This window comes from Plectropomus leopardus, chromosome 15 (genome assembly GCF_008729295.1).
Source record: "Plectropomus leopardus isolate mb chromosome 15, YSFRI_Pleo_2.0, whole genome shotgun sequence".
In the NCBI taxonomy this organism is placed as follows: Eukaryota; Metazoa; Chordata; class Actinopteri; order Perciformes; family Serranidae; genus Plectropomus; species Plectropomus leopardus.
The window spans coordinates 11,384,183-11,456,271 of record NC_056477.1 but is presented as its reverse complement, the minus strand read 5'-3'; the positions used below and the strand labels follow the sequence as shown (position 1 = coordinate 11,456,271).

General features: G+C 39.1%; 2 protein-coding genes across 2 annotated transcripts; one reads left to right on the top strand and one right to left on the bottom strand.

Moving 5' to 3' along the window:
- The first annotated feature begins 43,380 nt into the window (after positions 1 to 43,380).
- Positions 43,381 to 63,965, top strand: insyn2ab (inhibitory synaptic factor 2Ab). Its single transcript, XM_042502859.1, has 3 exons — positions 43,381 to 44,546; positions 49,056 to 49,127; positions 63,572 to 63,965. The coding sequence occupies exons 1-3, from the start codon at positions 43,381 to 43,383 to the stop codon at positions 63,753 to 63,755; spliced, it is 1,422 nt and encodes a 473-aa protein (XP_042358793.1). The 3' UTR covers positions 63,756 to 63,965.
- A 3,006-nt stretch (positions 63,966 to 66,971) lies between these two features.
- On the bottom strand, positions 66,972 to 71,237 carry LOC121955034 (indoleamine 2,3-dioxygenase 2-like). Its single transcript, XM_042502819.1, has 10 exons — positions 71,145 to 71,237; positions 70,252 to 70,347; positions 69,979 to 70,098; positions 68,741 to 68,859; positions 68,558 to 68,572; positions 68,334 to 68,433; positions 68,059 to 68,176; positions 67,893 to 67,944; positions 67,518 to 67,666; positions 66,972 to 67,348 (listed from the first exon to the last, which is right to left on the bottom strand). The coding sequence occupies exons 1-10, from the start codon at positions 71,232 to 71,234 to the stop codon at positions 66,972 to 66,974; spliced, it is 1,236 nt and encodes a 411-aa protein (XP_042358753.1). The 5' UTR covers positions 71,235 to 71,237.
- Positions 71,238 to 72,089: the final 852 nt, after the last annotated feature.

Genomic DNA, 72,089 nt, shown 5'->3' with positions numbered 1-72,089 from the left:
TCAGAGAGGCTTGCTGTCACTAGCAAATCACATTTTGCAATAAAAGATGATGCTTTCATTTTAAAAAATTCTCCAAGTGCTCGACATGAAAGGAAAGCCAAAAATGCGTCATTTTTTTGACAAGCGACGCTCATCAAAATGTCAAGCATTTTTACCGTAAGTCAGGCTAAATCATGAAAGAATATACTTGTTAAAGAGTGTAGAATCTGTCCTCACAAATGATCTTTGGATGAGCATGCACATCAGCTTAATGAGATTATTTAAACCTATTAGACTAGTTCCTATTAAGCATGTGTACACTGATCTGAGCTAATAATAATGATAATAAAGGGGACAGAGAATGAAGAGTGAGTGAAGAGTGAAGAGTTGACAAATTTCTTAGTGATTTAGCTGAACACGGCCGGTTATTTCACCAACTCCAGTGTCAGAACTTGTTCTGATATGTCTGAATGTTCAGTGACATTTCTCTGAAATCACCAACGAACACTGACCAGACACACACCTGGCAAAAGTGCTAGAATAGACCTTTTATTGTTTCTGTATGACTGCTACCCAAGCTGCTGCCCTTTGACCCCACACCCCCAGCTGGAAATTTGTGACTCTGCAGAATCAGTAAAAGGTGCGATTAGAGCTGCACTTTTTAGCAGGTGTGAGGTGGAGGCCTGCTGGGAGGTAGAGACTGAGGAAGTGACAGTATAAAGGGAAAGTAATGGATTTACAAAGGGAAGGAGCACATATTCCTTTTTTCTTTTTACTCCAGGCTCCAACTTCAGCAACCTCCACCCTCTCTGTCATCTGGGCCATCTTTGGTTTGTGTGACCTGAGTCCCAGACCACTGCCTCTTCACCATTCATTATCTCTGCCGGTCACTCTCTGTGTCACTTTCAGTTTTGAACTTCCCTCTCTCTTAGCATCCTTCTTATTCCTCACACATTTTCTTTCTCCTCGAGAATTTATTTCTTCATTTAACTTAATTTAAACTGGTACCATGCTGCATGAAAGCAAAGGAAATGGTACAGTACAGAGAAGATAAATTGCATAAATGATGGATGAGTAAAACTCAGATTGATATTGAGCAAGTTTAAACAGGAAGATTACCTAATTACATAATTCACTAATTATGACATTAATCCTAGTGTCCTAGCTCAAAGAAGTGCGTGTAGAATTTGTCAAGTAGTTAAGGAAATTTTATCTTACAAGATGTCTGGGGAATAATGCTGTACATCTATATTTATGTATGGATCTGGGTAGTGTGCTGCTCAGTCTTCCCTAGCAATATTTATTTAATTTATCTGTATTGATCTTGTCAGTTAAACTCCTCATGGTGTTACCCCTAATGTCCAAGCAGTGTTGCCAGGTTTGTGCTCTTTCTTGCCAGGAAAGTGGACAAAATCAGGCAGTTGCAATCAAGGTCAGGGTCTAGAAGTTGCAGTCAAGATGGACAATTTTGAACTGCCTTCAAGGCTTTTTTAAGAAGCCTCAGAAACACTAACATCCTGCAAGAGTCGCAGTTTCAAGAAAAAGACAGTGTTTGCAGTATTTATCCTTTTGCAATATCTGTCTGGCTTTGTTTGTTTTCTTTTTCTTTGCAGTACTCAGTCGTCTTGCAAATGAGATAACCTGATTAAATAAGCCAATAATAATGATTAAAGGCATAACCAGATCAATCTATTCACCTTGAACTCAGTTTTCCATATTTAGGCTGTCGTCATCATCATCATCAGGATGACTGATAATGGTTTATCCCCCATATTACTCAATTATTTTACATGAAAAATTAGATGGGCAAGGACAGTCATAGAAGGCAGCCTTCATATCAGTTTGCTGCTGCTTTAAAAGTGCTGCCCAGACGTGTTTGCTGGGCCTGTCCCTGTTAACACTCAGTTCAAATGTTATCAGATTAATAAATTAGCAATATTTGGGGTTATCAGCCTCACAGATGTGGGTTAAAGGTTAAAGGGACCTGCTACACTGACTGACAGCTCCTGAATTATGTTATTAGCCCTTTCAGTGTTCATGTTTATACTTATGTGGTGACAGTGGAAGTCAGGTAACGTAACATTAGTAAAAAGAGCAAGAAATAAACTAAAAAAAAATGCCCATACACATAATCAGCAAAATGCCAAATATTGGCCCCAATAATTGGCCAGGCTAATAATCTGTTGACCCCTAGAAACAGTAGCTCTCAAACTACAGAAATGTAAAACATGAGTCAATGATCAAAATATGAGAGGAGTGAAGAAAGCAAAATACATTAGTCTTCATTATTGATCCTTTAGCTATTTAGATCATTGGGGTTTAACATCAGAATCCTGGTGTGCAGCTCTTTAGCAAAGGTTTTGTGTTATATAAAAATAAATCATTCAAACTCCAACCCTATATTTTTGCCCCATCTTGAATTAACTAGAGAGTGTAAATGTTCAGGTTCTCACCAGAAAACATCAGATTATGGGGTGAGTAGACAGTTCTTCCACTTCATCATGATAAAAGTGCGATAAAAGATCACACTGTATTTCAAAGAGAAAGATAAACAACATTTGTTATAATTATATTGATGAGACACTTGTTTAACATTTCCTGGGCTACAGATGTTGGCAGATTAGCAGCACTTGATAGTGGAGCAACACACTTCCTCTGTGTCAAACAGTGCCGGCAGCTATGCCTGCTTGACTCTTCCAAAACCCCCACATGCATTTAAACAGAAACACATTGTATAATTCATCAGATGTTTTCTTGATGGGGAAGCCCTTGAAGTTACAGTGAGAGATTTATGAATTGTATTACAATCTCCGGGTCTTGTCAAAAGCTTTAATGTATTACTTGGCTTTTGAATCACTAAGGAGCTGTTTACATTAAGCAAGTACTCTTCCTATTATTCCTTTGGTGCGTGAACAGAAGAAGAATTGACCTGTACCTTGAAAATCATTGAATCAATTGGTGGATTTATTTAAACATTCTAGGAAAGGGCGTGCATATGTTCAAGTTTATCTCAGAGAAAGGGATGAGTTGTCAGTTCCTGGAAATCCTATAGGAAGACTATGTCCCCTGATGGTAAGGAGTAAATGAGAGTTCATTTCTAAATGTCACAGGGAATTGAAAAGGCAAAGATGGTCACCTCATGTATTAACTCAGCTGACCGGCTTTTTTTCTGTTTGGAATATTTTGAATTCAGTGACATAGTTAAGTGCTGACATATCTCTGCCTGTTCAACATATTGATATAAAAAAAAAAAAACTGTCACAGACACTAAGTGTCTTGTGATGAGCAGGGAACGGAGACCTGGTAATCTAATTTCTTTCTTTACTCTTCTCCCGGAGATTTCTTTCATTTTCAGACTTGTGGTCTTCAGCTCCAACTGACATTTCACTCAAAACCACAAATGTCAACCTCATGATAGTGCTGGAGAAAAAGTCAGGGGATCACCAAAGTCATTAGGATTCATCATATTGGGACCAAAAACCAAAGTATTGGACAAATTGAATTTTGTTGACCTCATGATGGCGCTAGATGAAGAGTTAAAGGCTCACCAAAGTGATCCTATGGGGGCCATAAATGTATGCACCAAGTTTCATGGCATTGTGTTCGATAGTTGTTGAGACATTTCAATCAAAAGCACAAATGTCAACCACACAATGGTGTTGGAGGAAAAGTCAGGAGATCACCAAAGTCATTATGGTTCATCATATAGAGACAAAAAATCCATCGGGTAGATGTTGAGATATTTCAGTGGATAATTGAGAACTTTGACCTGTTGGTGGCACTTTAGGAAAAGCCAGAGAATCGCCAAAGTCAGTAGGCTTTTTTCTCTGGGTACAATTGATATCTGTATCAAATATCAAGGCAATCCATCCGCAACCCAATTAACAGAAATAATCTTGGTGGGGTGCTGGGTAGCTCAGTTGGTAGAGCGTGCACTCCATATACAGAGGCTGCATGTCCTCGCCACAGTGGCCTCAGGTTTGAATTCGACTGGCAGCCCTTTGCTGCGTGTCATCCCCACTTTCTCATCCCCGTTTCTGTCATCTCTACAGCTTTCCTATCTAGTAAAGGCTGTAAAAAGCCTAAAAAAGTCTTTAAAAAAAAGGAAGAAAAAAATGTTGATGTTAATCATTTCTGAAAACCACTGACATGCTACACTTACACATTATTATGTAGCGGGTTTGCTAAAATTTTACATTCCAACAATGCTAGTGGGTATGGTGTGGTTGGGTTGGGTTGGTTATGGTTAGGAAAGGACGATGTTTTGACTTAAAATGCCTACTTTCGAGGGAGAATCCTGGCAGGAAAGCAGGAATGTCTGACTGGTTGCTACAAAACATCCATATTTAGTGTAGGTCTGGCCCCAAATATTTAGCTATTCAGGTATTCGTTAATTGGGAAGGTATTAGGTTTTCAATTGATGTGTTTGGATATTCTTTTTTTTTTCCCTTGAAGAGGATGAATGCCATTTCAGTGTTTGTGATCCAGCTGCTGCACCTGTCACACACATTGTGACAGGAATGATCAATTTACCCAATGGTTATTAATGGGTTTATTGACTGAGTCAAGCCATTTCTGTGTCGGTGTTACCACTGGAACACAAACACGTGAGCCCTTCTGCAGCTCACCCCGAATGGGAGCTCTGTCCTGCAGCACAGAGCAGGCGAATTTTAATGTTTTCTATAATGAGGACACTTAATATTTCAGATGCAAAACAAAATTTACATTGGACACAGATAATTGTACTGATAACTGAGTTTTTCAGAGAAGCGTATGGTCTCTTCCCCTCACTCACCTTATGGTGAATCTCTGGGGCACAAAGTGTAGGCACAGTGTATGCCCCGCTCCCAAGGCTCCAGAGCCCAGAAAATGGTATTCAGGACATCCCCAATTTAGTGCCTTAAAACACTGATGGTTCACTTCAAAAAACCTATGTTTAAATCTGAGAGCCAATGGAAACACACCTATGGTTCACCACAATACACCCACATTTGAAGACTAAAAGCCAAAGAAAAAACACTGACTGGTGACAACAAAACACCCACATTCTGAGACAAAAAAAAAATCATGGAAACACACCAACAGGTCACCACAAAACACCCACATTTGGGGCCTACAAAAGCTGGTGGAGAAACGCTGATGGGTCGCTACAAAATACCCACATTTGAAGTCTAAAAAGCTGATGGAAAAACACCTTTCAGGTAGCTGAAAAATACCCACATTTGGAGCCTAAAAAGCTAATGGAAACACAGAAATAACTTGCCAGAACACAGCTGATTTTGTTGTTTGTTGGTCTCAAACAGTTGTCTTCAGCTTGGCTGCTGTCTTACACACCATACATCATATCCCTCACTTTGCAATGACAAAGTCAGCATAGAAATGTGGATATAGTATATATGAAACATGCATGTGTTCATGTTTTTGTGGTTTGCAGACAGGTGCAATGCCAATACTTTCTTCAGCTGACTGTGCCGTCATCCAGCAGTTGTGAAGACATTTCAGTAGAAACCAAAAATGTCAACCTCATGGTGGTGCTCAGTGAGACAGTAGGAGTCATCATCTGGTGACCATTGACAGATCGTGATATTTACAGATATTGCAATCCATTTAATAGTTGAGTTATTTTAGTCCCCACAAAAGTGGTGGGCTGACCTACCAACATTGCATTCCTTGATCTCACTAGTGTTGCCGTTAACTTGGAATATTGTCATTCCAATTGGCAGGAATACACACATTGAACAAATTTGTCAAAACTGTAAAATGGCATCAACAGTCACAGTGAGTGTGTCAAGAAGGCTCCCAGTTCTTACTGTGAAGTAGTGTGCCCTGGAATTTGGGGGGCAGTGTTGGTTATTTTTCTCCACTGGATCCAAACAGCTTTGCCTCCGCAGTGTTTTGAAATATGTTGTCACATTAGCAGGACAACTTAAGAAACAGTTTCTTTTTGATCATTAGCCACTTTGGTTCAACATTCAGTGTCTGCGTGTGGGTGTATACGCTGTTTATGACTGACTGAATGGTGAGGAGCCTTGCAGCCAAAGAAGGGGAGCTGCAGTGTTGCTTTTTGGTAAGCTCTGCTTTTGTTGGACTCACAGAGAGCGTGCCTGGCTTAGGAGGAGGATCAGACTGTTGTGCAATTGATCTCTTTGACTGGATATCCAAAGCTGCAACATCAACAGTAAAACATAGTCACAAAAGAAGAGAAGTACAGCAAAAAACATACTGCTAAAATGTTTACAAGAGATAGTTGGCTAGTTAAAGCAGCAGAAGATGAATGTGATTGCTGAAGTTGCCCTGGATTTAGCTGAGAAAGCAAAATACAAAGATGACCTCACATCAACTAGTGAAACTGAGGTTGTGTAGCATCAACTATGACAGTGAAGAAATGCAATGCACATTTCTCTTGCAATGCATGTTCAAAGCTTTTCATTTAACGAGCTACCAGTGGAGCTCGGATTTGGAAGCAAAGCTGGTGGAGGGGGGACAAATATTCTGTTGGACATTTCAAAACACAGATTATCACAACCGCAGAGTTGTGTAGTGTGAAATTGCCGAGTGGTGTACTGTGAACGATTCGGCTAGTGAAAAGACCCTCACCATAAAATCACAGGACGCTCGCCTTCTTCTCTTATCCGGTCTGTGAAAATAAAATGTCTGTAGTTGCTTTAGATGATAAAAGTGCTCAAGTTCTAAGAGATACCAAACAGCAGTGAAGTGCAACAGTAAACACAACATTTTATAACTCAGGCCAACGGCTGTTTCGCTTGTCTACAGTCACTGCCTTTTTTTCCCCATGAAAGGTCATGCACAGGACTTGCCAGAAAATGATTCAAAAAAAAGCAGATGAAAAAACTGTCTAGACCTCGCTGCCATTTCTTGGGAGTGTCATTTTAAAATCAAAACAGGATCTCAATGCCACACAGCTCTGCAAAACTAAAAGTGTGATAGTTCAGAACTCAATCAGAAATTATGACACGCCACATTGAGTGTTTGTTCCTTCTGTGACTTCATCACAAAACTGAAACGCAGAGTCGTCTTTTTTAAACGTTTGTCATTTTCTCGCTTGATTATTCACTGAAAAACACCAGAAAGGCAAGCTTGATGAAACGTAACAACCACCCAAAAACAAATGTTACAGTGAAGCCAACTTTCAAATTAAGACAGTCACGTGGCACCTGCCCATCTATGCTACCAGGAGCTTTTTTGTTTCTCTGTTTTGAAATATACATTTGCATCCATGACAGTGAAATATAAAAATAAACATATGCAGAAATTCCATGCTTACTCATCCCGTCTTCCCTCTCCCTGTCTTGCCTCCTTACAGTACTTTGAAAGTTCAATTTACTGCCTGTCTGCATATGACAAAAAGCCAGCCTTGAACTGCAAAGATAAAGGGACACATCTGATCTCTTATTGTTATGCCAGCAGAGTGTGTAAAAACATTGGTACTTCTGAAGTGAAACACTCTCAGCTGCCACAATTTCTGAAGTGTTGTGAGTAAAGTGTCAATCTTTTATGAGACTGTACACCTCCATGTTCCTGGAACTCTCATGTCACAGAAAAAGAGTCACAGAGTAAAAGGTAAAAACTCTTCCCTTTGTCTATTCAACAGATTATACTAGATTAGATTGGTTAAATAAAAATAGACTAGATTAACATTATTAATCCTGAAGGAAAATGAAGGGCCAAGCAGCTCAAATAAAAAAACACACAAGACAACAAAGCAATAGATTAAAAAAACAAACAAACAGATAAAAAAATACAAGCCTAGAAAACACTAAAGAACTAAAATCTAAAAATAAAAATCACAGGGCGGAGATTAAGTCGCAGTTCTGACAGTAAGTGTTATTACAGTCATCTACAGGAGAGCTGATATGTTAAGCTCTATCAAACTCCAATATTTCAGACTCGATAACACCCGTGAAACTGCCAGAAATGTGAGGGAAGGATGAATATCAAAAGTTATATTGTTAAAGCTAAAAATAATTTTGCAAGGTTAAACCTCTGGTGCACTGTATCCATGTCAAGTCAAGTCAGTTTTATTTAGTAAACCTATTATCACTTATCACAATTTGCCTTAGAGGGCTTTAAAGCATATGGCATCCCTATGTCTTGAGACTCTCACAACGGATAAGGAAAATCCCAGAGAACCCTCTAATGGGGAAGATAAATGTTAGAAACCTCAGGAAGAGTAAGTGAAGAGGGATCCCTCCTCTAGAACAGACTGATGTGCAGTAGATGTTGTGTGTACAGAAGAGATCAACTTAATAAAATCACAGTAATCACATGACAAAAATGATGCATCCATGTCACCTATGCTGTATTTTTTACCATTTATAGGGTGCTTTTCATTATGCTTACTCATGCTTCCTTGCACCCTTTCTCCTTCAGTGACTTGTATCATCATTCCCTCCATGCCATCATGCAATCATCATCATCATGCAGGATCTTGCAATCCCTTCAATGCACATTCAGAAGACAGAGTGCAAAGAGAGAGAGGGGGGCTTATGGGGAGCTTAGTGCCAGGAAACATAGACGTATCCTCCCCTGAAATCCTTTATCAATGGTGTCACATGTAAATGTTGCACCTCCACATGTACCGCAGCACATCATAAGTAGATGATGTCGTTGAAGACTGATGTTATTGAACCAATGACTTAGCATTTTGCTGCTTCGAATCATTTATCATCATCTCTTTTCCTCACATTGCGCTCTCACATCCCCACTAGGAGGAGCTAAGATGCGAGGAAGAGTTGAAAGTGAGGGAGACTTGTTAGCATAATGAAGAACACATAGTCTCCACTGATTAGATGATCAGTTCCCTTCAGGATCACAGGTGTAAGAGGGCGTTGTCTGGAGAACACAAGGAAGAGACTTGTGTGGCTGAAGAGAACAGAAAAAAGTAGATGGAGAAGTTAGGTAGGGGCTGGGCAGCCTTCAGTAGAGAGAGGGAAAGGAATTTAACTTTGTAATGCTATGCCTCATCCATCTACAGTGAATAAGGCAATATCTTCATATAGTGGTTTCAATGATATCCTACAAATCAGCTCCCCACAAATGGCTAAATTCACTTGACATAATGTTAATTACGTAATATAAAGTTACGGAAGTTAAGTTTAGGTAAGTAAAGTTCTTATGATTAGGGTTAGGAAAAGACACAATAACATAACTTTAATGACTCAAAGTTCACATGGTTCCAAACACCCGTATCCGGGGGAACTCCAGTGTTTTGTGGCCCATCCACCACCCCAACCTGCGTCCTTAAAGGATGACTTCCTTTATTCCCATCAGCACACTGGTCATGTGGTTACAGTCTTACCAAATTAGTGTGTTATACATGAATTACTGGCTCATGATTATGAAGGATATGTACAAATCTTGGGGCATGAGAGCAGCCTGAGGGAGGATATGCATGTTCCATTTTTGTTTTTTGGACATTTTGGTTGACTATGTTTTCTTTTTGAGGAGGACTTTTTTTCAGTTGCACAGCGGACATTCCAGTTATTTTCTTGTGAACATTTTTGATGAATTGTGTTGAAGCATACCTAGCATAAGTTTCTTTTTGTGAATGTTGTTGTCGCCGTGGAGAGGGCTTTCAGTGCACTCCAATTCTTTGAATTCCTTCTTTCTTATTATCACAGTGGATCTCAAATTATAATGTAACTAAGGGTAAAATTTGAGGTGATTGCTAAACACTGACTGTGTATTCTGAGCACAACAAGACTGTGCATCTAAGATAGCAATGCAAGAGCATGTGCCTTTGCAGTCTTACTTCATATGAACTGTAGACTCCTCCATGACATTTGACAGAATCCAACACCCTGGGCTATCACAGTCAACAGCAGAACCTCAAAGACAAAGGTCGCAATGTCTAAATTAATTCACATGGCTAACACCTTCAAATCCACAACTGAAGTACAGAACCCCGAGTTCAGCATCATAACCTTTATCTAGTGTTACTGATTCAGTGTCACACTAGATCTTGTGTGTTTTTTCTTGAGATTTTGACTTCAGCTTCAGGCCAACTCTGAAGTGATAAACTGCTGACCAGCATGGCAGAAACAGAGTCAGAGGGCTGCCAGAGAGGGGTGTTTTAAAACTAGGCACTGTGGGATCTGTGCTGTTAGAGATTTGCTCTCCTTTGCTGTAAAGACGTCTTAAAAAAGAAAGATTGAACATGAATCACTGGAATGGTGGAGACAAAGAGATATTTTCACATTTCAAGATTTTTTTCTTATTCACCAGTTGTATATAATCAAGTGTACATCCAATTGTAGTGCAGATTTCATCCAAATTTCTGCGAAGAAAATGTGATTTAATGTACGACTCCATCCACTACTTATGTATATTAAAGGTAGAACACATCAAGGCGAATAGTTTGTCGTTGCAAATTATTATTATTATTATTATTCCTACCAGAATTTTAAATCTGCACTACTTAAGAATCCAATGTCTGTCTGACATCATGTCTGATGCTAGCGAGGGAACTTTCTTACATCAGCCAAGTGTAAAAACTTTATTACTCTGGAGTTGTTTGTTTAGACAGTAAAAACTAATAATAAATAAATAATAAATAACTGTGCATTCATAAAATGTAAATGGATGACTTTTATTGAAAAATTACCCCTGTAGAGGTGTCATGGATGTTGAAATTAGCTGTAGAGGCAAACTGTTTTTTGGCCGTATGATGAACTGCCATTTTTCGCACTTTTGGCTTCATTTTTTAGACTCTGAAGTTGCCGCTTGGTTGTAGCATATGGTGCTTATTAAAAACATGCAGTGGACCTAACATGAATTGATCTCTGGACTCGGGACAGTTACACATAAGCAGGGGGTGGATGATGTGCATATGCACACATTTAAGCACAAACAACATGAAATTCACATGAAGGCTGAGCTTTATTTTGTGGTTCTTGCCAATGGTTGTGTGAGCGTGTGCCTGCAGTCCCAGCCAAGAGAGAGCCAATTTATCAGGCTGCTATTTATCAGACTGCTAATCAACCTGATAACCTGCAGCTGTGCCTGCTGCCTGGCTGAGCCACCCTTCACTCTTCACCCACAGCCAGTGTTAAACCACAGCCCTCCGCTATACTCTCATATTTCTCACTCTCATTACAAAGGAAATCCTTGAACAACCTCAAAGACTTGTAATATACTACCCAACTGTGAAAGACAGATTAAAGCCTGACTTTTAGCAGATTACAGTCACAGAAAAGAGTTGTGTCTTCAGATTTCTTATTACCCACTTTTTTTATACCCAGACAGAGATCTGAGTCCTAATCCCAAACTAATGTCTGTGTTGGCTGTGTTGGCTGTCTGTGGCGAACCACGTATTTTGTCTAGAATCCCTGTGATCCTGAAAATGATTTGTAATAAGGGAAAATGTAGCATTCACCAAGTTATTACAACTTTCCTGGGGTTCACATGTGCTCAACTGCTAGTAGACAAACAGTCTGACTTCATCACTTCTATTAAATCATTAGTATTTGGCAGTTTTCATCATATGTGCTGTTTTTGGAATGTGTGAAAATTTAAATTGCATCTTTAAAACATGAACTTTGTTTCAGATCTTGCAAACCCACGCAGATGTTTCCAATTATTTTGGTTGATTAGACCTCTGCTCAGGTTATAATATGGCAGTTTGCTGGGACATCTTTTTCCCAATAGACATTTTAACTTCTTGCAGTACAAAAAAGCACAGGTGTTGCTGTTAACAATAACAATGGCTATTGTTTTATTTTATATTTCGGGCATTTTCAACCACCTTTGTATCAAAGTGATGTGTGTAGTATGTGCAGATGAACTGTGGGAAACTTTTCCCCATCTAACCAGTGCCCAGATATCCCTCCCTCCCCCCCGTGAAACTGAGGCTGACGCTCGAACTGCAGGCTGTACTTCTGCATTTTCATATTGCACGCCAACGCCACTGCCGCCACCATGTACTCAAAAAGTCTACAGCTGATAAAGAGACAAACCCATCCCTCCCTCAATCTCTCAAACTCAAACCGAAATCTGATCAAATGGTATTACTAGGCAGTGTTGATAAAAATATAAGTGAAGATAATGTTATTGCACCACCTTTTTCTTGCCTAAAATGTTTCCCAAACAGTAAGTTTAGGAACAGGAAGTGGGAGCCACACCACTTCCTGCACAGTGAAAGCGGAGACCCAAACGAGGATCAAACGGTAAAACTGAGCAGCACTGATCAAATATAAACCAAGATTCTGTTACTGAGTTGCGTACTTCTCCCCTCAAATGTTTTCAGAAACATGTTTTAGCTTACCGTTTAACTGTAAGATGAGATCTGGCCAGCTGCCATTGTTTCACAGAGTCCATTCCACATTATATCAGGTGCATAGCATTCTGGTAGTTGTAGGCTTTCTACCTGTTGAGCAAAAGCATCCTTTTCTCTTTTTTCTCTGATCGTGTAGCACCAGTCTCAACAGTATTTGCCTTTTTCTGCTGCAGAGATGGCCTAGTTTAATGTGAAGGCCTTTTTTATGTCAATGAAATACTTCTTTAAGTGTTCCAGTAAGTCATGACAGTGAGCCAGCATGTACAATTTGAGCTAAACATAGTCTGTGCATCTTTAAGGTCTAATAGAATGTATTTCTCTCCTCTTAGAAAAACAGCTCCATAGCTCATACAGCTCCGAGGTCTTAAACTCCACAGGGAACCTTTAAGCAGAGTCCCACAAAATCCTGCAAGGAGGTCTAATCAGCTAAATTCAAAATCACCTGTAGGGATGTACCATAATGCCAAAAACAAAAAAGCCACAAAAAGATCATGACTGATTAAACTGTATATCTTTTTCTTTTGTAAAAGCAGTCAGTTACCTAATTAAGTTGTCACAAAAACCCAAGTGTTATCTCAAATGATAAGCAGATGAAAAAATATGGTCTGAAACAAAAAGGTGCAACTATTGCCGATCTTGGCTTCCAAACATTTCTATTCTTCTGTGCTCTTCGCCTTAAAAGTGACTCAACTGATTTCACACATCATTGTTTACAGGGAGCACTACCGTGTATGTGAAAAGAAAAGTCGTAAAAGTCTTAAATGGAGGCTGCAAGGAAATCTGATAAGTTGCCTCAAGAACTGGAGGTTGGGGCTGAAGACTACAAGCTTGAAAAATCTCTTGGGGTGTGAAGTTTCGCTCTGTTCGCACCAAACCGGAAATGATTTGTCACGTTGTGTTGCTCGCATGAATATGACCACTGACCTGTTTTTGGAGTATTTCGCAAAGTCTGGCAAATACTCGCCTTTACCCACAAACAGTTGTGATAGCTAAATGGGAAAGGCAGATGATAGCTGAGTCTTCGTGTTGTTAACCACCGTCAACCAAGACAGCAAGACTCTATTATTTTTCATAGTGTCCACAGCAGCCCTTTATCACTTCACTCTTTCTGTCTTTTACTTCCTTTACAAAAGACAAAATGTAATTACTTAATTATGCAAATGTCTTGTGCAAGTTGAAACATTTCTACATGTGTGAAAATACAAACGGTGCAAATTTAGCATGTTTTCATCATTTGCATCACAGTATTAGTGTTGCCTGGTGCAAATTCGCATCTACTTGTTTCTTTGCATTGACTTTGAATGTAATGTCACCATGCAAAAGGCCTACCTCTCTCTCGTTCCATGTGAACTCACCATTAGAAGGAAGTTAGCTTACTAGATCTCTATAGCAACAAGTACCCCAACCTATACGAGCACATATGTTGTTTGTACCTGTTTCTGCTGACAACTGCATGCGCCACATAGAAAAAATCGTTTATCCACTGCTTCTCTAGATGTGCCAAAGCTGACAAGCAGCTGAGACAAGCTGACAAGCACTGCTCATGCAGGCAGTGTGGCTGCTCAAACTGGAAACATGGGCGCTGAAAAAAGGGGGAAAAAAACAATAGGTTCGACGATGCTCACACACTGCTTCCATGTCGAGAGTGAATCCAGTGTTAGCCACTACTTGCATATCTCTGATGGAAGTATTCACAGTTGAATTGCATTGTGGGCAATGTAAGCACTCGGTTTTGACAAGGAGGAAGAATGTGTGGAATTATGATATCTCAACTTCTATTGTGTTGATTTAAATTCCTTTTTGCCCATTGTGAATTAGGCAGTGTTATAGGAGCGCAATTCTAAATCAGTAGAGTTTTAAGTCACATGATAAAGTCACAGCATGTAAACTTGCGTGTATGTTTGTGTGTACATACATTCATGCTGTAAAGCTGATAATATTACATTTTTACCAAGCCCATTTCACAGTTTACATTGTAATTGCAGAAAAAAAGAGAGACTGAAAGAAGGAGACTGCAGCAAAGAATAATGGACTTGAATTTCATTAGTGGCTTCAACAATGCACTGAACAATTTGATAGACACAAACACAATTAACCCTCTGCTATCCATACAGTTCACTTCATTACAGGGTAATTGAGAATCAGACCAAGAGAGTTTTTTTTCCACACACTGTTTAATTAATCTCTATAGTTGGAGACTCAAAGTCATCAGGGAAAGGCAAATGAAGTCAGACAAAAATCCTCATTGAGCAATTTTAGTTTTATTGTTGCAGGAGTATAGCATGATGTGTCTATTATTGCGTGAGTGTACTCTCACAAAACAATAGTGTTATTCAGTATTCATAAGCACTGTTGCACTGGTGAATAAATGGCTTTTTTCAGTGTTGTAGGTTGTGACTCTACAATGTATCCAAGAGGATAATGTTTTCACATAACTGTTCTCAAATAATAGCAAGAAGTCCCGTTTCTCTCTCTCACACACACATCCATCATTTTCCACATGCTTTTTGCCGAATTCCCTATAGATTCATTGCCCTTGCAAGTACCCTTGAGTCCATTCAAAAACAATATGGCAATCATAAATTCTGCATTAGCATTCTGATGACGAGAAGCATATTTAAGTGGCTGCATTCATGCTACTATACACCATCTGGTTCGTTAAATACAGTAAAAGAAGCATCAAACCAACAATCAGTCCATCAACTGACTCATAGGACTCACTGGCCAGTATAATGACATTACACAAGGCACATAAAACTGGGACAACTGAGAGTTGATAAAAGCAAAGACCTGCTTTTAAATCATAATTTTGTCAGACATGCAAGGCTCACGAAATCCAGCTTGCATGTCTCCAATATCATCTGAAAGAAAGAAGAGAGATTTAAACATGACATTGTAGAGTAACGGAATTGCCACTGCATAAAAGATTAATTTACTCCTGTCTTAATGTACATGATAATGGAATAGTAAATGGCATGCCCTAAATGAAAAAGTTTTGACTTCTGCAATATTACAGACTAAAATGATTAATGTCTGTCAGAATAAAGTACTCTCAGATATGTGTAAAGGACTGTTTAACGCAGTGAGCTTGGCAGTACAACCTTCCCTGTGTTTGTGTGGAGGGCATATTATGAAGGAGAGCATCAAAACTTTGTTGTGATGAATTGGATTATAAACTTTTCTGTGAAAAATTGATAAATACGTGGCGTTACCTTGAAAGGTCAAAACTAGTTTTACATAAACAGAGCAATTTCATAAGTATGTAGTGCAACCTGATAATGTATTTAATTAGTGTACCCATTGATTTTCTTACATCTGAAAAATGAAAACTCTGGAAAACATCCATCATGGTTTACTGCAGTTCACACAGTGTTGCATGTGCTATAGGATTAAACAGGGTATACTATGGAATAGCTGTCAAATCTTAATTTATACATATGTCATTGCTGCCATGCAATATAATTATGGTATTGCCTCTTTATTACAATGTAGGGTTAGGTAATTAGCTCTAATAGCTAAGTAAGGAGCTTTTTTCCTTTTTTGATTTTCATTTCAAAGAAATACGTCTTTGTTCAGTCTTCTAAGAAAAGTGCCGTGTTACTCAGGGCCTTTGTGAATGTGAGAAATACTATTAGTGTTAATCCATGTCACAAAAATTATGTAAATACCTCTCAGGGTAGGTTATTAAAGGAGCTCCATACCTCCATTGCTCTTGAGAGACCTCAGAGCTCCAGTGTTAGTGCCATTACTCTTCCTTTATTTAACTATGTGAATGTTAAATGATATTTCAGTATTTCAGATGTATAAGATTTTGAGAGACCACCAAAACAGAAAACAAATGTTACAAATATCAGTATTTGAATGCACTATTAGATGTACTGCAGCTGGGTCTCAGTTGTGGTTAGTGTTTGTTTTCCAGTAACTCAGCAGTTAGTGATGAGTATTAGCCCGGCAGCTAAGACACCAACACACCGCAACAACATCAGCACCAGCATCCAATAGCTTTTTCCACAATTGGCTCAAATAGACTTGAAATGGAGTCATTTGGCTCTCTTTGGCTGTCCAAGCACATGCCTGTCTCCAGGAGATGGCTTGAGGGGATTTTTAAGTCTGTCTCCTCTTGCGCATAACGATAAAAAGTAGGCTCAATCTTGCCACAACTTTAAAAAAGACACATTGAAAAGGGAAGCTGTAATGAGAAGACTGGCAGATGGGGTAATCCATCCTGGTTGTCCAAACAAAAAAAGGTTAATAGTTTAAGTGTTTGGAGCTCTTAACAGGAGAAAAACTGACCTGCCACAAACTGTCTGGGGCAGCCCACAGCCTAACGTAATTTCCTGGCCACTGATCAAGATGGGATTGGATCAGTTTAACTTGATGTAGGTCAAGAGAATAGCAAACATCTGGAGCCAGCGGTGGCTTGTAACATTATTAGACCTCACCTTTAGGTGCAAGCAGGGGTGCACCATCAGGAGAAGCAAAGCAGGCCAATGTTTGGGTGACTAATGGCCACTCATATTAGCAACATTTTGCAATTGCAACTACAAACCTCCTTAAACATACGCTGTCCTAAAAATCCCCATAAGCTGGTCCCCTTCTAGCCATAAGGTTTGCACCTAGCGATTTCTTTTTCTCAAATAATTTAATGATTTTTTAACAATGGATTTGTCAATTACTCTAAAGATTTTTTTATTAATAGATTAATCTAAAAACAATTTACCCAAAAATAAATATCAAAAAGCTGTCTAATTAATTTTTCATCCTTTTATTCAATAATCTCTAAAATAAACAAATACAGCAGTATTATAGTCCAATTTTGACATAACTGCTGTGTCATAATATCAATAATAATAATTATTATTATTATTAAAGATCCTACTTATCATATGCCTTATCAGAAAATACTGGACCCTAAACTCAAAAGGATTGCTGTGACACATACATTAATTTAATAACTGGATATCATTGCAGCCCTTTAAATGAACTAGTGTATTTGTATCTTTTCTAAAGTACTTTGTTATGACATGGATTGACATATGACATGGATCACTGGAGTAATATGCAGTTACATTATCACTGGCAAATGTATTTTGCATCAGTTTGGGTCAAGGAAAATAACTTATTAAATAATATAAATGATAAATGATTCATACACTGAAACAGTGGTCTGTTACATAAGTTTAAGTCATTTCATCTCTCGTGCATGGCCATTAAAATAAATCAAAAATATAAAATGGCCAAATAATAATGATAAGTGACGCATGGTGCAAAATGCACAATGCACAGTTCAAGGGCTTTGAAGTTACTAAAATCAATCCACTGTAAATGTTTGGGAGTTTAATAGCTCTAGATTGCAATACAAGAAAAATGTTTTCATTTTAATTCTTTATTTTATTTTTACAAAATAATCACAGTTCCACTCAGTGAAGCATTTGTTTTTTCAACAAAATAACAAACTAAACAAACTAAAATTTAGAGTAACATTGTAATGAAAGTCAAAACACTATAATGAGTAATATAATCATGTTTCCACATCAAAGTGTTATAGCTTAACTTTAACATTCCCAGTCACAACAAATAAAAAATGGGTTAATATTCCTCTTATTACAGCATTTTAGTTAAACTCGATCACTAAAAATGAACAACAAAAGTTTGCAACTAAACTGGACAGAGCCATGCCCTAACCTCGCACAGTTCGAAAGACAGCGGGAAATCACTGTCACTGCAGAAGAAAGGGTGAATGCCATCGTAGACCTCCTATACTGTGGGTTCTGTGTGTATTCAGGTAGGCACATCCTGATTGGCTATTTATGCAAATTTCAGTGGATGAATATGTGCTCATGATCAGAGGAGAGTATTATCCATAGAGTCAAGTTGAGGGCTGAGCCTGTGTTAGATAGAACTGTCATATATACAACGTTAGGTGTTACCGTTATGGCCCTGATTGACGTCTTTGCCTAGGGGCCCCAGAGTCTAGGATTGCTACTGGCGGCATAGTTCAACTCTTTATATTTTCTTATCCCATCCAATTATTGTTTTGCATTAGATAGGAATCACTGATCCGTAATATTCCTGCTTTTTCTTTGCCATCAGTGAGTCTGCAGAGAGCCTCTCATTTAGAGGCTGGCTGTAGTGGTCAGTGCAGACAGTCGGAGGAAAGTCGTGATTTCAGAGAGGAATGAAGTCCTGCCTGACTTTAACCCTCCTTCAGACTTAGCAGATATAGCAGCAGGCAGTAAAAGAGGTGTATGGTTCTTGATGATTATCTTCTGCTGACAAATCTCATCATGACCAAGGCCAGGATGTGATTTTCAATTTGTTAAATATTTTTTAAATATGTGTTGAATCATCACAGTAGATACGTAACACCATGTTTTGGGAACACTGTGCTCCGATGACATGCAATACAGTAGAATTTTGTTGCAGATTCAAGGATGTAAAGCAAGAAAAAAGTTAAGGGATAGGAAAAAATCAAACAATCATAATACTTGTAAAATATTAAGTTTATGTTTTAATTGCTTGCACTCAGTATGTACTGCAGCTGATTAAAATAAAAGGCCTTGTTGGGAACTTAAAGTTTCAAGTGAAGATACGTGTAAGAAAAAGTCTGAAAATTGTCGAAAATGTTTTTGGTATAACTCCCACAGAGGAATATTTACAAAAAAAAAAAGTTCAAACCCCTGTCAGCAGTATTGCTTCTATTTGATAGTGTTGCGCCTAATAGGATTATGCAAGAAGAGGCTGCGTGTGATGGAGAGGAGGGGAGACTTCCATGATTTACAAGCCTGACAGGAACAATTAGGAGGGCACACTCAGTGGGCTATTACTCAACACAGACAAAATGAAAAGCCTGCCTTTCATTTGCATCAACGCAGCCATGAGGGAAGCAAGTAGAAGTGTAGCTGAAAAGCGATACTCTTTGTTTTCGACTAGGGAGCCTATTAAAAGCTAAAATAGCCTCTGCTGCATTTATATTTTTGCACAATACAGTTGAGCATTTCTGGCACAGATATGGTATTTTTTTCCTTGTGTGCTATCCCGATGACGGACTCTTGACACTTGCAGAATACAACATGCTACAAATATAAAAGGCTGTGTATTGTTAGTTTCTCATTATTATCTGAATGTGTGTAATTGCCATGCATTACAACTGGTGGGATGATACGTAACATCACACTGTACAGGACTGTCATTTTCTGTTACACGCTGTGGAGTCTGTAATTATGGGCTTTAAATGCTTTTTCTGTGAATCTGAACCAATGGGATGAATAGGCTGGACTTAAAAGTAAAAAAAAAACTACAAAAAAAGATGAGAGGATGGGTATCTACGCCACAGCTACATAATGATTATTAGTTTAAGATGGCACTCATTATCATCCTTTCTTTATAACATATTGTGGCAGTATTTACCTCCATATGAGTGAGTACAGGTACAAATGAAAGTCTACAAACAGGACAGCGCAGCAAGAGGCAATTAGAGCAGCTGCAGTATTTCTAGGCTGGCCTAATGGGTCACGTGTGAATGCAGCAAAGAGGGACTTCCAGCGGCTCCTGTCCCCACATCTGCTGAATAAATGAGAGATTCTCTCCGAAAAAGCACAATGTTAGTTGACAGCTGATCAGAGTTGTGCATGTATTTATGCGTGTGTGTGTGTGTGTGCGTGTGTGCTTGCTGAATGGTTGGAAAGAGGAGTAGCATACCAATCAATGTGGCACCCAATGTATAAAGACCTGGGCATACTGATCAGGAGTCTGCGCACACATTCAGTTTTGTCATAAAATAAGTAGAGGAGATGGAGGTTTAAGCAGGACTGTTCTCGTTTAATCCCACACCCACCTGCTCCTGCAGGATTTGGGACTATTACCGCCTGCTCCTGCAAAAACCGCATCCCATCCCCCCCTTGTTCCCGATGTGATTTTGATCTCTGCCACCCTCTGCAAAGTTTTCTGCTGAAAATCTGTCCTCCAAATCCCACAAGGAAGATTACACAGTATGTAGCCTTTATGGAAATGATGCAGTAATTTAGTTACTTTGATGTTTAACAAGTCACCTTTGGAAGATGTGAATTGAAAATAAGCCTTAGCAGTGCTAATGGAAAGTTGATTAAAGTACACTGTAGATCATGTCCTCATGCTTAAGCTACAAGCAGTTTTGTTGTCACATGAGGTTGCTAGGCAACAAGGAGAAACTACAGAAATTCACTGTGCGTGACCCATTTTCATAGTGGCTAAACAGGGGAATTACAACTCCCAATACCATCACGTGATGCCAATGGGCCCAAAAAGACTCCCATTGACCTGCACTGGGAAAGAAACATCTGTAAAATGAATTCAGTCTGATAACATCTCCTTACACATCCATGGCCTTGTCAAGAAATAGTCCACCCATAAATCAGAACTTGTTGTTTTTAAACTCTGTTTTTATAGTAGTTTTTGGTTTCTCCTGCAGGTTTCTGGAGCTTCCTAAGGTGTGTTCAGACCAAATGCAAATCATATCTTTGCCTTGCTTTACTCACACTTTTACATCCAGTCGAGTGCTTGATTTGTGGTAAATTAAAACCAATAGCTGGAATCAGTTAGCAAATATATTTACTATATATTCTTGGTGCATTTAGCTTGTTTACTATATAAGCCTACTCAGATGCCGCTGTCATGCGTCAACGTCTCGCTCAGCCCGTTCAAACTGTAAAACCCGGTATGGGAAAAACGAATTGCTGAATATTCGTATTTAACAGCCAAATCTGATTCAAATGACATAATTCTGAGTCAGCCAGCCCTGGAGATTATATTCAATTGTATTTATGAAATTCTCATGCTGCATTCATCCCCTTATATCCCAATTCAGCCCTCCTAAGAGGAGTCATGAACAAGCTCCATTACTGATGAGAAGTGAATGAGAAAATGAAAGACACTCTTTTCATCAGTTCTAAATGCAGACAGGAAATTACACCATTCACATCTCCAACGACTTGCCTGTATGAAAGATCACCATAATACTTGATTTAACTCTATATGATAACTACTAATGGTTAGTGGAGAATACTCCTAACCATTATCAACACTGCAGACGCAAATTGTTAAAGGGGGCAGCTAAAAGGAACCTCTGACTTTTGCTGTGCTGTATCTGACACGGATAAAAGCCACAAGCCGAGCAGAGCCATTATCATCTTTCTTTGCTCAAAGAACTCTTTACTCAGTGCCCTTCAGTAACAAACAGTCAGAGTCCCTGCATGGCATATAGACCCAAAAGTTTTTGGTGTTTTGAGTCAATGTATACAATTCATAATTTATTAGGTTCCTTTGTTTTTTGTTTGCTTTGAATTATATACCTAAAATATCTGTGTGCCTCCATTGTCATTGTTTCTAAGCAACCAGGGTACCCTAAGTCAAAAGCAGTATTTTGATAAAGAGAGCGAGACCAGTTGGATCTAGGTCTGCATGCACAAAGATCATCTTGATAGATTAGAAACATATTTTTGACAGCGACCAAAGGTTGTTTTTTTTTAATGTTTTTAGAGAAGTCCCTCGGGTGTCATGTATACAGTAGTTACAAGAGTTCTTGTTAATTTTGTTTTTAACAGAGCAGCATCCATTTTTAATTCATGACGTTCAAATTCCAGAATTGCCATTGTCATACTTCTTTTATTGTTATTCACTGGAATGAACATTGACAACGTGTGCTTCGTAAGCTGCAGCACATAATGAACTCCTGCAACTAAATCAGTGTTATCAAGTTGTTTTGGAAAGTTGTCCACTAAACTGCTTGTTTATGCCTTTCTTATATCCACATGTTACACACACTCACCTCCTTGAGGCGAAAGAGCGACACTTAAAATCAGACAGCAGAGATGCTATAATTTCACAACCAGCAATCTGCCTGCTGTTTGGATATAGAGGGTTGTGTAGAAAATCCATCATTGCTGAAGCACAACTCTCAACAGCTCACACCACCTCTCTCCGACACATTAGCAGGCAGACTGAAGCTCACTTCTCCCAGGTTTATATCTCTCATAGACCAGATCTTACCTGAAGCACATTTTAGTAAGACTCTGATCTGTGATGTTAGTGCTTTTCCAAATTGATTTCTCACCATTCAGGAAAACCTTAAACCTCTGAACAGTGTTTACTGTACCCCTTCTCTCGTTTGATTCATAGATCACACAATATCTGTAGTTATGTATATAAAGCCTAATTGTAAATACACCTTCCCCTGTATGTAGGGGCAAGAGACAGAGGCAAAGGCTGGGGGAAACACTGCTTTTATGGTTACATAATTGGAAACCTCCTGCTTCTCATGCTGGAATAACCAATTTGCCTGCGACCTGTGTCACACAGCTATAATTACCTCCATCCAATTAGAGACAGATCTTTAGCTCAGCCTACAGCAGGTACCTTGAATTTCCTTTGCCAGGAATATTCCCTTTTGATTTCAGATTTCTTTTCATCAGGATTGTGCCTTCCATCAAAATCATGGTTCCAGCCCCCCAAAATTTAATTGGTTGGTATTCTGCTGAGTCACAGCAGCTGGAGGAAAAATGTGTATGTGTGCATACATCTGTCTGGATTGCAAAAGACATGAAGCTAGAGACTGATTGACTGTTTTTTTAGTGTGTCTATTATTGCCAGATGCACATTTAGAGCAGGCAGCCTTTCCTCTCTGCCTCTGGCCGACGTGACAGATATACCACATACAGCTAGACGTTTTAAGGTACAACATAGTGTACATATATTTTGGCAAGAAGAAGTCAATGGGCAGTATGTCCAGCCTGCAGAGAGATCAGCAATGGGTGTTCAAGAGCACAGTGTGTAAACCCAGTGATGAGTAAGCACTTCCACTATTGCTCTTGACAGATCTGACAGCTTCTCTCCAGTAATACCGAGCTGCAGCTTCATCTCAAGGGTGTATGAATTGAGACAGATTATTTGGGGAGTGATTCAGAACTGTCATTATTAAGTCCTCAATGCAATCTGCTGCGATTCGACGGGGCCGCCTTGAGCAGCGGTTCTGCGAGACAAAGTCTGAAAACTATCCCGGCTAATGTAGCCGTGCAAGCAGCATTTCCGAGAATAACCAGTGTTCCACTGCATGTGGTGTGGGACAGAGTGTTATGACTGAGTAGCAGGGAAGTGAAGAATGCAGCAGAGAGATGGAGGATTGAAATAAAATGAAGAAACGGCAAGTCGGTTAGAAAGGTGGTGGGGGAAGTGGCTTCAACCCTGGAGCAGCTGATATATTCATGCACTGGCGTGATTAGAATTTTTATTCTGCAACTGCAGTACTAACAGCAAAGTCTTCTGTTCCAGGTAATGCGTGTTTGCAGGTTTGTGTACGCACTGACTGCATATAATATGATACTGTGATGTGAATGTAGATGTGTTTGTTTGATTTGTGTGCGTGTGTGAGCCTAATGCTCAGCATGTCTTAATGGCTGGCTGGCTACAGGTCATCACACATCATATTAAGCGGCTAGTTGAAACAGGCTGCCATATGGTGAGCTGAATATTATTATTATTATTACTGTGGAGACATCATATGATTTTTTACTTTATCCATTCAAATTAGAATATGCATTTATTGTGTTTCATTCATTTGTGCTGTATTATTTTTGAGCACCAGCTGCTTGAAAGAAAGCAGCACCACCCCCACACACACTTCATTGACTTTAGCTGTTTTCCATTTCACAAGAGACAATGGAGAAGAAAACTTCCTTAAGAGTGTAATTTGCTCCAAAAATAATTGCTGTGAATAGCAGAACAGTAAAGGCGATTTGTAGCAAGAGCTGGAGGGGCTTATTAAACAACAAAAAATGTAAATGCTTCTTAGAGTCCTTTCACATTTTATGGACAGGTAGGATGGAGAGGATATTGTACCAGTCAAGTATATAAATTCCATTAAACATGAAGAAAATCATCAAGAAAAGTTCTTCTATGTTAAATTTCACCTTAAAGTAAAGAACAAATAAATAATAATAAATAAATAATAATAATAAATAACAAGTAAGGGTTATGACTGAAACAAGTAACAGTATCTAAAACAATATAGATAAATACTGTTATAAATAAGGGGTTGAATAAATATTAATATGTGAATATATCTTATTACTTCTTACTGTGATACATAATTGACACACTATGGCCAAATATTGATACTTTTGTTGAAACAGTGGGGTGCTGTAAATGGATTCCCGTGCCAATTCAGGCTGTTCTGTTGCACTGTTTATACATTTTCCTATAAATTAATGCAGCAAAATTTGTACATATCCCATGTTATTATGGGCCAGTAATTTGTTTATAACCCATGTATTTTGAAACGCTGTGATCATGTGACCAATGCGCTGATGGAAGTAAAGAAGGTACCGGTCCCATAGGAGGCAGTTTGGGATGTGGGTACGTCACAAAACACAGGACTTTCCCCCAGACACCTGTGTTTATAAACATCTGATCTTTGAATTAACTTTGATTCATTTAATGGTATGCTGTAGCCACATTTTTCCTACACCATACCTTTGTAACTTTATGCTAGGTACATAACATCATTCGTTGGGTGCTAATTTGTTGGATGGCATAATTTGTGTGTGCATTTTTGTAGGATATCATTTGAACAGTTATGAAGGCTCATTTATGCTCAACGTTAGATATGTATACAGAGACAGACGCAGCCTCCTGCCCGTACTCTGCATTCATTTTGTCCGTATTTGGGCACATTACCTGAGGCCTTGTGGATAAGGACGAAACGGGGTGCTAACACTGGCAAAGGATGAGGGTAATGTATCGGTAATAGAGTTGAAAGTATCGTCTATCTACATGGCCTCACAGACCACCACCATCGACAATGATAAAGGTACATTATCACGACCTCCTCCATCACCACCTTCTTTGTTGTTGTGTTAAACTTTAGCCTCTGCCCTCAAAGTGCCATCTTTTGGCTGTATTTATGCCCTCAAAAAGGACACATGGAAGTATGACGGCAGTGATGTTCACAACATTTGAAATATTTGTATTTATTTTGTTAAGTAAAGGGAGTGCAAATGGGCCTTATGGGGACATGTTCTCGAAACATACCTATATTATCATTAGTTTATAATCACTTGAAAATAAGAACTGTTGTGCTTTCGTTACAGAAGAATCAGCCTTTATATCTACGTACACCACAGAGTCTGCCATGTCTTTCTCTATAGTAGCCCAGAATGGACAAACCAAACACTGACTCTAACGAGGTCCATTTGTTGGTTAGCACACAGGAGAAGTTTTTCTTTCTGCAACATCACCGCTAAATGCTTAACTCCTACACACTGGACCTTTAATTAACTTACAGTCTAGAGGAAAATGGCAGTTGTAATGTGGTGGACATTTTCAAGTCGGACAGCAGGGTAAACATATTATATATATCATATGCTTAGATTACAGTGTTCACAGCATTGAATGGAAAATGCCTACATGCCTGCATGGTCTTGAGTGACATACTAGATCTAATTTAAATATGCTCCCGTGCTGATGTGGCCAACAAGGTTCAAGACACTAATAGTTATATGGGAATATTGCATTCCCGGGTAATAAAGTATCATAAATCATGGCTCAAAGATGCAGTGTCAAGGGTTAATCCCTTGGTATTCCAGCTGCATACAGCATAGTCTGTATGTCTGCTTCACTAAATGGCCAGTGGGGTTAGTTACCACTGAGATAGCACATGAACTCAAATGGAAGAGCCGATGAGTAACAGTGATTTAATTTGGATGAGCTGAGATGACATCTTCACGCATGAACAAACTTCAAAGCCATATTTGGTGAGTCACAAATGATGGCCCACTGAGAGTGGTGTTCTGGAGTTCTTCTATTAGGCGAGATATATCAAAGTCTTAACTACACATGTGTGATTAACATTTTTTCATGAACCCCATTGAATATTGTTTTTAGCTCATCTCTTTCACTGAGCAGCACACAGTGCATATCTTTTTACTAATTCCACATAATATGTTCTGTTCTTCTGTGCTATTCCGAGACGCATAATGCTTTCTGATAAGATAAAACCGCTGCAAAACGAATGCATATCTGAAAATATCTGATTAGTCGCAACAATATGGGCTGCCATGGAAACAAACATTTTCCAGTTTGAAGTGCATGTGAAGAGAAATGGGAACCAAGCACATCCAGCAGGGGCTCAGAGATCATTTCTCACTTTGAAGTGTGTCGTCGACCAGAGCCTACAGTTGGTGTTGACACAAACTGGGAGCAAACAAAATCTGGGCCATTATGTATTTAATGATGGAAGAGGAGGTGCAACCCACCCACCCCACCCACCCGAGAGACCGTAACTTTTACTCTCCAGGCTCTGTGGACAGCGTGTCAGCACCACTGCAGAGACTTAAAAATAATATTGAGGCCGATATGTGCACAGTGTGCAAATACTGAAGTGGCTGCTATGCTGTGTGATTGAAAACCGTCACTTGAAAGAATTCAGACTGTATGATTGGGTGCAGTGCTAAGCATTTCTTTGTTTTGTCATGGGTTCTTTTCAGATTTTTGCAGTTGTTTGCCTCACTAAGATTATTTTTTTTTTATTTTGGGTATGTAGTCATATTCTGCAAAGGTATCAAACTATTTGCACAAAGGAAAAAAAAACTGTCACACCCTGCATCAAATCAGAATGCTGGTACATTGTGTTTACCAGAAAAGTAGCAAATGAAATCAAAGCTGCAGTAAATGTAATCCTTTATTTTAGCCATGCTTGCAGGGTGTCAGTCTGTTGGTTCGTCCACTGCTTTGGTCCGAATGTCTCAACAGGTTTCACGCGAATTATCATGAAATTTGGTACAGTTATTCATGGTCCTCAGTGGATGATGCCCTGACGTTTCCTGGAGTGCCACCATGAGGTTGGCATTTGTGTTGTAGAAATATCTTAACATTTTACAGATTGCTGTACAGCATCATGCAAACATTCATGGTCCCCAAAAAAAGAACTGTAAAAACTTTGATCCCCTGATCTTTCAACAGTCATTACCTTAAACTTTCTGTCTTCCGATACTGTGGTTTATGACTAGGGTTACCAATTTCCTAAAATGTAAATAAGGAATTCTGTCACCCATCACTTGTGAATGACAGCGCTACGATACCCATGACAGTGGCTTCTTATCGGTTGTGACTCACAACGCACTCTGGTGTTTAAGTAGTAGAACATAAGATGACAGACACGCTCAGGGATGGCAGATCAGGAGGGTTTCCTTCTGTCTCATACATATAGCTTAAAGCTTAATAGTCTAACCTCTGCTAATTCTCTCCCATAGATTTGCACTGAATTGATTTTCAAAAACACAGAACAAAGCTGTAGTTTTAATATGGAACATGTCTTTCAATTTCCAATTACAAGATAATTCCTTATTTTACGCGACGTTTGGCAACCCTATTTATGACATAAAAAACTAACAAGATCCCCATCACCCTTAGTTGTGCCTTGTGTCTAGTACAAATCAACATGTTATAGCATGCTATCTCACCAAACTAAGAATGTTAACAAAAACATGAACATGTTAGCATTATCAGTGTAAGTTTGGTAGCATGCCAACATTAGCATTTGGCTCAAAGCACCATTCTGCCTAAATGTATGGTGTTCAGGATTAAGTGTCATCTAGAGGTGCCAAGTGTGTTGGAGAACTATAGTGGCCCATGCAAAAACTTGAAAACACGAACACGACAATTCCCATTTTAGGTGATTAAAAACTAATGAAAAACATAGTTTGAAAATAATGTACAACATCTGTCAATAGATGCCCCTAAATCTTACACATTAGTCTTTTAAGTACAGTCATTAAGAGCTGCTTGAATGGATTCTTGGTCTTGTTTTGTATTTATTATTAACACTGAATCGAATGACTACTCTTGTCATGTGTGGTTCGCTAATGCCAAGTGCACTATATTTTAAGTCAAGTTTCAAAACTATATTCCTGTCAATATTTATCCTGCCTGAATTATCTCAAGGTAAACAGTCTTGTAATCTAATATTAAATCAACTTGGAGGAAACATTAAAACTCTCTCTGAGGCTCTTAAAAGCTTACTCACTGTCCTAACTGAAAAAGAACATTGTTAAAAAAATGGAGAATATATTTGTTCCTCTTTTCTTGTGTGTCATTTGCTGATCCAATGAAAGCATGCTGCTCTGAGTCCCCAACGCCAGATTAGCTGTGTTTGAATGTGGTCTCAGGAGGGATGGGCACACAGTGCATATGCAAATAGATTTACAGACAACCAATTACACTGAAAACTCTTCAAACAAAAGTCAGCCACAAAGGAGAGACCTGTTATTTGTGGATAGAGAGAGCAGAGAGTCAAAGAGTGATTGAGAGAGACACAGTAAGAAGAAGTTTTTATTAGAATGGGCTTGATTATGTTATAAATTGGATTATATTCTGATTGGGTTGTGTCCATAGTATGAATGAGAGGGACACCAGAATATTATGACTGATTTGTTGTTGTGTTCATACACTGTAATAGTTGCTCAGTAATCATCTGCAGCCAACAGGGAAATAATGGGCTATGTAACAATTCTATATTACATTGATTATTTATTTTGTGTTTACGTGCCTGTGTTGTATAATGGAGATGAGTTAGACAGCATTAGCGTTGGCTTCTCTGTGGGAGTTTTTACAGATAGTTAAGCCAATTTTCCGGAGACATAGTGATTAACAGTGCTGTGTTTTTAATGCTACTTGTTGAGATAAAACTGGAGTGGCAGTTTGGTGAAAAGACACCTAAAATAGAGCACGAGTCAATGCATTAGGAACTTAACAAGGACAATATCTTTTAACATTATGGCAATTTGGAGAGTGACCACCATCTGTGTTCAACAAGGCATACAGTTCTTAGGTGTGTGTGTGTTGGGAGTGGGAGGTAGATAATGTGCGTGTGTGTCTATGACTGCATTTGTTATAATGTCACAAATAATACGATTACTCTGTAGAGATGGATCATCTGAAAGCAAGTCCACAGCCATGCCGTTGTCTCTGTGAGGCTGTGTTTACTCACAGCAGTGATTTGGGTGGGATGCTACACATGCACACAGTGACAATGCAACAGTTATGATGTTTTGCAAGTTGTTTACCATGATCAGCACATAGCCATGGTAGTATGCTAACATTTGTTATTTAGCTCTAAACACAAAGTACAACTGAGGCTGATGTCATTAGGGGAATGTCATTAGTTTTCCAGGTATTTGGTCAATATATTAAGTAGTGGACAAAATTTTACATCTTAAATTAATGGTGCCAGATGAAAAGTTGTTACAATGCGCTCTGATAGGAATGTGAATATATGCACCATAGGCAATTGCAATTCATTCAAAAGTAATAATTTCACTCAAAGCGACAAATGTTAGCCCATGGTGTTTGCTAGAGGAAAGGTCAAGGGAGCACCAAAGTCATTAGGATAAATAATTCGCAAACCATGCATACCTGTACAAAATTTGGTGCCAATCCATTCAGTATTGGGGAAGTGACCTACTGGCTGTACAAGAGGAAAAGTAAGTAAATCACCAAAGTCAGTAGGGTTCATCCTCTGGAGGTGTTTGTACAAGGCTTCCTGGCACTTCATCCAATAGTTGTTGAAATTTGTTCACTAATGTTGTGGATCAGCAAACCAACTGACCGACATTGCCATTCCTTTTGCCAAGCCACTAGCTTGACTAACACCCTTTTCCATCACAATTAGCACATATGTGCATTTTTTTTAAAACTGGAGAAAAACCAGAGGAATATGCCTGTTGTTGATTCATTTATTTATTTATTCATTTTCCCTGTTTCTCACATTCAATATCAAAAATATTTTTAAAAAAAAATAGCTGTTAAAACTCTTTAAACTTGGTGCTGACTAATTTGGAACAATGTTCGAGCTCCATTTGGACGGAGACGGAAATGGGAAATGCCTTCTTTTACGTCACAATGCATGTGGACTACCTATCAGCTGTGTGCTCAACTGGAGACATAACCACTTCAAAGACGGGTGAGTAATTTAGATCTTTCTACATTTGTATTTTTAAGCGGAAAACACACATTTTATATTGTAATATTAACTGTAAATGACATACAATATAGCCTATAGCAAGTAGATTGTTATTAGTGACGTCATTTATTTGTTGCCGCCTTATTTAGGTTTTCGTGGTAAAATGAGGAGGTGTTGTGTAGATAACTCCTCATTTCAGCTTCATGAACCAGCCATTCCTCATCCATTGCAGAGTGTTCATAGCTAGCAGCTGAGAAACAGTGTCTAATAAAAGTTCAGCTCAAAGAGAAGGTACTATTGCTCACAGCCAGTTAGTACATTTTAGTAGAAAACAATACAATCAAACTGACGCTTACTCCCGTTGCATTCAGTAAGGACACGGCATTAGGACAAATAAAACAAAACAAATAAAGTAATCCCTTAAAGTATTTTTGAAGACAGAAACTGTTTTGAGAATTTCACCAATTTAAATTGTCACTATATTTTGTATATTTAATACACAACATAGTCAATTGTATTCCGTTACTCCCCAACCCTGCTTCTGAGAGAATGCCGATTGTAACCTTTCCCCATTGAAGATAAAAGCCAAATGTTGGTAGGTGTTAGTGGGTTTTTGGTCCAGTGGGAAAGAGCTTTAAGAACTGCTACATCATCTGATGTGATGCCATCAGCTGTAATCACTGTGCTCAGCCCTTTGAAGCACAAGTGTGTCTTTAATGCTGGTGTCCCGAAGGCTGCAAATATCATTCACCCTAAACTTTTTTTTTTGCAGCAGGTGCAATCGGGATGTGTGAAGCAACCGCTCATAGTGAGGAAGTCCTTGTTTATGCATGTTTGTGGCTATATGCAGTGATCTGACTTGTTCCAATCCCCATGTGTTTGCTGCACACAGTAGGAAAATGCTCATGAATAATTTAGATAAGAAATAAAAGTGTATGTTTACTGCTTTGGCTGTTTCATAAACTAATGCAACCATTTCTCTTCCACCTAGGGATGCTTTGTGGATCTGAGGGAAGCATTTGACAGTGCACACTCTCCTCACCTGTGAGATTTAGGAGAACTCAGTACAGATTGGGGAAATCAACCGAAGGAAATAGAATTGTGGTTGTGTCTGAATCTCAATATTCTCCGTCAATCTTTTATGCAACATCTGCTGTTTTCCTGTTCACACATTCTCACTTTCCCAAGCCTTCATTCAAATACACATTTCCCAGGTTTCAGTGGTGCATGACCACTTTAAAGTCTCCGCATGTACAATCTGTCCTCAGGGATCCAACCATAATGAATGGTTAAGCTGACAGTCATCGGCGAGCAGTGAGGGCTTTTTTGCATAAATCTGGACACTCCCCTCACAGCCTTTGGCAGGTCAATAAACGGCGTAGTAGAGAGGAGATTAAGGAAAGTGGTGGAGGGGGGGATTTTCCCTACTTGTCAACTCTGTGTTGTTCCACTCATTAAGCACAGTGAGATTAAGCTGGTGTTGAGGCTGAGGGGGATCTGTGGTTTGTGGCGGGTTGGATCGGCATGCTTGCAGTGGGCGCATTCAGAAGCTCGTCATAGGCCTATGAACAGGAGGGTTAGGAGGGAAACAGACAATTAAATCAATAAGACAGCAGTCAGCAGATCACTGTGCCGGCTACTGCTCCCCCTTGCTGTTTTAGAAGAAAAAAACTCTGAAAAATCATTTCTCCTCTTCAGCTTCAGCTTGCTTAGACAAGCAAAGAACAATAAACTTTGGTCCTGTGGCTGAATCACATTTTGACATCTCTTTCCTTTAACCTAAGACTCCAAAGTAATAAAAGTTAACCAAAGTTAAATAGAAAGGTGTGACAAATGTGCTTTAAAATATATTTTTAAAATGACTTTGAGACACTACAAGGTTTTAGAGCTCTATACTATTCATTCTGCAGCAAATTACTAAACTGGAATCAACAATTACTTTGAAAGGAATTTGACAAGATTTTATGCTATTACTGAAATCTCAAGGGCAATCTTGTGAAGCAGAATGCCAAACAATGAAACTCTGTATGACTCCCCAAGAGATTAAGAGTATTATATTACTGAATTTACTGCCAACTCTCTGGGAGTTCCTTTTTTACCTTTTCAGCTTGAGAGGTTTATAGTGTGAGTACTTAAATCAAATCACATTTTATTTTTAGTAAAAAATAATACACTCTACGTGTAATGAAATTGTATTTTACCTGTAGCTCCAGAGAGCAACTTACAAACAGAACAAATTGAATACTATAGAATCCAATTATATTAAACATTTTACAAAAAAATGAAACTGTTATCAATGAAACATTAAGTCAGTAATTGAGTTTCAGAAAAATTGAAGCAGTATAATCCATACATATGTATATATCATATGTAATGTGACATTACACACAATTCATAATTCATCATTATGAGTTATGGATTAGTAAAAGCCACCGGTTCAGGACCCAGATGGCCTCAAGGAAGAAAATAGAATACTACACAGTGACCGCATTGCTTCATCCTGTCCACTACATAATAACATACAAATGTAACATATTCATGGTTATGATACCAACATTTATTCTGGTGATAGGGTTTGGTATTCTTGGAGTTTATGTTCCTTATTTAATCTGCCAGCACCAGGTAAAGAATTATCTGCGAGTTTTTTTGGGGGGGATAATACAGATTTTCATTACCAAATATAGGGGAAACTCTCATTTGCATCTTTACTGCTCCAAATTTGTGAAAACAATAGTGTAAAAAAGCAGCAGTTTAAAAAAAATGTATTTACCTTTTGGAGATGTCAATGTTTAATGTGTCACTGCAAAGAAACTACGCTTTGAGCCCCTTTGTTGAGCATCTTTATGAAATTTAGCATCTGTTAAATTATTCTGATGGCATACTTTTTGTAAATATTGAGGGCGATGTGTCCCCTGTGTCCGATTTTGAAATTCTAGTGCTAATACCAATAATTGAAATAACAAATTGGCCATTTTTAACATTTATATTGTTGTTTGTTGTTATTTAATCTTCTTTTGTTTGTTCATTTGTGGAAAGCCTTCTTACTATATACAGTATTATATGTCATAATTTATATTCTAATATCTTTTTGATATTGCTGTGAAAACATTAACAAACTCTCCTTTATACATTTTTATTTATGCATTTTTCTCACCAAAAACCATGTTTTACAAGATTACATTTGAACACATTATGAGAATGTTATGATTCACCATAGCCCAATGCTGATTTTTACTGAATAAAAATGAACACATCATAATGTAACTAAATGTAACCTCCGTGAACTGTTTTTTGCGGTCACCAGTTGCTTAGATCTTATGTTAACAAACCCTACTCCAGACGATTTCAACACAGATTTGTTTTTTCATTTTATTTCCCTCCACAAACACTTCTCTCATTGGTGTAGTGGCAGTTGATGAGGTAGGAGTACTAGATGGGCAGGTTAGAGATGATTAAGTAGATACTCTTCTATTTATTCAAATGGCTTTGTGACTGATAGCTGGGTAATGTTATGCTGTTAATGGCAAGAAAAACTTGACTCGCGCATCACGTACTGTTCAGACTGTGATGAACTTTTTTTCCGATTGCAATTTTTGTGCTGCCCTCAGGATGGCGCCCTATGCAGCCACCTGTATCGCCTATCCCATGACCTGCCACTGCTACCACAACAAAACATTGGAGTAGTCTATGTTTAGTCTTAGGCTCATTCAAATCTTAGTGTTGTCAGAATGTTGCTGTTTAACACAATTTTTTTTTTAATACTGCCACTAGGAGGTGCAAAGAAAGAAAGCTATAGATTCTACACACAGGGCCTTTAAATATAGCAAAAAAACATAACTAAAAACTAACAGAAATATAATTAAATAGCAAAAGATATTTTATTTATTGAGGGACAAAGATGTAAACCAAAGAATGTTGGCTTTCACTCAGTGGTGTTAGCTTTGCAAAAATTAAACATACTCTTAAAAACGGTGTTACTCTCATGATCTTTATTCACACGATAAGATCATTTGTTAGTGCAAACTATAGCACTTGTACTCATAAATCAGAACAGCTTGTTCACAGAGTATGATATTATATTGCCAAGAACTAAAAGCCTATTCTCACGATGCATATGTTTTTAGTCATCTTTGTGACTTGTTGAAAGTCTCTCTTGTATATTAAGTTTGCATGTAAAGAAATGTAGTATTTATTGAAATGCATCAGACAGCACAGGTGCACTGTAATAACAGGACTTTATACAGCATTAGGCAAAGCCATGAACTTCAAAGAAACTCCGAGAAATATAAGAAATTTAGAACGTCTGTATAATCAATATTTTGCGTTTTCCAGGGAAGTACGTTTCTCTCTCTGCCTCTCTCTCTCTGTCTCACTGTCTCTATTAGACTACTCCCCCTCGTCATTTCATTTTCTCTCTCGTCTCAGTTTCTCATTAACACTGCTGCCCTGTTGGCTCCTCGCCTCCTCTGTTCCCCCCCTTTGTGCAACCACAGAGCCACTTCTCTTTTCCTTTGCTCGTTTCAGCCCCCTTCACCATCTCTCATAAACAATGTGTCAGATGTATGAAAGTAACGGGGGGGCAGGAGACATCCAATTAAAAGCACAATGCATTATTATTTCACAGCTCCCCCTCTCTGCCGTCTCCCGAAGCCCTTCAGATTATATAACAGCTCAGTGTCACCGGAGCCAGCCTGTGGAGGACAAGTTAAGGGGGTCTTCGCCGATGATGCAGCTCAGCGACTCTGGACTTTCCCCAGCAGCTTGCGTACTACCCCTCACTCCTCCTCCTCCTTCTCCTCCTCCTCCTCCTTCCTCCCTTTGCCATATCCACCCACCCATCCACCCACCAGCCCACCCTCTCCCTGCCTTCCCTAACACACACATACACACATACACTCAATCACGAATGCACAGGGATTGCAGCAACAGCAGCAGCACAGCGAGATGGAGATCTCCGCTGCGTGTGTGAGTGCCTATTCCCGGTGAGTGCGGGGACAAGAGCGAATGAGTGTCAGTGATGCTTGAATGAGGTGTATAAGGGAGAAGAGAGCAGAGTAAAAGGCAGGAAGGGGGATGTCAGTGAGGACCCAATGAGGTTTTGAGGCAATGTCTTTCTGCTTTTTTCCCTCTCCCATCCCGATAACCTGAATCTTTGCCGGATGTGCCACAACTACTCCAGCTGTCACTGCACCGGCTGCCTCTCTCTCGGTCCTCCCGCAGCCTGTGAGAGCTGTTCCAGTGGCTGGACGGTACCCTGGCACCCACTGAATACATGGATGAACACTGGCTCTACAGGGGATCTGCGCTTTCTCGTCCTTTGCACCTCTGATCTGTTTCTCAAGGTAAGAGTTGAGCTTCCTCTTTTTGGAGTTGCACACATATTCACAGGTACTGCAAAAAAGTGCTCTGCCTTTTAAAATCTTAATTTGATCAAAGTGGATATCAGAAGCATGTGTGCATGATGAGAAAATACTGTAAAAGTGTTTTGGTTAGTGATGCATGCATGTGTATGATCCCGGTATGTATTAGATATAAATTAGGGAGGGGGCATTTCTGCATCCAAGCAATGAAAGGTTTAATGACTAATCAGGAGAACACGCCAAGGTTTTTCCTTACAGTTGGACATGAAGATGAATGGTGATGTAATTTGACTTTGATTTATACACTTATCATAATGCGTGTCTTTGCAGCCTTTGACAGACATGCAGTATTTATCTGATGATGCAGAGGCTGATTATCTAGATTGCTGTACTTGTGAATTGTCTGGGCTTGATAGTGAAGAATATTGATGAGCGCTCACTAATAGACTATTTTATATTGTGCTGTGATAGACTGCCAGGATGATGATCATTTATTGGAAAACACCTATCATAGTAAGTGGCGTAGACTATATGACAAATTCATATGCGATGAGTGATGCGCTCCTCAAGGCTGAATTTGATGAGAGGTGGATTCAGACTTATCATGACTAATGACATGTGTGATCTGGGAAGCTCTGGGGTACTGCATCACATAGAGAGCTGCACTTATATTTGCTCAGTCGTTGCCTCACTCTTTCTCCCTCTCTCTCCCTCTCCCCCTCTTTTCCTCTATTTTCTACACGTCATTCCTTGACTACCTGAATTTACAGGAAACACAGACAGGGTACAGCTTTAAGGTGCCAAACACACTGTGTCCTGTTTGTCTCAGCATCTTTTTCACTTAGAAATCATCTACACTTGAGTCAATCATCCCATCGACCTGAGTACATATGTACGCCCATAGCCCAACCCCATATTAATCAATGAATTCATCAGGGTGATGCACTACAGATGTAAGCTTCTGTGCAAGAGGCAGACACCGTCTTCATTATTTTATACAAAAAAAATAGACTGACACTAGCAGGAAAGCATGTGATCAAAAGAAAAATGCCCTTCTGCATATCAGCCACTCCAAACTTACTCTTCCTGAGGATCCATTTCACAGCCAGCGCTCTCATCCAGGAGATAGAAGGATGGGACCCTTTTAAAACCTGCCGCTATTCCCTATAACAGAAAGTGCTGCTCAGTGATAAATCTTTTAAGCCAATGTCATAAAGCAAACTTTCACAGGTGTAGCCGGCAGCCCGGATAGATACAGATAGCTCTGGACGACTGCTGGAAGAAGATGGTGTGTGTATGAATGTGTGTGTCTGTGTGTGTGTGACTGTGGAGATCTCAAAACAGGCTGGGATTGGTTTCAAAAATTGAACAAAAGACAATATAAAAATCTGGGACCAAAGGGGCTTACATTGTTGCTAGAAGAAGAGCGTGATGGTGTGTTGAGAAAAAGATTACTGCAACGCGGAGGGTGTATAGGCCGGGAATCTATACTGTACAACTGCACACTGCTATAGGAATGCATATGCACACTCACAACCTTATGGATCGGACAAAGGCGGCAATATCTCGTCCTTTGCATTGTGCTTAGTTGGTGCAATGTCACACTCTGTAATTTATGCAAATAATAACAGAAAATTCCATATACTAAATGGATACATTGCACAGCAAGAATGCATACAGTAGGATGCATGGTGGATGATGAGCACAGTGGCGCATTTACCTTTTGATGCACACTTGATTGCACATGTTACAAAAATAATGAGCCGTAGCTTTGCAACATCTCGTGTTTATGATGCACTTAGTTTGTATAGATGGTGCAGTGGGGGTTGCTGTTTGAGGCAACTATAATACTATTACTTAACCATTAATGAGATTGGCTAGACAGTGTTATCCTATGTAAATATCCTACAGTTGCACTTCAGTAATTATTGCCTTGATGTGGGCTGTCAAGGATGTAAGGCAATCTAAGCCGCCTCCTTCTCCCTGCTTTGCAATGGGGCATAAATCATGAGTCAGCAGTGTTGTAGAGCCGCTGTTGCATGGAAAATGGATCCAACCTCCCTATTAACAATTTTTACACACAACCACTTTTCAACATTGTGGTCATAATAAATCAATCATGATACTGTAGCGAAATGTGTTTTTTTCCCTCCTCCTTGTACATGCAGTGTTTTAGCATGAAGAACTGAAGGGCAATTGCAACAGACAACGTGGTCTGCCAGGGTACATAAGGAGATTTCAGAGGATTACTTTTGCAATTTTAGAGTCAATGCATTATTCATAATCCTTTGGATAGCTGAGGCCAAATCAGGGAAGGACCTCAGGTCATTAGCAGAGATATAGCTTGCTTTGAGAAGAGGAGGAGGAGAAAAGAAGACGACGAGGCGCAGGAGATTCTCGCTCAGCCATCTGAATATATTCATGTGTCACGTCAATCTCTCCTCTCAGTCTGCGTCTATCTGACTTCCAACAATAATAAGTCATTGAAGAGCTTTTCTTGATTCCCTTTTGTGTGAATTACCATTTAGCTGCTTTACATGCCTTACATGGCTGCATGAGAAATTGTTTGCGCTTAGAGGAGACTTCCTGCAGATGTGATTACCTTTTCAGTGGTGTGAGATTGGTATTTCTGAGTGTGAAATAGTGTGATCCCGTGTGAATCAGCCTCGAACAAATTTCTTTTTATCCGCGGAACGGCTTCTGACAAACAACTTACGCTAAAATCAAAGTGCATACTAGGCTATGTTTTAGAACAAATAGCACCCCCAAATAAAACTCAGCTGCTCCAAACTTCCAAAACAACTGTGCGTAAACTCATGACGCAGCACACCATATTGTTTGTGTTTAATGAGATTGAGCTAGTTGCTTGTTATTTTTTTCCTCATCTGGCACTGAATGTATTGCAGTGACTGAAGTGACACAAGAAGCGGCTGGCGTGCCTTTTTTTTTTCAGTATTAATGGGAAGCAAGATGAAACATGGTTGCCTCTAAATATATTCCATTTCATCAACACTTTGAGCTGAGGGTTAGGTTACAGTGGACAGTTTGCAAGGTGAAACGCGTGGCAGGACTCCCAAGAAATACAACCTCATGCTTTTTATTATCAGCCCCTGTCTGCTGTGTGTGTTACAGTGTGTTTGTGTGTGTGTGCACGTGCGCGTGCGGCCCATATGATGCTGGCAAAGGCCTCTCTTTGAAAAGGTGACAAAAAGACCCACATACACTTATACAGAAACAGTGCATGCACACTCACACGAAAAAAACAATGCAGAGTCACCTGGCACAAAGACAGTTTTGCTATCATTAAAAAGTGTGTATTTTTTTTGTACTTACTACACATTAAGTCATTACATCCCTGAAAGTTGACATGCACTGCAGATGTAGATCAACTGCTGATCAGAAATTAACGTTAATCTTATCTACCCGTGCTTTTTCTTTCACTAATTTCATGGGAGTAGTGAAACTGACAGTAAGGAAACGTCTCTTCAGTATAAATTTCCCCAGCTGAACAATCACATTGATGGATTTACAATGTCTCTGAATGATAAAACATGATTACTTTCAGAGAAGCGGCGACACCATGAATAGCTTGCTTTTGTGTGGTAATAAATGATTCATTGGAGTTTATTTATCGCGTGGTGTCTTGTCATATGAAAATGATTAACCAGCTCTTTCTGATGTTTCCTTTCAACCATATCAGACATCATTTCATTTCCTTGTGCTGCTTGATATATTTCATGCTCGAGCCTATGAAATGTGTTTGAGCACGGATGAGACAGAAAATGCAATATTTCTCATTTGATCATGTGGACCTTAATTTGAAACTCTGCATAGGGGGCGGCACTACAGCAACATGATGTTGTATCATGAAAGTAAATTTTAGCTTCTTTGTGTGATCAAAGCAGTTTATGACAAACATAAAAAACATAATCAATATAAACATGTAAAAAAAAGTAAACATTAAAAGTAATTCAAACTATTTGGTAATGTTGAATAAAAAGTAAAAAAAAAAGCTACTAATTAAATGATAAATTCATGTTAATGGTTGTTGCATCATTAGTACTAACAGTAGTTAGATGGATACATCTTGTAAATGATGCACATCGATTTCAGCTCAGCATAAAACAAAGGAAATTACTATTTTATTAATTTACCTATCATAAATAACCATGGGCATAGATTTTGGAGAGAGTGCAGGGGACATGTCCTACTTAGTATTTGGGACATGTGCATTTGTCCTCCCCAATAATAACAAGAAAGTGTCAGAGAACTTTTATTTTGATGCAAAAAAAGCACAAAGCTCCTCCAAAGCTCCAACCTCTCATCCATCCAGTCACTTCTGGCTTCAAAAACCCGAGCGGGCGATGACTGAAATGAACTCAAGGCTTAAAAACTGCAGCCCGCAAACCAATGGGTAACATCACGGTAGCTACATCCTTTATTTATGTAGTCTATGATTGAAAAGAAACCCAGGCCTTTGTTAAACAACTGTGGTTTTAATGCTTCAGCTGTTTTAATTTATATTGTTGGACAAACCCATGTTTTATATACCATACGCTAAAACAATTAGAAAATAGGCTCACACCTTTTGGTGACACTTTTTTTTACAAATATTGTTTGTTCAAGTGATTTCAAGCCATTCTTAAACTTTCTCAAGCTGCCCTTATCGTAAAAAGATGTCACAAACAGTAATCTGTAAACATTTAAAGTTTAAGGTCACTCCAGCCAGCCAACTCACAGATTTATTTTGTGATCTCACAGACTTTATATTTGATGTATTTGGCCTGACCTCGTCACTCCGCTCAGCACAGCAGAGATTGGGGAGTGGAGATAATAAATTTTCCCCTGGGGAGTTTGGACTCAGAGCCTCCAGGTGGATACAGGTGGAGGAACCCAACACCAGCTATTATGTCGACTCTAGTGTGGGCCACAGCTGCTGTGTGGTCATTTTCTGTGCCAGGAACCTCAGACCACAAGGAGAATATATTATACTAAACACCCTCTACTAGTGGGCCAACTGCTGCACAGCTATACCTAAAACTCTGCCATGCATTGTGGGAAACATATCAAGCAATCTAAATACAGAAAAATGAACCAAATAAATCTATATCTTAATGTTATATAGCATTGATAAGGAGACCATAAGTGGGTGGATATACAGGAAACTTGAGGTTGGCAGTGAGTTGGAGAGAGTGTACCGGTGCAGAGCAGGGAACAGGAGCTCAGCAGTTTTAGATGTAATTATGATATGAAGAACGGTAAAGCGAGCTGTCACATAAACCCATTTGTTTGGGTTGGAATGCTTCCCTAATGTGTCGCTAAACAGGATCCATGTGGATAAAATGTAAATGTGACTCTCCTATGTACAACAAAGGAGTTTTCCATGAAGCCAAGAGAATTGGCTATGTGCAAGGCCACAGTGTGTTTAAACCACTAACGCTAATGTACACTGTTACCCTCTAAGAGAGATTGGAGTCTGCAGTGATCTAATAGGAAACCCCTAAAATGACATGAGCCGAGGGGGAAATAAGCCACAAAACCAATTGAGCCCAAAACACTTAATACTGAAACACGAGAACTGCTGTTTCACCACGACATAAATCAATAACATAAATGAGTCATTATGAATTTGTAAAACCGAAAGAAAAATAAGGTCCGCTACTCTTAACTTATCATTCACATCCATGGCAGAGCATTAACAGCCAGCAGCATTTGCAGCCCTCTAGTTTAATGTTACTGTCAAGCACACAACATCTCCTGAATGACATAAAATCACATTCTCAATATATGCTAGGGTAACTGGCAAATACTTAAGTTGATTTGATAAAGCAGTGATCTGGCATAAAACCTCAAGTTAACAGCAAAACTGTGCTTCAAGCTCGAGGCATGTATGTGAGGCTGACAACTGACATAAGTCAGTGAACAGAGTTTCTGAATGGTGGCAGCAGGAGCAAGGAGCATAGCACAAACACAATTATTATTCCAAAAAGGTGTCCTGAAGCAAATGATCAGACTTTTGGCAGGCGAGCTTGCTCATGAAAAAATACTGTACATAACTAGCAGTTGCAAATGTTGGCAAGAGTTAGCAATAAGCTGTGAAGCAGAAGGGTTAGCGCAACAAAAAAAGTTCCCATTCATTTTCTCCATAAACAATGTAGCTCACAGATGGAGCACCTGTAAAGCTTGGATGGACATGAAAGTCTCCAGGTTGAAGCATTAATACAAAAAATTAACAATATTTTATTAAACATTTGGTTTTTTTATTCTAAGAGACACCAGGACCAGTGGCTATCTTGGCTGACAGTACTGTCTTTCAAAGGCTGTAGCAGACTGAGTTTAAAGTTGGTTGGTACCAACAATGTCCTGCTCGCATGCCCAGATGGTGGTAAACAGCACTCCAGAGTTGAGCTAAATTTTGGCGAGGGAAAACTGGCATGGCCATTTTTGCAGGGGTCTGTTGACTTTTCAGTTCGAGATATCTGAGGGAAAATATTTTTTTTGAGTACCCACAAGTCTCCAGTTTACAGACACCTCATATTATTCCCATGGAGTTTAGAGCAAAAACCATGCAGTTTCTTTGCATGCATGATGGGTGTGTCATCTTTGCCTGTTGTATTTGAATATCTCTGCATGCTGGGCTGCCTAAACAGTCTTAGAGTTGAAAAAGCTGAGACTGTTGTAGATTCAATGTAAGATGACGTCAGCCCACACTGTATGAATCTAACTGTATAAATGACCTATTTGACCTGTAGGATAATCGCAACCTCTTCAAACTTGGGCATTTAGAGGATGTTTAGTGTTCCTATGTATATTGATAGTAAAGACGTGTTTCAGTATTTTCCACATCAGAAGTATCGTTAAACTGAAATTTCCTCATCTTTGTTTTTTACACAATTTATAGCATTCATTTTTCTATGGTTAAACTCAAGGTCTTGGTAACCTAATATGGTATTTTGGAATTAGGCAGGTTTTTTATGAACCTTTGAGAGATTAAAAAAATGCTCAAATTTGGCAGCAAATCTATGTAACAAATGGTACTAACCCAAAAACTGCTGCAACAACTTTTGAGACATTGCTGAGCATGTGAATCACCACCCTTTACTTCCATCACAATGTTCTAAACATTTTAAGCTTTAAAGTCGGAAAAGGCACCTTACCAAAACACAGTTTTTATTACAGATGTATGACTAGAAAAACTTGACACATAGTGCTAAACTTTATCTCAAAGTAATCTTCAGATCCCCAGTTTTCAGCTGATGTACCTCACTTGTTTGTGGCATATGATGTTTACCTGAAGGTAGAAGAAACATCCAAACAGAGAGCTTAAAATTCTGTTGCATGTTGCAAAGTTGCAATAATTACAAGAATCTTGTGTTGCCGTGTTACGCAACAGTGAGGTTTAAAGAAACATTTGAAATGGGAATGGAAACAACAATAACAATTTATGTGACTACAAGTGTCTTCACATATACCGTATAATTGGAGACTTTGACTTGTAAAAGAAATATGATCCTTTTTTATCTTTGTTGTGTAGGGGTTTTGTTTAATGTTTTACTTTTGGTGCATTTAACCTTGCGCACTGATAAATATTGTGCTATAAATTTTGTATTTTGTGTTCAGATTTTGGATCTATGTCTATAATAAATTCTGATAATATGTTACACATGTGTAAAGTTAGTGGAATAATAGATTAACTTCCTCCTCTAGATAACACAGTAACACTGATTTTTTTTGTCCTTTTTCTTTTTTCAGGAAATATGGTGAGTAAAGAGGACACCAAATGCGTTGTTCTCTCAAATTCAGATGAATCAGATTCAGAGACAGGCCCATCACACAGTCTCGATACACAGTCTGGACCAGAATCAGGCAAGCAGCAGGTAAAGAAGAGAAACAAGGCTTTACAAGTGCGTTTTAAGGATATCTGTGATGCTCAAAATGAGTACCGGGGAAAACGCTCCAGATCCATTTCCTGCAAAGTAACGCACAGAAAGTACATGACCATGCCTGCCAGACGCTCTATTCCAAACGTCACCAAGAGTACGGGTGTCCAGACCTCGCCGGACCTCACTAAGCGATACAAGACTTTTCCTTTTGAGAGGAAAAAGGGACATACATTTAAACATACTGCTTTGGTGGAAGATTATAAAGGACAAAACAATGGTTTTTTGAGTGACATAAAGACAGGAGGGGAGGATGGACAACCTGTCGGGGAGCCCTCTAATTATAAGGGCAAAATTGTGGGCCAGACAAAAGCATTGCTTCACCACACTGATGACAGCAGTGATACAGAGGATTTGCTTTCGAGTGCCAACTGTTTGGATGGACCCTCTTGTCCAGACTCTTCACATTTCTCGGAAGAGTGCCATCCGAGCAGCCCTCCTTCCAAAAGGGAAACAGAGTACCAGGTTTGTGGGACAAGGACCAAACACAAAGGATTACCCAAAGAAGACATGGAGGCTGGCTCTTCCTCAAAGCGCCAGCTGGCTAACTCAGAGTTTTCACAGGACAAGTCAAAGGGCATGGGGCCTGTTGCGTGGAACTCTTTGACACAGGTGGAGTCTTTAGGAAGCCCCTCTGTGAGCTGTAAACGGAAAAAGGGCACACAGCTAAACGAACAGCAGTCACAGACACTTCCTCATAGTGCCAAATGTTCTGTGCAGTCACAAGGGCAGTGTCGGACAAGGCATGTGTCAGCCTCCTCTAAACTCCAGCAAACAGTTGGGGGGGACGAGGGCTTTCCTCCAAGAGACACAGGGGCCCCCGGCATAGGGAGCAGCCAGCAGATAATGCCCTTATCTGGAGACAAGGATATCAAAGCACAGCTTCAGGCCATGGAGAGCCTCATCAACTCGAGCCAGGAGACCATCAAGGTCCTACTTGGAGTTATTCAGGAGCTGGAGAAAGGTGAAGCGCAGAGAGAAGGGTGAGTAGAGTAAGCTTAAAAGTGCAGTGACTTGTATACATACAACCAAATATACTTTGTACGCATGTATGCACATTTTACTATATGATATCAGAAAAAAAGCTATGTTAAAGGGTAATTCAAGTGTGTTACAACTTGAGTCTCATTGCTTTGGCTATTATTCGTATGGGTCATGATAACATTGTACTCACCAAAGTATGGATGTTTACAACAGGCAGTTTTTGGTAATTAATTTATGGCACAATTTAGATTTCTCCTCCAGATTAATTCAGCTGTAAGGTTTGTTTAAAACATGTATTGTTGTCTGACTGCTGGTGTTTCTACCAGCTCAGTCGCATGAAGAAAATGTATGTATTGTACGTTTCTGCAAACCACAGATATGTACCGCTTGTATGTTTCATACCTTTGATATCAACATTTCAAAGTGACCTAGTTTAGATTGCATGATTTCCCATCAGGAGAGAAATTATGGTGGATGGCATGAGACCTAGGTGAGATGGTTGCCAATCAGTAGAACAATGTGGCATTGAAAGCATGTATTTTTTAACAAAATGTCATGGCATTTACATTGGTGTTTGTGGCAACAAAAGCAGACATTTTTAAAGATGCATATGGAACATTTACATCTGTAGTTCTGATGACAAAAGTGGGTATTGTTTAAGGAGACATCAACAATAACGATGGCCTTAACAACAAAAATGAAACCTACATTTTAAATGAAAGGAATTATCCTTTTGCAAGAATCTGCAGCGAGGATCTCAACTCTGTGAGGCTCTACTTAGACGTAGTGGTTCTTGGAGCTTAATACTCACATCAGAGTGCAAACTTGCTCACAATGACAACGGGAATGGCATTAGTTTTGCAGGTATTTATATGTAAACAGGAGTATTGGACAAACAGAAATTTCGACCTCATGATGGCGTTGGATAAAAGGTCAGGGGATCAGAGATTTAGAGTTAATTCATCCTGTATATCATGAATGACTGCAGAGAATTTCTGATATTTGTTAGAAACTTTATAAAAACCCCAGAGTCAACTTCATGGTGGCGCTTGAAGAAGCATAAAAGGATCACAAACGTCATCAGGTTTTCTCCTCTGGGTACCATGAGCTCTTCAGATACACAGCACAAAACATGTTAGTACTCTCTCTTTGTGTGAATGTAATGCAGCAAGTGCACCTCCAGTGATTCTTTATATGTCATGTTTCATTAGAGATGTACCTATAAAGGAGAAAATGCATTAACAAGCTTCATAAAGTCCTCAAGCCATGTCCACATCCAGACTCACACACAGCACAATTGTAGGAATCAATGTTCTTCATCTCTAAAACCCATAGCAACACAAAGCAAATTGTATTTAAGTCTTATCCATATCTAGTGGAGAACAAGGCACCCTAGTGTGGCTCTGTGGAACTTGGTTTTAAAGGCCCAATTAGTGCAGCCTCATAACGCTTTGCCTTTCATCTCCACGAAACTGTGCCTGCTATAGTGCCTTCACTGTGTTGTGTTCCTTCTGCGTTATTAGAGAGGTGCAGTTACAGGATGCAGAGCTTGCCTTCCACAGTATGGTCCCAATACTTGTCCCCTTTTTTTGCATGGCTGGACAGACAGATAACCTTCTTTAAAGCCACACTTTGAGATGAATACAACTAAAAGCCTCTCTTTTCACACCAGGAATAAATGCATGATGTCCAGTGATTCTTTTAAGTCACTGCTTTTTTCAGTACATGCAGTGACAGAATGATAGTCTATTGGTCCAGCAAGGATGTAGGCGCAATGGGTCTCATTCATGAAATGTTTGTAAATCTGTGAGGAGATGTATATATAACATACTTACGAAAATCCTACACAGACTCGGATTTGTTTGGGCTCAGGCTCAGTATTTTCGGCTGTATGATGATCTCGCAAATCGCTCTACATCCTGACAGCCATCACAGATCTTTTTTTCTGCTAATTGACAACTAATTTAGCTAAATGCGTAAAGCTATATTTCCACTCTTTTGTCATGTTTAAATTACAATTAATTAAAAATGTATTTTCTTAAAATCACAAGCAATATTTATTGGCATCCTTTATTTAAGCAAGCACTGTGAGTGGTCAGAGGCAGGTGTAGATTTTGGTAGTACCAACAAAAAGATAGGAGTTATTAAGATATTGATGAATGCCAGAAAGCGCGTAAATGTCTCTCTGTGAACACTTTACACACAAACCCAATGTCTGTAACACAGCTATTTATACATAGGCATTACAAAACATCCCACTTCTCCATTGTTTTGGATTTTACTTGCTGTCCCTCATTTGTTTACAAATATTTTCCATAAAAGCACAACAGGAACTTAAAATAATGCACACACTTGTCAGCTGTTTCACATCTCCTTAAGTCTGATGAAGTCATAGGAGATGTTGGAGAGATATCAATGACATTCTGCAAAAAAGGAACTACAAATTGTATTTGCTTGTCATCTGTTTCACATCTCTTCAGGTTTTCCAAGTAGATTTAAGCAGAAGTGAGTCACTGACGCTTGACGTTAAGCACTGATGAATTTACGGCTGTTCTTGTGTCTTTACTCAATCACAGCCTAATTGGATATTTCTAACCCTGACCAGCTTTACTACACTATGTAAACTGTAGTATTCAAGGTTTTTATTTAAAGTGATTGCTAGACAGACACACACAGATACACACAAAATATTAGTCTGTTGCGTTTCCTCATATTTCATAATAACAGTTCATACATTGATATGGTTGAGGCACAACTACTCAAGGTTATACTGTACTGATAAAATTGCCACAATACTGTTAAAATTATGTGCATAAATGAAGGTCTTTACCCATGCTATACACAATGCTGCACCATAGAGTCACAAAATGATGCCTTCTGTATGTAAAGCATGTGTATGACACAGGATGACATACAGTATTTATTTAATATTTGAAGCCTAGCATGCAGCGTGAGACACTGTGTTCTGATCTGACTGCACTTTTTGCTCACAGGTTATCCGTAAGAAAACACAAAATAGCGTGCAGTTTTCAGGCAGGCAGAGCAGCAGGCACGTAGGCAGGGGGTGTGGACAGTAAAACTGGAATGACGAGGGCAGGACATATCCCAGGACAGCTGACGTGGGCAAACAACACAGCAGTGAATCTGTGCCAACAAACAGTCAGCTTAGAGAACGACTTTCCGAGGTGCAGTTATTTTTTTTTTCCCATGAAGCATCTATGAAATCATCATCTGTGACATTCTGTGCTTTTTAATACAGTGACACTATATCAGGTCATGAGCATTTTACCCTGAATGTGAAAAGGAAGTGTTTTTTTTTTTTTTTTGTGCCGAGTACAAGCGGTGATTATGAATTTAGGTTAATACCCTTTGATTATTAGAGCGAAGCTCTTTAAATTACAAGGATGTACATGAAAAGCTGGGCCGCAGCGCAGCACTCGTGTGGACCTTGTCTGTGCCGTGAGTTACTGTCCTTGCTCACAGCTGTTCAGAGAGACTTCATTTGGGAACAGGGCAGAGCGGATGAACTTGTTGACCTTGAGCTCCCATCATCGTTTTCGATCCACGCGCTTCTCTGTCTCTCCCAATGAGGTCACCTCTCATGTCATAGTGAGCAGTTGAGGTCCAACCCCTCCACATGTCATCCAACACGGTGAAGGGCTGCTGTGACAGCAAGCAATTACATGTGCAGCTCTAACGCAGCCCCTCCTATCATCCCCCAACACTGCAGCCTGCCACTGCATGCAGTGACTTATGGCGTAAATAACAATATGCAGACCTGCATGCTTATGTCATAAAGAAATATGAATGGAAAACTGCCGATATGGAAGACGACGACTGTTAAAACAAAGCTATTGTATATTTAGCATTTTATCCTTGACATATGTACACATAAGCCTCTGTGTTGCCTACAGAGATGGCTTAAGTTAGTCCTTTGTAGAGATTTTTCAACATAACAAATTACAGCTCTTATACAGTGAAGACAACAAACCCTCAGGGCTGTGTACCTATGCCATAAACAGAGCACATACAATTTGTCTTGTTGATTGCTTTGTTTGGATCCTTGATGTTCATTATGTCCGCAGCCAATTGAGTTTCATGAGAAATAAAAAAAGATATACAGTATAGCTGACAATGTAAAGGTATTGATTTTTCATTACACATGATTCATGCAGCATTTAGTTGCAACTTACTTCCTATTTCCCTTTAGAATAGAGACAGAACACATTTTAAAACTCTGTCGTGGCAAAGCGAGGTAATCCCGTTATGTAAAATCAGCAAGTCTGCACAGTTGATTAACCAAATCTGAGAGAACTGCAGGATCAGAGCCCCTGCTGCATTCTCAACTGTTGGGAATAAACAACACTAGGGTAAAAAAAACAACAGCAAAAAAACCAAAACAAGCTGAACAAATTTTGTCTGATACCTGATGCCCACAGGTGTTGAAATATGGAAGCTCGAGCCTGTCACTGGAGATCACATATATCTCTTCATCTCTCTGTTCACAGGCTCACCTACCGAACAGGACAAGACACAGCAAATTGTGACACTTGTCGAAACAGCGCGTGCATCATTTACAGGTGGGTCCTTTTCATAGCCAGTGTGCCAATAATGCTGCATTAAATGCTGTTTTCTCTATGATAATTTGATTTGGTGTGAAAAGGAGATGTTTAGAGGTGATGGTGCAGTGAAGAAAATGAAAAAGGAAATGTATGCATTACATTCAAAGTGATCTGACAAAGGCAAGAAAAATGTTAGAGGCATCAGGAATATTGCAAGAATAGCTACCGTGCACAGTATATTGGGTGTTGCAGGAGCGCATGTTTTTCTACGATGGATGATAAACTAGATAATACCTCCAGTATCATTTGCAAGGGTTTCTAGAGGATGTGCAGCCTCATTGTTATGAATTAGTAATCATACACTGCAATGGGAAGTGAATTAGACAGTTGACCCTGTCACAGACAGTATAAGGACCTAGAATTTTATAACGTCCCATAAAACGTGTCAGGTTCTTTTTTAGAAACAAAGACTGGATATTTTCATTTCCTGTTTGTTATTTTTAAGAGATGCTGTATTTCTGTCAAAATACACAGCGCAGTTCTGTGTGTTATAGGTGTTCTGATATGTTCAGAGCTAAAAAAAAAAAAAAAAAAAAAGATTCAGAAGCAGGTGGGAAATTCACTCAAGCTGTAACCTCGTGTCATTTGCCATTTCAGTCCAAAAGCCTCTACCGCTGAACCCGCTTGTTACCTTGTTCTCTAAAACAGGAAGCAGACAGCTGTTTGGAAAATACACTGCAGACGATGCACTTTGCACAGTGGGACTCCACGCAGGCCTGAATGAAAGTAGCTTAAAAACAAAACCACAAATTATAGATGTAAACTTTCCTTTTTGAATATGAGAGTTTGCTGCAGTAGGGGATGTTCTTCCCAACTTCTGCTTCTGTTTTCATACAATATACCGCACTATAATAGAGACAGCAGGACCATTCAGTCTTACTCTGCTGTTATTTTGGGTAATTTTGGATGAATTTCAGATAATTACAACACCTTGAATATTCTAAACACATTTGGACGCATACCAGTGAAAATTATACTGCCAAGAGAAACTGCCCTGTTCTGGACATGTTTTTCAAGATTTTTGCTTTACATAACATTTTCTACAAGATGCCTCCTCTCTCTTCTCCCTCGACGAGCGCATTGTTTCAAGCTGACCCAGATTGTGGTGTAAAACCATATTGGATCTTGAAAGCAGGATCTCCATTTCATATCAGATACAGGGGGATGAGAAATCATTGAGCTTCACAGATTTGTTCTTGTACAAGTGTCGCATGAAAAGTCATGTCAGACAAGTCCTGTACAGATAATCTGTCTTTCTCTGCAGAAGGAAAAAACAAGTTTAACTTAAAAATCATCACGTCTGCATTTTAATGATTTTAGAGTTTAAGGGTGTTGCTGAAATCTGATAAAATAAACAAAAAATAAAACCTACAACATAAAAACATAAAAGGAAAGTTCTCACATTAAAACAGCTGCCTCAGTGTCTGATAATAATAATAATATTAATGATACATTTATTTATATAGCACCTTTAAAAACAGTTTTCCATGTGCTTTAACTAACAAAGCAAAAGCAGAAATGGATTACATAATAGGCACTACGACAACTGAAAGCTAAACCGTCCCACTGAACACAAGCAAGATGAAACAAGGGTTCAAGTTAGGGTCAAAATAAAACAAGGCGACAAAAAGAATGCAAGATGCAGGATGCAAAATGTCAGTACCAAATAGTACAATCATAAATAAAAGGAAATAAAATAAATAAAGCATAAATAAATAAGTTAAATAAATAAAAAGACCACATTACATAAAAGCAAGTCTATAAAAAATGGCTTTTAAGAAGTGATTCAACAGGAGTCAGCAATGAAACATGCTGTCCAGGGGAACCTGCTCTTCTGCACCCAGCACTATAACATCACCTATAATGAAACATATTCTCCCGTTCATCTCCATGACTGTCACGTCCCCTTGACCGACTCCCATCAAAGTCATGGACCGCTTTGCTCTCAGCGTTTTTCAGCACCTTAATCCATGTCAAACCATTCTTTATGTCTGTCACTCTGTTCAGATGAAAGCTGTTATGGTATTTTCTTCAGTATTTTCCCCCAGTATCATTACTGGCATTGCAGAATTTGTTATTTTTGTCTTGAAATTAGCACTTAAAGTTCCTAGATTATGCTAATGATTAAGTAATGAAGACTCAAGAACAGGTGGCATTAATCATGTTGACTTGAAACATTGCAACGCTAAAGGAAAAAAAGGTGGGAAGTGGACACACCTAACATCACAATGCACTCTATATTGGATCTGGGCTGCACACTAATCAAGACCTACTGGATATGAACCCCCCAACTGACCCAGACATGAGCTGCTGGAGCAAGGCTAAACATTATTTCATGTTCCTCTCCTGAGCTTTGGTCTGATGTTGGTCTAAGTCGAAGCAAAAATATAAGCAAAAGGCTTTCCTTCATCAATATTTCTCCAAAACCACAGTGGAATAACAGAGACAGAGTGCTGCAGAGCGGCTTCTACTCTCAACAGTGCAAAACAGAGAGCAGCTGTGGAATGTAGTCAATAAAACTGGAAAACAGATTTAAGCCTCTACAGAATGAGCCTGAGTCACCATCAAAGAATAAGATTCAACAACCGAAGGCAAAAAAGGGAGATCACCTCGACTCAGCAAGAGCTGAAAAAACTGACTCAACACTCCTCAGTAATATACCACATCTCAGCAATGCCAACTTATTGGACCTGAATCTGATTCCATCCTCAGAGACACTGACAGGCGTCAGCAGGAACAATTTTGAGGCCTGTTGCTTTTACGCTGACCTGGTGTCTGACATGACTGAAAAGATCCTCCATATCTTGTCTGCCCACCGATCTGTGAAGACTCTCGTTGGACTAAATGATGTTTCACTTTAAAAAAACTGATGGAGTTCACCTATATAGAATGAAGCTCTTCACCTCCAACCTGTTCCTCCATGAGGCTGAAAAATAAAGCTAAAACAGAAGTGCCAAAAACTGCAGTAAATCAAAATGCCACTTGAGGCTGACTCAGAAACAGATTACAGCCTGGTACAAAAAAATTGTTTTTGTTTCTAAAGCTAACTTCAACAGTCATGACATCTGTACAGGGTGTTTTTTTTATATAGCTCACCTGTTTACATTTTATGTAGGCCCAAATTTCCTCATAATTAACTCTAAAATGCCTCGATTAGGCAAACTGATTAACATCAGTTTTGCAATGCTGCATTAAGACAGCTTTCATGAGCATTTAAACTTCTAAAACCTGAGAAAATGTGTTTATTTTCTTTCAAAAATACTGGAAAAAAGATATAAAAAAGAAGAGGGGAAGACATTTTCAAAGAAATGGGGAAAAATGTCAAGAAAACTTTTTAATTATTATGTTAGAGGAAAAGGCAGTTTAAGAGGCTTTAGAGGCTTTTCTTGTAATGTTTTAATAATTTCTTGTTAAGTTGCTCAAAGAAATTGAGCCAATTTGCTCAGATTTCAAAGGCTTTAAGGAATACTTTCCTGATTTTTAACCAGCTTTGTATTAAGACAATGTGAATGGTATGTGTTGACGAACTGTGGGAGACTTTCCTACATCTTACCAGTCTCTAGATATCCCTCCTCACCCCACATCGAAACTCCTCCAAATGACGAAATTTATGCAATTTGGAGAAGTTTTGATGGCTCTTTGGGCTGTTATTTAAATTAAAGGCTATACTTCTAAATTTTTGTATTGGCGGCAAAAGCCGCCAGCCGCCACCTCAGGGAGAATACAGCTGATCAAGAGACACACCCTCCCCTTTCTCACTTTCTTTCTCTCAAACTCATACTGAAATCCTATCAAGCAGTAAACTAGGCAGTGCTGATCGAATATAAATCTAGGTCATGTTACTGCACTGCCTAATTCTCGCCTAAAATGTTTTTAGAAACGTATTTTAATGCCCTGTATTGCTGTAATGGCAGAAGTTATTAAACAGGAAATAGGCGCTTTACTGCTTCCTGCACAATAAAATCCAAGTCCGAAAAAATGAGATCAAACGGTAAAACCAAGCAGCATTGATTAAATATAAACTATATAATAATATAACTATACAATATAAACTACGATTCTGTTACTGAGTTGTATATTTCTTGCCTCAAATAATTTCAAGGACATAATTCAGCTTACCATCAAACTGTAATATGAGATCCACGCAGCACCAATTTGAAAAGTATTTTGCCGGGTTACTCAATGGTGGAGTGGCAGCAGAGCTCCCAAAAGCAAAACTCGAAAAATTCTCGGAAAAACTCGAAAAATGATTATCCAGAGAATAAGACTACTGAAATGAGCGAAGAGAAGATGGGAAGATCGACAGGGATGCTGCCTCAGACCCACTGTATTTGCAGTTTTTATTGAACCTCTGGCACAGATGATTAGACAGAGCAGTGATTTAATGGGTATTCAAATAAGAAGACAGATGATGTAATTGTGTATCTTCAAGACCCAGATAGAACCTTCCCAAATTTATTGGCACTTCTAGAAGAATTTGGTCAATACTCAGGCTGTAAATTAAATGTAACAAAGACTCAAATTCTCTCTTTGCACCACTGCCTGAACAAAAAAAAGGGGAAAATATAAAGTTAATTGGAAGGCAAAAACAATTAAAGATCTGGGAGTGGTAATTGCAAAGGAACTCGACACAATGTTCAACATAAACTATGACCAAATTGATAATAATATTCAAAAAGATATCAGATGATGCTCAGCCCTGAATATGGACTTTGGCACAATTGAGGTGATTAAAGTGGATGTGTTGCCAAGACTCCTATACCTGTTTCAGTCCGTTCCCCATATGATCACAGAAACACAGTTTAGGACCTGAGACAAATGGATAACCAGATTTATTTGGGCTGGCAAAAGGCCAAGGGTCAAGTATACTACATTTGAACTAAACTAACTTAAGAAACTATTTTTTTGCTGCCTAGGGGAAATCCTTAGTATGTGCATCGTATCCCCTTTACTGTGCAAGATGGAAAGATAGAGAAAGTAATAAGTAAAGGAAATGTATTGTATCAAAATACCAATAATGAAGTCATTAATCAAAAAGTGACTATCTGGCACAAAATTGTAAAAGATTACAACATGGAAGGTGATGTTAGATTACTAGCCTGGCCTGCCCTGGACTCAGATTTCAAATCCGGAATGAATGATGGTGGATTCTGACAGTGGTGGGATAAGGGCCTAACGGCAGTATGCACAATGACTTTGGGTAACGAATTCATGAGTTTTGAGGAGCTACAGAAAGAATTTGTATTAGAAAATAAAAAAATCTTCAGGTATTTACAAATCAGAGATTATTATCAAAAAAAGTTAAAAAAAAATAAAATTAACAAGGGAGGGCAATGCAGTGATAAATGTCCTAATTAAAGCACATAAACAGGGCAAAAATAATTTCCAAACTATACCAGAGTTTTCAGAAACAGAAAGGGAATGATACTAATTATCTTAAAGCAAAATGGGAAAAAGATTTAGACACAGAAATATTACAGGAGGGTGGCGTTCTTGTGGGAGGCACAGCACTCAACCACATGCTCAAAGAGGTGGAGAGAATTTGGCTGGAAAAACCTGACTCGTTTCTTTTGTTATGCCTCACATCACAACAGCAGTGCTGGAGGCTGTTGTGGACACATGAACGGCAGTCATTCCCACATCCTTTGGACGTGTCCAAAAATCCAATAAATTTGGAAAAACATGTCTGGCATTAAGCAAGATTCTGGAATACCTATGGATGTTAAGGTCCTGTCCGATTACAAGGAACTGGTGCAAATCTGAACCACCAAGTCTCAGGCAATGGATTGACATAATCAAGGAGATCTTCATAATTGAAAGTATGACCTTTGCATTGAGGTTTAGAGTAGGCAGTTTCTTCAGAAAATCGGAGAAATGGACTTTTTATATTAGCGAAGAAATGGACGCTACCTCAGTGGATACCTATGGACAATGATGGACATTAGAAAGGTTGAACCAAGATTATTCTATGAAAAGTATTTGCATCTTTCTACTGCAGAGACGGACTGGTTTTATGTAAGGTTCGTCTTTACAGCGAAATACATCTTTAAGGGTGGGGCTGCTTGACAGGATGTCCCCGTAGTCTGTGAGTCAGATCCACCCCTAACTCCTCGAAACGGTAGACCACAAACCAATGGTTGACAGCACGGTAGCTATGTCCATTATTTATACAGTCTATTGGGGCAACACCAAATGAGAATGAATCTATGGTTGGCTGTTATACCCCTTTCCCACCAAAATTAGCGTGTACATGCAGGTTTTTCAAACACAGGTAAATCAGCCAATTATAAGCGATAGGCTTTATTCACATATATACAGAGTGTGCTCTCCTGTATTACAGCTAGAATAATGCAGTGTGCCACTGTGTGTATTTGTATCCCTATTGATCAGACAGGCCTTTCCTTTGATTTGTTTTTTAGGGGTTCAGCCACTACTGTAAGTAACTATGGCTTTCAGTATGAAGTCTTAAGCAGACTGGGTCTGTAAAAATATTTGTAGCTTTGTAAATAAATGGTCATGTAAGCCTGTGAAAACAGAGTGCATTTGGGTTTCAGCTAACATTATAGATATAACAGCAACATAATTTGTAAAACTAAAGCAATGAGCTCAGTGTGTAGAGGCGCAAAGAAAAGTCCAAAAGCCTATAGCTGAGTTTCTCTTTTTCGCCTCACTGATCTTATCTAGTGCCAACTCTGTACCTCTGTGAAGCAGCTTGGCTTAATTAACAAACTCTGAACAATTTCTGATGGCAAAAAGAAGTGCCCTCAGTCTGTTGTCACTAAACCAAAGCATGTGGTATGGTAATAAAAGCACATTGAAGACGCAGTCTGCGGAGTACTAATAAAGTGAAAGATTATCATTTCATCTGTGCTCTGTATCATTAAATGTTGTTTATTTCAAACCACTCGATTTGTTTTTAAGTGAAGGAATAGAGTCTTAGTTGGCAAGCAGGGTAGCGTTCCATCACAGTCCTATCTATGTCTGCCAAAGCAATTGTCATAAATATCTTAAATTCTGCAAATAGTGCTGTTTAATATTCTTCCAAGACTGAATGTTTTTTTACAGAGAATAAATAAAAGCATTTATTTGTTTATCTCTGCTTTTGATGTCAGATGCGCTTTTTAATGTCACATAAAGCTAACTCAGCTCATCATCACAAGCAACTCAGTTATTATAATAATCTGTTTACACAGTGAGTTAAACTGCTGATAGGCCAGCAATGATTACCCAGCTGGACAAACCCGTCTGTGACCCCCTTCCTGAGCACATTGAGGCAAATCAAAACCAAGAAGAGCAACTTGGGACCAAATGTGACCCCTCAAAGTTAGACAGCAACTTCAACTGTAACCAAGATTAGCGGCCCCTGAGATGCAGCCCTTAATTTCAGAGCAGTCCAGCATCTCAAGTACGTCCGATAAATTCAGGACTCGAGCAGTTGCTGAGCTCAGGTAGTCAATCTATGGGTCTTATCCAGACTTCAGCTCTCCCCTGGCAGTCTCCACCCACCCTCCTTACACTGCAGCATCTCATACATCACTGCAACAAATAGGGCATACATATAGCAAGTTAAAGAGAGAGAGGGGGGGGGGGTAGAGAGAGAGAGAGAGAGAGAGTGAATGTAAAGACGATAAATTAGGGGATTACTATAATGATACTGCCCATCACATCAGGTGGAAAAATGGGATCCCTTAATAAAGTGTCCCTTTACCCATATTGCAAAAGAAAATGTAATTTATCACATAACTCTGGTTTTATCAAGCAATACAAATGGTTTTGGACTGTTCTACCATTTTTAATTATTTCAACATTTTTCTGAGAAATCATGTTTTGTCCATAATTTTGGCATGGCAGACAGGTCTAAATGCTATACAATATCAGTGAGGCTTGGCCGCTGTTGCTGTGGACAAGTGGAATCTGAGTGGTAGCAAATTCAGAACGCTGGTACAGATGGGAACAAAAAATGGTACTTTAGTGTCTAAAATCACCCGCTGTTGACGCTAAATTTTAAAGTGAATTAATTTCACCTGCAGATTGCAGATCAGTTTTCTAATCTTTAGCTTCGACCCGCAGTTAGTGGCACATGTAAAAGATGTTGAGCTTGGTGATCATATGTTTCTTGTTGAATTACACCTTGTTAGTCTGATTTAACGTCCACTTTAAAGTTTTTATTTACAGAAGTTTGTACCTTCTACCTTTTTTCAAAGAACCAGATATTTTTTTACTGAGGTCCTAATCTTTTGTTTTTCTGATTATTTATTCAGGAGAGATTCATGCCCACCAAAGCAATAGAAGTGCTCCAACTGTGAGTCAAATAATAGTGTCAATGGGAAAATGAATGGGACTTTGCAAGTGCTATCAGCTCCGAATTTGCAGGCTTGTTTGCAATTAGCTTGCCAGTTTATAGCAGATCACAAACTAGCCATCCATATTGTCCCTACATCACCATACCCCTTGCATCATTATATTATTTCATTGTACTGTTTTATTTTTTTTTAATTTCTATTTACCTTTATTGTACTGAGATGCAGTCAGAAAGCATACATAAAAATAAAACAATTTTTTTTCTATTTTTTTAAATCATTAAATGAGCTTGATACATCATTTGGAGCAATAATCCAACAGCAAACAGCTATTTGCTATGCAACAATATAGTGGGGTAGTGGTGTCCTCACCAGAGAAAGAGGCCACAAGGAATGTATAAAGAAAACTGGATATAGTGTTGGATGTGGGGCCCAGAGCATTCCTATGAAAGTTTCTTAGTGGTGCATGAAGCCAAATATGTAAACTGCTGTTTATAAAATTATCCGTGTCAACACCACTGCAGTGTGTGGCCGTTAGAGCAGGCACACTCGAGGCAACTTCTAAGTTAGCGCTCTGCTAACTTGAAAATGGGATAAAATAATTTAATCATGCTGCTATCTAGACTTTACAAAACCAAATGGATAAAACTGTGATTCATTTTGGGAGGGTTGTGACAATGTAATCACTGATTTACAGGTGTCTCTTTTGCCATGTAAGTCAATATGTAAAAGTCGTTTTTGGGCCACATGGTATCGTATAATGTAATTCCACTATTTGGCCACTGTAAAAATTGGCTTCCACTTTTGGAAGCTTTTTTGCACTTGCTGGGGAATTGGAGGTCAAGCTATCTTTGCTGGTCTTGTAATCTGAGCTTCTCTGTTTTTTGTTGTGGTAGACGGTCCGGCAGCATGTGTATGTGAGTCCCTGTGTGCGTTTCCCACGGGCCAGCTAATTGCCTCCTCTCTACACTATGTTTATATGAAAGTCACCACTGATAACACCGTTGAGAATCACAGTTTTGTGTCGAGACATAGCTCCCAACCACCAGTTCCCCTCCAAGTTAACACCTTTAACTCTGTCAACTCTGTTGCCATTGCCAGCACTGTTTATGGAATTAGCAGTGTTAGTTGCCAGCGGCTGGCTCAGTCACCCCAATGTTGTGTGTAGACAACCTGAATCACACTCTGAATCACAGATATATTTTAGATATCATACATATCTCCTTTAATAATAGTAGTGGTCATAGTAAGCAACCAAAACATTCCACTCAAAGATGGAGACTGTATCACCATATCCGCCTTCTGCTCTCATATTCCCCTGTTGTACTTACCGACATGTGTAGTTCAAACAAGATTTACAAGAGCATCAGTTGCAAATTATGAGGCCTACCGCTGACTCAACCCAAAGTACAGCAGGAAGCCCAGTTTAACAAACACGCTCAGATGAAAGCATTAAAGGATTTCATTCCTGTCATGCTGTGTTGAATAAGAACCAGCATTTGAATCAAAGTATACAATGTAGTTGTTTCCAATTTGGAACTAACAATGACTTTGAAAAACAGTTAAGTTCAGGGAAAGGCAACTGCAAAGCAATATGATGAGACGCAAGGAGCTAATTAGCACTCGTATCCCACGCTGAGATGGCAGAGCAATGGTTGTTTTGGTGAACAATTGTCAAGATTGCCTATTCTGTTTTGTTCTCATTAATGAGATTGGGGTTTTTCTTTGAGCGTCTGTGAAGCATAGAGCTATGTAATAGACAACGACGGTGGCTTTTATATCTGATATACATGACAGGGGGAAGAGTTTCAGCATCTAATTTACATAACCTGTGGGAAGTTTCTGCTTCAACTGTTGCCTGTTGGTGGAGGAAACAACTGTCAGTCTCTGGTGATTCAATCTACTATGCTCCGTCATGTAGTTCTGAAGATGTTGCACTGTACCGGGCCTGAACTGCTCATCTTGTCAAGTGGTGAGTTTGAACTGTGAATGGCCAAAGGGGAAATCACGGGAGGAAAAATGAGTTTTAAGCTGAAAGGTGCCAGCAGCAGGAAGAACAGAGAATAGCAGCGAGCAGGTATACACTGCTGAATGAATAGAGTATGCTGTGCTAAAAAGACATCTCACAGCAGCAGAATCCCTCCCAGGAGCAACAATCATTGAATGGTGCTCAGCGCACCACGACCGCAGACAAACAAACGGCTCGCCACTGATCACAGCAACAGCTACTCACACTGCATAGCTAAAGAGATGATTAATCTGCTTTGCTGAATGCCCTAGAAAAGCCTCCCTGTTTCCAGCCGCTTCAATCTGTTTGTGTACAGAGATGATCTTAGATATAGGGCTTTTGTTTGCTGAAGCACCTGCTCCCCAGTGCCACCCGCATCGTACAGTGCTGCCTCTGGCTTCCCACCGAGGCATTTGTCCACAGCGTACAGTAATTGCAGTGATCTGCCAAGTGATTAATTGCTTAATAATTGCCAAGGCTATTCTGTGTGTTGCACTGTGCCGCTGTGATTCAGCTCTGCTTTCTGTCAAGTCAACATTCTTGAAACAGCAGCTGTAAAAGACACAAAGGTTCATTTTTTTACGCATATGAAACAAAAGATACAAATAGAGATAAAAGCTGGAGGAAGTCAAACAAAAGATAATATGAATAAGAGATGTAAAACAAGTGCATCACGTACTGCAAGAAACAGCAGTTCTGTCAAGATAAAGGCTTTTAGTCTACTCTAAAAACTTATCGTCAAGGATTCAGTGTGCACCTGCAAGTGTTAGCTCTTATTTGAAGTGGAAATAAGGAGAAAGTACATAGGAAAATGAAGAAGGCACTGTGCAAAAGAGAGCTTTTTGTTTTGATACAACAAACAAATCCCTTTTTTATATCAATACTTAGGGTTTCAAACAGCCACAAACCCATGCAGGCCCCAGTACTTTCTTCAATTGCTTTTCATTTAAAGGTTGTGTGTAGCATTTAGGGGGATATATTGGCATAAATTGAATATAATATAATATGTTTCCTTAAGTGTATAATCACCTGAAAATAGGAATCATTGTGTTGTCATTGCCATATAGACATATAGATATGAGCCGTTTCTATCTAAATAGGGAGCAGGTCCTCATCCACGGAGTCCGTTGTTTCCAACAGTAGCCTAGAACGGACAAACCAAGCAGTTGTAGCATCAGCCACAGGAGTTAGCAGCTCCTCCACAACAAGCACCATCGGAAAAACACAGATTTGTGATGAGAAATTGCTTTATTTAGTGTTTTACCAGTCTAGATCACTGGGTCTGTTTGATTTGGAGAGGAAGAGACCTCTGTGGATATTTCAGCTCCCAATGAAAACCTCCTGAATGTCTGAATCCTAAATTATTAAGTTAAGACAGAAAAGGTGAGCATACATTAGCAGCTGCTGGGCTGCGTCCCGTCTGCAACATGCTGCACAGTGTCAGAGAAAGCACAAAATGTCTCTTGCATCGGTTGTTGATGTTCTGGAATGCCCTCAATTTCTACCTGGTATGCATTGTATCATCAAAATACTATCAATAATAGTCTTTGTCAAAACAAACTTGTAAAACACCTCGTATTTGCATTTATTTTCTTGTGCAACAAAAGCACATGGTTAGATTAGAAAAAAACATCATGGTTTGGCACAACTTTCATACAGGAAACAAACAGTCCCCTCCAGGGTGTTTTGGACACACCACCTCCCCTCCAGCCTGGTCTTTATGGACTTTTCAACTTCTTGTATCACAGTGTTACCGGCAGTGTTTCAAACTGACGCTGTCTGGTGGTGTTTCAAACTGACAAGTTGGGAATGACAACCGTGAAACACTGATAACTAATGTGAAACTGCTTTACTCAGTGTTTGTTTTTACAGGTTTTAATCCCTGTGTCAATTTGTTTTGAAGAGGAAGAGACCTCTGTGAATAATTTGGCTCCCGCTTTAAACCTAGTAGTAGAAGTATACTAACTGGGAGAAGTTTCAGCTGATTGCAATCTGCAGTCCTCACCACTAGATGACACCATATCCCTCTAAATCTTACACACTGTTCCTTTAATTAAGCTTATTGATTAATGGGAAGTCCAAATCTGCCTAACTTCTATCCAGCCATCCATCTGCTTTCTCCCCTGAAGACTTTAATAGAGCTCTGTTCTCAATCGACACTTATCTTAAGGGTGAGGACAGTTCCCAGGATTCATTATGTCACTCTGAGTACAGCATATCCTTCAGCGAACTAATTACACTGCCCATCAAGGCTGTTACCCCATCAGGCCGAGCTTTGTACCCTAACGTCTATTTATGTGCCTGCAGACAAGGCAAGGAGCACATGTTTGACCTTGGCGTGTCAGATGTCATCTCATTCGGCAGCTTGAGTTCTCCCTTCCACCTTTAATCCTCCCGACTTTGAATGACAGGAATAAGCTTTGTAAGTCCTGTGCTTTTAAAAATGCAGTGCGTTAAGTAATGCCGGCGATGAGAGAAAAAATGAAATAAAATGAGGATGAATCAAAATTGCCCCAAACCCAAACTGCAACAGAACGTTTTATTATCAGGTACGGTTTGTTTAGGAGTGTCACTTTGGCAGGCACATAGCAGATGATTCATTCTCTTTTATTTCCACTTGGATGCTTTCAGAATTTATTGCATACCCCAGGAATAAATACATTAACAGAGCACTACAAATCAATAGCAATAAAGTGGAAGGAGATGGTGTATAATAATGCATTTATCCCTTGCTTGAATACAGGCAGTTAATCAGGGTCTGCTTGGCCTCTCAATGGTTTCATTTGGATGGGATTAAGCCCCACATTTCTCCCAGGCCTGAGAGATTTAATCGGAGAGAGAGTTCAACTATGGTGCCGGAACAAAATCAGACGATGACCAGCCTGGGATTATACTGGCGGATGTGGAAGTCTGATGTCAGGAGCAACCCACATTCTGGCTCTTTTTTTTTTTTTTTTGGATACAAATATAATCTATGCAGGAAAAGCCCTTTGACTGTGTGCATAAAATATGCAGAGATGATGCAAAGGAACTCTATTACTCGTCGGAGTCTCTGAAATGTGGATATGTGCCGCAAGAGATATGTGCTGCCAGGGTGTCTGTCAGTGCATTTGAACTGTTTGCCTCCCTCCCAGCCTCCATCTGGACATCAGTGGATTACTAATATAAAAAAATAAGTCAAAAACTGAGTCATGAATGCTTTAGTCACCCAAAAGATAAATCCTTAGTTAAAAAACCTACAGATGAATGCACTTGATTTTACTGTCAATCAAGAAATCTACAATTAAATCCCTGTTTTTAAACCATCGTCCTTTGATAAAAGTTCCTCTGGTGTCATTGGAGGACAAAAAAATGTCTGTGCCAAAACACCGCCATTAAAATATTAACACATTAATGTTATTTTCCACTTCTGCTGAGTTCAATCTTGTAACCAACTTCAGTCCTGATCACAACCACCAAATATTATTAATTTTTCAGAATTTTAACCTTTAAAATGCCAGTTTGTTTTACATAATGTCGCTGCTAATTATTTTCTGTTTACGAAATTCTAAATGGAATTTTCTGGGATGTGTCTATGATTAGCACCAAAATTCATTTTGACACATTTTATTGTTTGTGCAGTGAAATAAAAAACAAACAAACAAAAAAAACACTTTATACCTTAAAGGACAAAGATGTCCACACCAAAATCTACTCGCAAATATTCATTGATTTATAAAAATTTCAATCTTTTAAATTCCAGATTATTTACATAATGCCACAGTTATTTGTAATGATGAAAAAAATCAAAAATGTAATTATTTTCTTTATACGAAATACTGAGTGGAATTTGGATTGGGTCACTGTCTTGTACATGTTGATTTTGTTGCATTTTTATTTTTTGTGCAGTGATTAGTGATTATCAGATAAAAAACAAACTCTCATTTGATATACCAAAAAATAGTATATAATTATAGTAAATAATGATATCATTTTATTCTCATCATTTTACATTATTATTATTACTTTATATTTTATTTTTTGATTCTCTAAAGCAATACTTAACCGAATAGTTGAAATGTTCTAAAAGTCTACCTCTTATGCTTGTGTTACAGTGTTGAGCTGGACTTCAAGCTGCAGGAGGACAAGCTACAACCCCTGATTAAAAGACTTTGCCCCCTGGACAGCCAACAATGCCCCGCTCTGCCTTACTCCAATGAAGTGTTCACCTCCACCCCAAAACGCAAGTCCAAGACAGAGTCCAAAAAGCATGCTCGTTGGAAACTCTGGTTCCTTTGAATAAAACATGAAGGCTTTGGAAACAGCCTTTTTGTTGGGCACATTAATACCCCTGTTAATCTCGAAATGGATGAGGGAATATTCAGAGGGAGTAATCAACATATGAGGAAGGATAACGGCAGAAACCGGTTCATTTGGGGTTCTGAGTTGAGACTGCACATTAAGTCAGCCCGGGGACAGCAGAGACAAAAAAAACATTTTAAATTCTCTCAAACCTTTTTCTGGCATGTTTCGCTGAAGAGGAGAGTCACACACCTGCGAACACAAGGTGAGCTTTTGGATACATTTCTGTTTCTTAGCTGTGTAAAGATGGATGTTATATATATTCTGGCCCCTCTGACTTTATATTTATGTCTTTTTATTGCCTTCTTCAATGCAATGCACTTGTGGTCTTTTCCCCTTAGAGCATATTGCTTGGCAACAAGAGGAGGCGCCATGTGGAGGGCCTTTTATGAGCGAAGCTATAATCTTTGAATGGACATCAGCCCCACCTCCGGCAAAGCACAAACATTTGACTATTGAGAGGAACAAGCGTAAAAGACTGAAACACAGTACAGTACATGGCAATGTGTCAGCGCTGTTCTTATAACCCCCGTCTCTTCTTTCCTCTTTCTCCTTATCTGGTAACATCCTGCCCAGATTGTCTGTCCGACTGAAAGTCTGCCTGCCTTTGTTAATAACACCTGTCTCCTCCCTCTCTTTGTAACTCTGTCCCTTTATCTCTCTGTCTTTCTGTCTGTCTTTCTTGCCATTTAGCTCACTGTGCAACCAACAGACTAGCCAGCCGACTTTGCCTCAGTCATCTTCTCCTTTTCCGTTGGCTACACTGAGTCATAATGTTCAGAATCTATATTTTAGAATATCTGCATTTTTTTTGCAAAGTACTGTGAAATGAAATTTTAAAACACACGTTTGGGGCCCCTCCTCTTGAGGCAGGTACAATTGTTAAAAATGCAGAAGTCTTCTGGTTAAGGTCAGATTTTTTTAACAACATATATAATGTTTTGACTACTTCCAAGGCAGAATATTTTCTATGATAACTTAAAAAGTGTTTGTTTTCTGTTTTTTTTTTTTAACAAAAAGTAAAGGCTATTTTGACATTTCTCTTCGAGTCTGTTAAGAGTTTGCCTTCCCTCTCAGTCACTACGTGTCACAGCAGCTCTGATGTGAAGTCTTGAACCTAATCTACTTCTAAGTAATTTGCTTCATGCCCACTTAGCTGACACTTGAAGTGTTGTTTTGTAATATTAATTTATCTTGCCATTCAACTGCAAGTTCCATCTTGTAAACTAAAACAAGTTACAGGACACCAAACATCTGTTTACCAACCCACACAAACAACTGTGCACTGAACTTGCAAGAGTAGAAGGGCTATATACAGTGCTGATGGAGTATGGTAGCAACCTTACAGCAGAGAAGACTTGTAGCCACCAGCTTTGGTTAAGTACAAAACACTGATGATGTAGCAATGACACTGAACTTGCACGCTGTTACAAAGCAGGTATTTATTGAAGTCTTAAAGTAATTTTATAACAGCAGCTCTAATGTAGATTATGGTACTGTTACATGTCTGAGAAATGTCAGGAAGACTCGCCTCCCATCATTAGACAGTAGATAACATTTTTCAGGTCACCAATTTCCATGCAAAGATCTGTACCTTGAGAAAGTGCAATTTAGTGAGTATGTGCAATATTATGCATTTTTCTACTGTTTCTACATCATAATTAAAACATTTTCAACTGACGATGATTCAGTGTGCTGCTATGTCTAGAGGCAATAGTCTGTCTCATTATTTATGTGGACTTTTGCTATTTATACTACTTCTTTATTCTTGTCAGCACATTGATCACATGATCATTGCCTTTCAGCTTATTTGGGTTATATACAAATAACTGGCTCATGACTACGTGTATTATATACACATTCTGGTGTATTACTCTTCGTACACACAAACAGTGCATGAGAACAACCTGGATTGATGCATTATCCCAGTACCACTGAAGATAAAATTTGAAATGGGACTACAGAATGGGGGAAAACACTTCCAGAGCCAGTGGCGCCTTAACTTCACAACTCTATAAAACAGCAGACCACTGAACCAGTACTAGGTGTAGTTACAGCCAGAGCAGTATTCACCAAGTGTCATACAGTCCACATTTTACATCTTTTGTGCTTTAGAGAAGCAGAGTTGGACCATGACCAGGGCTCAGCAGCAGCACTGCAGCTGAGCTCCTTCCTCTCTCCTCTAATGTGATTAGTGCTCAATTGCAAGAAGAGACACAACCTTCAAGTCAAGACCAGGAGGCAAGTGGGGGTTCCAGTCCATCAGACTAAGAAACCTGATCCCTTACCCATCCCTCTCCCCTGATCACCCCCGCTGTGTCTGTCTCTTTCATTCTCCTCAGCTTATTCTCTTTTGCTTTTATTTTACCAGTGTCCTCTGTCGTTCAGTTCCTGCAGCATTTCCTTCCTCTATTCTTTTAACAGCTCATGGTTTTCTCTCCTTCCTCTGCCATCTGCCTCTTACTCTCAAGCACGTAGGAGTTCTCATTTTCAGTTTCAGTCTGCAAGCCAAATTAGTTTATCGATCATATGCAGTTTTTTCCATTTGGCATTATTTCTATCATTTCATGCATATTGTAAGTGCATATTTCCCTATTCTAAAAAGTTTAAAAACAACATGATCAGACATTTTCATAGTGACTGATAAGAATATTTATATTTATATTTATATTTTTTCCCCGGAAGATATGAGCTTCTAAAGTATGGCAGTAGTTATTGTTAAGTAAAAATAGTAATAATAACAAAAAAATCTCCCTCCTTCCTCTAATTTAATCTCAAGCTAAAAAAAAAACAGTGTTTCACTGTCCTCTCTGGTTCAAAGTTTGAGTCTGATTGGCCATACCGAACTGTGATGTCACAGTTTATCTAGTAGAGGTCTGCAAAAACATGCTTATCTGGTGTTAAACTGTTTCTCATTATGGATTTATCTAAAAGATCATAGTTATTTAAAAGCACCCTAAATATCCACCAAGCATTACAATGCAATAGGTGGCACAACTGACCCAGCAAGCTTATTAAGACTTGAAGCTAATAATGACAAATACAACTGTCTGATTGTAGTAATTGAGGTGATATATGTTGATACTTGTAAACCTCTCATAAATACAAACTGAAAAGCATAGTGAAGAGCTTTTGGATATTCTATGCTATAAATTACATTTCAGTTTCTCTTGATGTAGATGGCCTCTCTAGGATTAGTGCTTTCTGAGTGGTGTTACGAACACTCTTAAGGAAGACCATTAGATTGGATCCGCCAGTCCCTGTGGTGTTCAGTGCAGTGCCCACACCTCTCAGCGGGCAGCCCATGGCGCGGGCCTGATTACCGGGCACAATGACGTACTTGGTCACAGTATTGAGGTGGTAGCTCCGTAAATCCACCAGCGCTGAAACACAGGACTTATAGGCCTGGCAGAGATCAGAGCTGGGATGGGACAGGATGAAGTCTCGCAGCGATGGACAGTCAGACAGAGTTTCTATCAGCTGGCGGTGGGCAGGAGGCATGTAATCCCTCATGCGTGTCAGGAAGGCTCCTGGATAGGCCGAATCAATGAAGAGAGCAGAAAAGAGACTTTGAAAGAAAAATAACAACCTTTCTCGGAAACATTTTCTGTCAGAGCAATCAACTGACTGCACAAACAGAGTGATTCATTCACGAGAGGCATCTGATAGGGTCAAAGTTTGAAGGAAATTCATCTTTACCTGTCTCGTCCTCATGCTGGATGCACAGCAAAGCATCGAAGCACTGGATGGTTGAACTCTGGGCTGCACTCCCGCCCGATAACAAAATCGGCTCATTGCTCACACCTTCATACAACAGCCCTCTTGGAAGCATGGGGTTGTCCCGCCATCTAAAACAGGTCAAACCACATACATGTACGGTAAACCTCCTGCAATTAGAGACACATGGTACCATTTTACATGTTATCCAGTTATGCACACAGCACAGCAATGGAGAAAAGTACAATGTAGGATTGAAGCAGAAGGGAATTTCATCATTTTAGCTGCACCAAAGATAAATATTAAATACGTTAATAACCTCAGTATGCAGAATATTTCAACAGCATTAAAACTCACCCTGAGACAAAAATTCTCAATGTTCCATGAAACGCAGTTGGATCCACATGATCTGGAAAGAGCCAAATTCAGTTATTCTAATTACCTTGAATTTCCCTGCCTCCATAAAAGGCCCAGCATGCAAACTGATTAAATTCAGATTGAGATAGGTTTAATTCAAACTTACTGTGCATGAGTTTGAAAGTTTCCTTCATCTTCTTCAAAGACTGAGTCACTTTGGCCAGACCTTTCTGAATACCGATGGGGTCAGAGATTTTCATAGTGTGCATCACCTCCAGAGCTCCCTGGTTAGAGTTGAAATAATCCAGCAACGAGCAACAAGGGGCAAGGACAGATACAGTATGTGGATGGGACACACAAAAAAGGAAGGGGACAGATGGACAGCATCAGGCTGACGTTCAGAGAGTTAACATGGAAAGAGGAACAGCAGCCAGTACTTACCGTTATGCCTGAACTGGCAGCCATCTCAACCAGCAATGACACCATGAAAAATCCCCTGCAAGTCTCACCACCAGGGAAAGAAAAGATCAAGTCCATGTTCCTATTTTAGAAAAGCATGTTTTGAAAACATTTGAGTCAAGCATCACAAGTACCAGAGATGACTACAAAAATGAAAGTGCAGCTGAGAAATGTAAAACAAGGAATTTCCTTTTCATTCTACTCACCCAATTTCCATATCCCTAAAATGAAAAAGAAAGGAGAAGCATGCAATTTCAGGAGAAAAAAATTCTGGGTGACGTAAATTAGATACAGTTATACTTTCATATTGCTATTATAACAAGAGGGTCTGTGGACAATGGTCATTACGGTTAAGACTTTAAATGAGACAATATGACAACAATACTCACCCTGTGGGATCCCTTAATTTCCAATTGGCTAAAACTGAATCTGCGTAAGTCAGGATGGGTGGAAGGCCGAGCCTGCGAGATACAAGCCAAAGGGGCCAGGCCAGGGCTTTTGGAAGAATCTGTCAAACAAGCAGTATAGTAAAGTTTCAATCCAGGAGTGCTGGATTACTGAGATTTTGAAGATTCTTGAGCCACCCTGTGTGTCTAGGGATGGCAATGATCAAAACTGCTTTGATCCAGACTGAAAAATCTTGACAACTATTAGATGTATTGCCATGATATTTTGGTACCCAGAGGATAAATCCTACTGACTTTGATGATTCCCCTGACTTTTCCTTCACAAGCTGCCAAGAAATAGCCCCTCGCAACATGTACTCTATTGTTTAAAACATTTGTAAAGATATTCATGGTTACCAGATGATGTATCCTCATAATTTTGGTGATTCTCTTGTCGAGTGTGCAGTTGTAAGTGAGATGTCTCAAGAAATATAAGATGGATTGACATATAATTGGTTCAAATATTCATGTTCTCCTCAGCATCATGCCATCAAACTTTAGCAGTGATGATGACCTTCATAGATATGGGATAGTAGAGCTCTGCCACACCTACTAAAAGATCAAGAAGGCATTATCAGACCATGAAATAAAACTTTCTACCAGAAAGGACTTGAATGGGACTTTTTCTCATTTGCAGTGGACTCCACTAGGGTGATTGGGTCCTGAGTGGTGGCAGAAAGGTCAAATACAGAACTTTTCCCCAGGAGACCATGATTCAACACCCATTTAAAACCAGTATTGATGCCCAACCATGCTCCTTTTATAAGCCTAACAACTTCATTTTGACACCTAAACCTGAGGAAAGTGAAAGTGATGCCTAATTAACTGGTTGTGGCCACTGAATGGGTTGATTTTGGCCCTCTGAACTTACCTGTATGTGTTGTGTGTTTGCAGGCCCCTATTGACTCCTATCTTTGAAGTGTGTAACCACATTTAATAACTTATATGTATTGTAGCCTGGTGATCCCACTAACTTTTCAGCCAAAACTTTACTACTAAAACTACTGGCATTACCACCAGTTAAACTTTGTGTCCAGTTCTAATTAACAAATCTTTGCATGCCAGCAAGCTTAACTAAGATGGTCAACATTGTAAATATTCTACCTTTGTAACATCTGCTTGGTTGCAAATTGATGTTAGCATTTAGCAATCCCTCATTCCATGTAACTGTAGTGTTTTACCTGAGCAGGTGCACGTTGTCCTTCCTGCCAAACATAGCCCATGCTGATGAATGCCAGTGCTAGGTGAGCCAGCCTGAGCTCCCGATGGTTGTTCAAGAGGTCGGGACTCAAGACAGGCATCTGGGTTGCAATCAGATTTTCTGTTGTTATATTTATGTTCTCAGGGACTGTGAGCACCATCAAGACTTCATAAATGAAACTGTATGTCCATATATACATGAGTGGGTTCTCAACTCCGATTTGCATTAGGGATAAGGCTTTGCTTATTCTCACCTTGTGAACCAGATCCCGTAGTTTACGTGACTCAATCAGATGTGTGAGATTGTTTGCCAGGTCCAGCCACACTCGATAATAATCTGGGAGGTTAGTCTACATGATGATAAGAACAAAATGACTTGCTCGTTGATTTTTGAATTTTATTTATTTGATTTTTTTTTTTTTTTTGCATGGGGGATTTTCATGTAGAGTGTAATCAGTAACATCATCAGCTCATGTTTGCCATGGTGCCTGACCTGCTTGTCAGGGAATGACTGGTGCTATCAATCAGAGAGTGTGAAAGCAATTTAAAAGAGAAAGGCAGTAGAAAACAGAGAAAATTAGCCGAGCAGAAAACAGGGGCATGCCCAGATGGAAAATCACTGTATAAACAGATGAGTTGGCTTAATGCAAATGTTTAATTCTTAGTTTGAAAATGAACAATTAACATTAAGGCTAAAATGTAAGCTTTGCAATGTTCACAAGTCTATCATTCCCAAAGGTTGCTATCAATTTTGAGCCATATGTACTATTTTATTTATTTCAAATGTTTTTATGAAAAGAATATCTGAATTTAGCATTTTTAGTGTAATGAACTGTTTGAAAGAGAGCAGGCCCAGTCATGTGATTGGCTCAATGAAAACATGAAGAAACAGGCTTTCACCAGATCAATAACATTCTATAATCCTACTCAAAAACAAGGTTAGTTATCAGTTTCAGCCCTGTGGTACCATGTGTGCTGCTGAATACTGAAAAAAGACAGATAAAGAGGAAATAGCAAACAGTGGTTAGAAAAAAACCTAAAAGCTTGGTCCATTAAATATAGTATTGTTATTGTCATTTTTTTAAACTGAAAAAATACTTAAAAGTCAGAGAAGGTCTGTGTATGAGAAAAGATGAGAAAAACTTACCAGTGGCTCTTCAAGGAGAAACCCAAGCTCCTCAGAAATATCAAATGCATCAAAGTCTGCCTGCAGTAAGTCTCTGCTGTTAGTCTCCATATGCTCGGCCCTGGACTCTACTGCAGCAGTTTGGCTGTGTGACGGGAATCAGTCTGTGTGTCTGACATAGATATCAGTTGTTAAAGTTGCTCTGAGCCTGACTTAACTACCTTTGTCACATCCCTTTTTGTAGCACACTCCCAACAACAAACAGCCAATCAGATTTCTTGAATTGTAATTTCAGGAGTTCACGCACCAAAGCAGAAATTTCCTGTTTTTTACCGTTTGCAATATAAAGGACATCTCCCCCTTTTTTGGTACTTGAGAAAAGAAACTGAAAACAATAGTTGCTGATAAGAAAATGTTCAGCTACACATGCACTCATTCTGGTAAACAAACCAACAAGATATTACATGTATATATGACTCAATCTTTTGCAACACTGCAATATATTATATTTAAATCAGTTATTGAGTCATGTGCCAAACCTTTTAATAAATCACACAAGTGCTGTCTGTTCAGAACTTAATGTACAGTGATTAATTATTGAGAAAGAAAACTGCTTATGTTTGCTCCTCAAGACTAAAAAACATCTTTTAAGTCTCAAATGTGTTACATAATAACCAGGAAAAATGGTCTTGGATCTGGTCTGTGGATATACTGTAAGTTTTATTATTCTCCTTTCACCCCACCACGCCTGAGACTGAGACGAGAAGTTTGCAAATGTAACCCAAATACCTCAAAGCTGTCCCAACAGCTCATTAACTAAAGTTGGAGCGCTTCCAAAAATCAAACCTTTATGTATTTGATTTCTTTTGTGGCACTGGATGACAGCTGACCAAAAAAGGGTGCTCGATAGAAAAAAGCATCTCAGACAGTGTTGCATCTTATCCACACCCAGAAAAAAAACAACAC

Excerpts from the sequence above, each read along its gene's own strand:
- LOC121955034 (XM_042502819.1), bottom strand. The coding sequence starts at position 71,234 with ATGGAGACTAACAGCAGAGACTTACTGCAGGCAGACTTTGATGCATTT. Across the intron at positions 68,177-68,333 it reads CTGCCAGTTCAGGCATAACG|GGAGCTCTGGAGGTGATGCA; the intron begins GTAAGTACTGGC and ends AACTCTAACCAG. Across the intron at positions 67,667-67,892 it reads TTGAGAATTTTTGTCTCAGG|ATGGCGGGACAACCCCATGC; the intron begins GTGAGTTTTAAT and ends GACCTGTTTTAG.
- insyn2ab (XM_042502859.1), top strand. The coding sequence starts at position 43,381 with ATGGTGAGTAAAGAGGACACCAAATGCGTTGTTCTCTCAAATTCAGAT. Across the intron at positions 44,547-49,055 it reads GGTGAAGCGCAGAGAGAAGG|GCTCACCTACCGAACAGGAC; the intron begins GTGAGTAGAGTA and ends CTCTGTTCACAG. Across the intron at positions 49,128-63,571 it reads AGCGCGTGCATCATTTACAG|TGTTGAGCTGGACTTCAAGC; the intron begins GTGGGTCCTTTT and ends CTTGTGTTACAG.